Source organism: Quercus robur, chromosome 8 (assembly GCF_932294415.1).
Source record: "Quercus robur chromosome 8, dhQueRobu3.1, whole genome shotgun sequence".
Classification (NCBI taxonomy): domain Eukaryota; kingdom Viridiplantae; phylum Streptophyta; class Magnoliopsida; order Fagales; family Fagaceae; genus Quercus; species Quercus robur.
Window position 1 is genome coordinate 57,364,120 of NC_065541.1, and position 60,948 is coordinate 57,425,067.

The 60,948-nt window shown below is 35.8% G+C and overlaps 5 protein-coding genes, 1 long non-coding RNA gene and 1 pseudogene across 9 annotated transcripts in view; 1 reads left to right on the forward strand and 6 right to left on the reverse strand.

The window, feature by feature from the left end:
• LOC126697221 (OVARIAN TUMOR DOMAIN-containing deubiquitinating enzyme 12) overlaps nt 1-4,799 on the reverse strand; it is an 8,757-nt gene extending 3,958 nt beyond the window's left edge. Inside the window, exons 1-5 of one of the 2 annotated variants that reach the window (XM_050394113.1) lie at nt 4,555-4,799; nt 3,554-3,950; nt 3,195-3,463; nt 2,357-2,430; nt 792-846 (exon numbers count right to left, since the gene is read on the reverse strand). In XM_050394113.1, the coding sequence (XP_050250070.1) occupies nt 792-846; nt 2,357-2,430; nt 3,195-3,463; nt 3,554-3,893 (738 nt within the window). In that variant the 5' untranslated portion in view covers nt 3,894-3,950; nt 4,555-4,799. The remainder of the gene's footprint in view (nt 1-791; nt 847-2,356; nt 2,431-3,194; nt 3,464-3,553; nt 3,951-4,554) is intronic. The other variant, XM_050394114.1, reaches the window with a different exon arrangement.
• A 4,136-nt stretch (nt 4,800-8,935) lies between these two features.
• Nucleotides 8,936-11,116, reverse strand: LOC126697223 (uncharacterized). Of its 2 annotated transcripts, XR_007646167.1 has the most exons (4): nt 10,821-11,116; nt 10,470-10,700; nt 10,295-10,390; nt 8,936-9,617 (listed from the first exon to the last, which is right to left on the reverse strand). It is a non-coding gene; the product is annotated as an uncharacterized LOC126697223 (long non-coding RNA). The 2 variants fall into 2 exon arrangements; XR_007646166.1 differs by having other exon boundaries at nt 8,936-10,700.
• Nucleotides 11,117-13,116: 2,000 nt separating this feature from the next.
• Nucleotides 13,117-15,618, reverse strand: LOC126694063 (serine/threonine-protein kinase PCRK1-like). The gene is made up of 4 exons (XM_050390090.1): nt 15,259-15,618; nt 14,901-15,131; nt 14,472-14,555; nt 13,117-13,859 (listed from the first exon to the last, which is right to left on the reverse strand). Exons 1-4 carry the CDS (start codon nt 15,451-15,453, stop codon nt 13,335-13,337), a joined length of 1,035 nt encoding a protein of 344 aa, XP_050246047.1. The 5' UTR covers nt 15,454-15,618; the 3' UTR covers nt 13,117-13,334.
• Nucleotides 15,619-23,253: 7,635 nt separating this feature from the next.
• Nucleotides 23,254-23,955, reverse strand: LOC126696525 (uncharacterized). The gene has a single exon (XM_050393248.1). It carries the CDS (start codon nt 23,953-23,955, stop codon nt 23,254-23,256), a length of 702 nt encoding a protein of 233 aa, XP_050249205.1.
• Nucleotides 23,956-37,009: 13,054 nt separating this feature from the next.
• LOC126696526 (uncharacterized) lies at nt 37,010-41,423 on the forward strand (annotated as a pseudogene).
• A 3,713-nt stretch (nt 41,424-45,136) lies between these two features.
• On the reverse strand, nt 45,137-47,411 carry LOC126696527 (serine/threonine-protein kinase PCRK1-like). Its single transcript, XM_050393249.1, has 4 exons — nt 47,217-47,411; nt 46,877-47,107; nt 46,275-46,358; nt 45,137-45,661 (listed from the first exon to the last, which is right to left on the reverse strand). The coding sequence occupies exons 1-4, from the start codon at nt 47,409-47,411 to the stop codon at nt 45,137-45,139; spliced, it is 1,035 nt and encodes a 344-aa protein (XP_050249206.1).
• A 5,168-nt stretch (nt 47,412-52,579) lies between these two features.
• Nucleotides 52,580-55,535, reverse strand: LOC126694066 (probable serine/threonine-protein kinase PBL8). 2 transcript variants are annotated; one of them, XM_050390094.1, is made up of 4 exons: nt 55,174-55,535; nt 54,822-55,052; nt 54,640-54,735; nt 52,580-53,259 (listed from the first exon to the last, which is right to left on the reverse strand). In XM_050390094.1, exons 2-4 carry the CDS (start codon nt 55,008-55,010, stop codon nt 52,705-52,707), a joined length of 840 nt encoding a protein of 279 aa, XP_050246051.1. In that variant the 5' UTR covers nt 55,011-55,052; nt 55,174-55,535; the 3' UTR covers nt 52,580-52,704. The 2 variants fall into 2 exon arrangements, with proteins under 2 accessions (XP_050246051.1, XP_050246052.1); XM_050390095.1 differs by lacking the exon at nt 55,174-55,535 and having other exon boundaries at nt 54,822-55,145.
• Nucleotides 55,536-60,948: the final 5,413 nt, after the last annotated feature.

Sequence of the window (60,948 nt, forward strand, 5' to 3'; positions counted from 1 at the left end):
TTAAATTATAAAAACAGAAATCAGCATGGCTGGACAATTTCATTTGCAACTCAAATGAGGCATTTATACAAATTAGAGAAGAAAAAGACCAAATGTCGGTAACTGCAGTTGATGACCATTAAAATTAAACAAGTACATACATCAAGTATATCTGCATGTGACTTGGACACCAGCTGAATCTGGCAAAGGAAACCACCCCAACCTATCATATATTCAAATAAGGCATTTAAAAGGTAGTTATAGCAGAAGATCCAGATAAAGGTTTGTTGCCTTCAATGGATGCCTATTACTTAACATAGCATTATCAGCCGTCCCAGAATATTAGCAAATGACAACTCAAGGAATCTTCTGTACATGATTCATGTGGTCCATTAAGTTCCAACTTATTTTGGATTTCACTTTAAAATTGAATTGAATTCACATAAATCATTTTCATGAAAAATAAGGCTAAATTTTTTCTGGTGCAATGAATTGCTTCTAAGGGCGGACTTAAAAGAGAATAAATATTATGACCAGCAACTAACATCCAAGAATGTACTGCAAGGTGATACTCATAATAAGCCCATAAAAAATGATAACTGAGATATAATGTGCAGGCATAAAATATTATAAATTAATATTCTTTATCTTCACCCCCATCCCACCCAAAATAAATAAATAAGCAATAAACCAAAACTATTTTTTACTACTGAACAATATCATAGAACCTATTGTTCCCATTTCCAAGCATAAGCATTTAGGCAAAAATATTTTTTTGTGCTTGCATGTGTTATGGGGGGGAGGGAGCCAACCTGGCAGTTACCATCTCCTTGAACCTTAAGCTCAACCAGCTCATATAACTCCAGTCTGAAAAGACCAAATATCTTAATATTAGATATGTAGTAATTTGAATGAATTTTCAATTATTATAAATACCCAAAAAGAAAGGTCACACACTAAAGTAATAAGTAATAACTTATAAAAATGTAAGAACTTCACAAGAAAAATGCATTAAAAAAACTATGTCACCAAGGCCATCACAAAAACCTCATTCATAGCCATGTCAATAGAGTTCACATGTGAGAAACACATACAAAATGTAGATCTTGGATTCGTTAAAATAAAGATGACTCTAAGCTTATATTCATTACATTTATGCTATACTCAGAAATACTTTACCCTTCCAAACTCTACTCTTTTTCCCCACCCCTCTTATAAATTCCAAAGCCACCCTAATTTAGGTTTTGGTTTGAGAAATCAAAAATGCCGCTGGCATTTAGATTCTCGAGAATGTGATGTTGGGGAACCTGAATGCCCAAGAAAGTACATTGCCCACGTTTGGTTTGATTAGAAATCTATTAAGATTCTTGAGAATGTGAGGTCACAGATTTGGTTTATTTCCAAAAATTTTATAAGAATGATTTATTCTTCCCAAATTATCCTTAGATTTATAAATACAATGTGTCACATGTGTATTACCCATCACTTTACAAAAATAATAATAATATGAACCATGAATTAACTCAAATCTCCTAAAATAATAATAAGAATTATTTCATTTAAAAAAAAATGGTTTTCAAGGATATCATTCCTTGTCAATCAAAATTATTTATTTTTTTAAAAGACAAAAAATTTCAAATAGGAGATAAAAAATTTTATTAAAAAAAAATTAAAGGTGAATATAACCATAACATCAACCAAAAAAAAAAGTTGAATATGTAGCATTAGCACTTTATTAGATATAGTTAAATTGAGGGTATAATTATATCTCTTTAAAAAATAGAACTTTCCCAAAGCATGGGAATGTGTTACCCACCTTTTTAAAAGGGTATCCACAAACCCCCAAAATGGGAATCCAGATGCTTGTAGGTATCCAGATTACCTAGAACTATTTGTAACCAAACATAACGATGCTTGGAAATCCTAAAAGATTACCCTGGACCAAATGACCAGTACATGTCAAACAATAACTCTTTTTTCTGATATGTAATATGATAATCACTTTCTCCACAAAGTTCTACAACATGAACTTCAAAATCCTGCCCATCTTAAACTTTCAAAATGACCCCTAATCCTGCTCATTACAAATTCAATCCTGATATAATAATTTCAGATTTTAGTGCCCTATTTAGTATTTACGCTCTTTGTTCATAATTCAAGTTCCCCTTCATTCTGTGCAAGTGGAAAATTTCAGTTCTCAGTACATAAATCTAACATGTTAAGACTGGCAGCTCAAGGATCATTCAAGTGTTTTTGATGAATTATGAAGGCTGCTTTAATAGTTGTAATATTTTCAGTAAAAGCATATAACAACCTGGACAGCTCAAAACTCAAAAAAATACTAAGCATAGAAAGACAAGAAAAAATGACACAAGACCTCTCTAGCAGCCTTTGATGATCTGATATTTCTTCATCAACTGTGGGTATTTTCTCAATAGTTTTAGGAACATGCTGCAAAAATTAAATGAGAGAAAGCATCAATTGCAGTACATCAATTGCAGTACAATTTAAATGTCAATAGCCACAGCTTGGACAAGAAAATAAGAAAGTGGATCTATCTGCTCAAAAGTAACCATATTTGATTCAAAGAAATTAAAGTCAAATTGAGGTTGTAATGAAACTAGGCTGTAATTTAAAAGGATTTGACTCACAGGAGATTTAGGACAAGTATATATATCCATTCTATTCCCAACAGCGCCCCTAAAAAAACTAGAGGATGATCTATGTCGCTGATCCACTTTAAGCTGAACTGCTACTCTCTTTGATGTTACTATAATAAAAGTTATTCCTAATTCATTTATGGAATCTGCTTTACAATGGCATCATGTTCAATATGTGTGAATATTGACAGCCAAGAATATCACAGCTTAGGAGAGGTTTGAAAATCAAAAGCAACTAAACACCCACAATAGAATAAATTTACAACCATTCTCACTTTGACTTTAATTAAGCATCCTGGATACAAAACCTTCATTTTCTTGAAAATGCTAATATAGCTCTCTCTCTCTCTCTCTCGCTCTCATACTTTTTAAAAGGACACAACACTACACGTAAGACATTCTAGACAATTCCACTTCTAGCCATTCAATCCTCCTATTGTCATATATTGCAGATTCCACACAAATAATGAAAAGGAGGATGACAATGATAATCTATGACTTGAAAATATATGTTGCCAGACAGATGAACAGAACTACTAAAGATACTATACTTACAGGAACAGGAACCATCTGATTCAATCGTTTGCCTACTTCACCATCAAGACTGGACTCATCAGCTATATCGAATATATGTAACAAATCATCCACATAAGATGGTTCTCCTCCTCCTGGGCTAGAGCATGAAGCGAACACTTTAATTTCAGGATGTACATCATTTTCCACTTTGTTATGATCACTCGCCTCCTCTATTATGATTCCGCAGGGAACTGCATTCTCCATCTGTATGCCAGGTTCATTTGCTGCTTGCTGATCATTGTCATGCCCTAAATATTTGTTGACAATCTATCAAATAAGCAAAACAGAAAATAACACCAAAAATGAACAATAATCACAAAGGCAGCAGCAGCCAGCACCTAAATTTCCATTACCATAACTATAGTGTCTAACCGAAGGACCAAGCCAATTCTGTGCAAGAACAGATTCTTGCAAATGCTCTGGCCCACCATTAGATACTCCAGAAGCTTCTAAACAATCAATCCGCGAAAATTCTTCTTGAAGCGCACGTGCTACAGCCTCATCATTCTCCACATTATCCTTCTCACAATAACCTTCTCTAACAAACTCGACTCGACTCAAATCTTGGTCATATCGAGTCACACCATTACAAGAAGCATTATTCCTAAGAGTGCAAACATCTAGCAGATGATGGAGACCCCACCGAGTAACATCAGGATCATAATTATATGTTGCCATTTGCACGCATAACTATAGGTTGCTTCCTTTATCTCTATGCCCAAAAGATTTTGATATCTGGGTGAGACACATAAATTAGTCACAGTAAAAAAAATGAAACATCCAAACTAAAAATTTTATATAGGCATAACCCAATTAAAAGAATCTCAAATATTAACAAAACAATCCAAACTTCAATGTAACAGTTCCTGATACACCTAATTACATAACATACCTTAAACCCTAAAAAAAAATGCCAGATATGAGAAACGCAGTTAATCCACAATCAAATTATTTCTATCAAATTTTGATGCATAACCCACAAAGATGAAACTATACCCTGAAATATAAACTTTCAAATATGTGCAAAAGCGAAAACTTTCAATCAAACTACTGAATTAAGAACCAAAGAGCAAAACTATTGAATTGATTTATCATCAAACTTTCAAACTCTAAAATCAATAACTTATACTAACAAATAAAACAAAACAAAGACAACAAATTCAACTAAAAAAAAAAAAACCCTAATCCTTATAAATTCCACAGTTTTCAAAAAGTTCCAAACTTTTTTTAAAATTCAAACAAACCCCATTAAAAAAAATGAATAATTTAAAAAAAAAAAATTGAAAATTTTGGTTAGAAGTAATGTAAAAGCAGAGACAAAGTACGAAACTTTACGTACCTGCGTGAGTCTTAAGAATCAGAGGAATAAATTGTGGGAGCGAACGAAGCTAAGAATGTTTCTTTGGGTTTTGATTTGCTTGAGGATAAAATTTTTGAGGAGAAGAGAGTGGGGTACACGCGCCAAAGGTTATAGGGGTTTAAAGGAAGCGTTAAAGGTCGAGCAACTTAGAATGCGGAGTCGTAACGGAAAGAATGTAGGCTAAGGCGGGCTGCGAAGTGGGTGAAAACTGTCGTCACTTTAGGCCTGCTTTTCTTGAATTTCGTTTTTTTTTTTTTTTTTTTTAAAGTGACGCCGTATCAAATCGAAACCGCCATCAGCTGACGTGGCATAGTTGATACTTGATCCCCCATTAGGGCCACCACTGACCACCGTTTACAAAAAAAAAAAAATCTTTTACAAGTTTCAACTTTCCTTATAGGTGTAGCCATGGGTAAGTGCTCTATAATAAAATGTATTAAAAAATTGAGGGTTGATCTAATAATGTTGTTTAAGTGTTGTGAAAATACGTGTGAGTGAAAAAGTATTATAAAAATAGATATTGTGTTGTTTAAATAACGAAAACCGTTATTCAAACAATGTTACCAAATAGCTTATAAATATTTTTTAAGTATTTTGGGTGCAGTTAACTTAATTGATAAAATAGTTAACTTAATTGATAAAATTTTTAATTATCAAAAATTGAATCTTTGTGTTTTATTTATTTATTTATTTATTTTGTGATCGATTGATACAAAAAGTTAAAAAGTTGACTTTTTTTTCAATAGTAGTGTTGAAAAAGAAGAGTGGAAAGTGTCGAGTATGTGTGGACTTCACAAATTTGAACAAGGTCTATCCAAAAGATTCTTTCACCATGCCTCGGATAGAACAACTAGTGGATGCAACTATAGGCCATCATCGGATGAGCTTTTTGGATGCTTTCCAGGGATACCATCAAATACCACTGGCTCTGGGTGATTAGGAGAAGATAGCTTTTACCACTCCTACTGGAAATTACCATTATAAGGTGATGCCCTTTGGATTGAAAAATGCAGGGTCTACCTATCAGAGGATGATGATCAGGATATTCGAGCCACAATTAGGCAAAAGTATTGAGATTTATATAAATGATATGGTAGTAAAGAGTAAGGTGGTGCCTAAGCACGTGGGAGACCTCGGGAATATTTTGAAATATTAAAGAGACACAAATTGCACCTCAATGCTTCCAAATGCTCTTTTGGTGTGTGGTCAGGTAAATTTCTGGGCTATATGGCCACTCATCATGGAATTGAGGTCAACCCCGATCAAATTAAGGAAATTAATAATTTACAACCACCTCAGAATCCCAAAGAAGTCCAGAGATTAACAGGAATGACTGCCGCGTTGAACAGATTTATCTCTCGGTCAACGGACATATGTAAACCTTTATTCCAGTTGTTGAATAAGTAGAAGGGATTTGAGTGGACCGAGGAGTGTGTCTTGGCCTTCCAGAAGCTTAAGGAATACCTTTCTCAACCACCTATTATGTCCAGGCCCGAGGTGGTTGAGGTTTTGTTTGCTTACATTGCTGTGGCTTTCCATGCCGTAAGTTTGGTACTGATACGAGTTGATAGTGGTGTTAGCCATTGAATTTAACTACAATGGTGAGTATTGTAGGTGGATCTTAATCTATTCTAGTGTATTGAATAGGATATTAATTAACATATGTTATTTCTAGACATGTTATGTAGATGTCATGTTCAATACACCCTAGTAATGGACGTGTGTTATATTTCAATATTTATATAATTGTCAAACAAGAGATTTGAGTTTCGACAATAATTCTTCCTTTCTTAATCTTTTTTTTTTTTTTTTTTTATATGATCTATTGATATAAAAAGTTAAAAAGTTGGTTTTTATTTTATTTTATATTAGCCATTTAATTTAACTATACTCAATGAGTATTGTACTGGATCTTTAATCTATTCTAGTGTATTGATAGGATATGAATTAACATAGGTCATTTTCGAACGCATGTTATGTTTATGTCATGTTTAATACACTCTAGTTTTGGATGTGTTATATGTTAATATTTTGTATAATTGTCAAATCCTTTATTACGTGGTTTGTTACTTTGTCGTGATTTTACTTTGTCATGATTGATTTATAATAATAGCGTCAAAAGAGGACTGTATGAAAGTGATGTTAATTGGTTAATAAATTACGTTTATCTCTATGACATATTTAGCCTAGTTTTTTTACAACTTCTTGAAATAACAAATTGTGAATTAGTTGATGAAAATAAATTCATCCAAACGCAATGAAAAATCTATAATTTTCACCTCTATAAAAATTTTGGAAAAAAAAATAAAAATAACTAACAAAATATGTTATATACTTATTATTTTGTTGATAATTTGATAGTTGGGGAATGGGAGATTTCAACTCTAAACATTTCCGTTTGAAAACCAATAGGATTCATTTAGCAAATGTTAAAAAGCATGGTGTGTGGGTTAGCTAGTTATAGTTTTGATTTTATTAAACACGAGGAAATTATTTTCCCCTATAGAAACAAATGGGGCAACTTTTCAAAGTATTCATTTTTATTAACTTTATTTTTGGCCATTCAAAGAGAAAATTAAACACCTACTTACTGATCATTTGTAAAATAAAACACGAGTTAAAGTCACAACTCACAATGTTAGCCTTTCAATTTCCATTCAATGATATATCTAACAATTTTTATTTGCTGTATTGATAGGGTAGAGCAGATAATTTCTTTTTTCTATATAAATATAGTAAAGCAAATCACCTTGCCTTTTGATTTGCAAAGTCAATGTTTGTGATAAGGGTTCTAGGTTGCTGCTAGGGTCTAACAGCACTCATTTTGGCATGATAAGTGGATGAAAGAAAGGGTCTCTCTCCCTCAGAAGTCTTATCCTGGGCCCTCTCAAGGGAAATGAAGATATTCTTAATGTGCATTTGGATGGCACGCTTCTCCTCTAAGTTTGCGTTTGCATTTTCTTAGTGGGTCCCAAGGGTACTGTTCACAGATCACCAAGAATTGAAAAACGTAACCATGGGTTTTGCTACAGTATTTTGCCGTTAAAAAAAAAAATATTTTGCTATAGTATTTTCAATAAAACAAACGGTATTCAAACACATTCTTATTGTGAATAATGTTAGTGAGGAATGGTTATTGGAATCTTAGTAATATTTCCATGGTTTGGCCTCCTTCCATATTGCTTATGATCAAAGCTACCCCCACCAGGAAAGTACCTATTGACAAAGATAAACAAAATTGGATCTCCTCTGACAATGGCAGTTTTGATCCAAAAAATGCCTACAAGTTAGCTAATCTAGATAGTGAAAATTTCCCTGGTTTCAATGGGAATTGGATTTGGAAGAGTCCCATTTTGCCTTAAATAAAAAATTTTCTAAGGAAATGCTATCATAACAGCCTGCCTGTGAAGCAAACCCTGCAGTATAGAGGTATTCTTGAGTCTGCTTCTTGTGATCTATGTTCTAGTGACAATGAAAGTATATCTTATGTCCTCCGAGATTGTTCCGCTGCTAGAAACTTCTGGCTGAAGGCTGGAATTCTTCATTCTAATACCAATTTCTTTTCTTCCAACATTCTAGACTGGATAATACAGAATGCTTGCAACAAGGAGCTTGTTTGTTGGTTCAGGTCAATATACCTGGGGAATCTTTTTTTTGTTTGGAGTGTGGAGAAATTGCCTTCAGAGAAATAGATTCTCCTTTAATCAGATGGGAAAAACCAGGGATTAACTGGGTGAAACTTAACTCTCGAGAAACCAGGGCAATTGGGTGGAGGATTATGCTAGAGCCTAGAGCATCTGGCAGTGCAACTAATATTACAGCAGAGCTATGGGGTTTAAGAGATGGTCTTATCATTTGTTCTCAACTTCATTTACCTGCCATAGATAGTGAAAATCCTCCTCCTGATGTTTTGTTATTAATGTATTTAGATAATTTGGGTATGTATTATGAAAGACTTGGTGTTCTAAACACCCAAGACAGTGTAGCTTCTTCTATGAAGTATCCTTTATTACCCAAAAAAAAAAAAGATTAGTGTCAACCGTGCTACTTTTAAAAATAAAAAATAAAAATAAAAGCTTTGTTTAGTTACATATTAACAATAAATCCTCCTGTCCCTCTTATTAAAACAATTAAGAGGTAGGTAACTTAAATTTCGGCCAAACCACGAGTAAGTAAGTTGTAATTTGCCTTAAATTTTATCTATATATAAGTCTTAAATTTTATATACATCTCTGAGTGCCCATATGCATGATATCCCCATAAAAATTTCTGTTATACAATATGTTGGAGCAAAAAACACATTCCTATTCTCCATTCTATCTCTACAATGCACTGCCAGCATATTTACACATGAAACAAGTATCCACTGTATAAAATTTACTTTAGTGTTTCACATATATAATAATATCCTTTCAGGCATAGAACCACACAAATTAACTCTTAGTATGAGTTACAAGCAATTACGTACAAATAGTTACTTCATACAGCAATTACGCATTTTTGAATAAGTTTGACACTGCGTATCCAATCAATAAAAGAACCCCTTCAATTGCCTTCAATAAAAAAAGTACATTTCACATCATCCATTTGTGCTTGTATCCTTTCTTGTCTCTTTCTTTCAAATAATTCTTTCATACGAGTGGAATGTTAATTCTTCCACAATTGGGGCAAGCTCCTCAAGAACCTTATGCTGGGACGCTGATTTGGGTCTTCCTCAATGCACTTGCTTGACAATGCCAAAACTCCCATGGCAGATTCTTTATACCACAATGTGTTAATGGGATCCATAATCTGTTCCAGCTTGGTTAGGTCCCCAGAGAGAGCAGATTTGACCCACTCCACTAGATTTCTCTCATTCTTGGGTCAGTTGGCATCAAACGCCGGCTTACCAGTGACTATTTCTAGCAAAATAACTTCAAAACTGTATACATTGTCCGTGGATGTGAGGTTATTAGGAGGGTCATATTCTGGAGTTGTATGATAATCCATGAAATTCCAATCAAATGGTCCAGCACTCTGTTGTGCTCCTCTGTCTTTTCAAACTGTTTCACACATATATAAGGTAAAGGTGTATTATTACTAGTTACAGTTACAAAGGTACATCTGTTTAACGGATACAACATTTAGTTTAAGGAAAAAGAGACGCAAATTGAAAGAGAAAGAAATGTAAGATAAAAATGATTAGCTAGGGTGCAACAAATTCAGGATAACATGTGGGAGAGCAAATTCAAAATTAGTTCTCCTTATAGGAAGGATAATGCTTGAAAACCACAATGTTCTTGTCTACAAAAATTTCTTCTTGCCCCCTCCTTAGCATTGCTCTTTTATATCTACATGAGTGCATGTTTTATACTTTTATTTAAGGATGGTAATATTGATAAACATAGTTATTAGATTATTAATAATAATCATAGTTCTATCATTTTTTTTTTAATTCGATAGATATACCTACGGGAGAGAGGAAAATCAAATTTCAAACCCTAGTTCTCCTAAATCTTTATGAAGGAGAGACAAGGTCAACAAGTAAGGCTCTTGACAATTAAATTTATATCACTAAGGTCACGAGATGCAAGCAATAAATTAAGATAAATCCCCCCTCACCCCTCAAAATTAATTTCTTGCTTTGCCACTAATAGTAGGTTTTTAAGATCAATTTCATAAAGAAAAAAAAAGTAACACATCAAACAAAAGTTAGACTTGAGGGTATTTATATACTTACAGGAGAAGTATCCAATCTCAAAAAAGCATGGTAAAAAAGCTTCCCTTTCATGTCGTCATCAATGACAATGGAGGAAGAACTCAAACTTAGTACTATCTGTTCAAGTAGAACAAAACACATATCATACACCACAATCAAATAGGGAAACACACATACTGATAGCAAATTAACATACCTGATGTTCACGCAAGTACGCCAAAGCCAGGGCAGTGTCTTGTACAACAACGAGTGTTTCTCACCAAGACAGGAACCCCTTGAACAAATAGTGACTTAGACTTTTATAGCATGTGCATTCTCCTACCACAAATCTGACACCCTCTGAAAGGCAATATCCTATCAAGTTTACAAGGTTTTGGTGCTTAATTGCTGCAATAGTGTTTAATTCTTTTACCCAAGAGTGATCACCCTGAAAAATAAATTATGGGATTGATTCAGATAGGTGTATACATGAAAGAAAATAGATGAAAAGTTATATATGTTAAAAGAGGAAGGAGAGGATTGTGCAAGAAAATAAAAAGTTACAAACCTTGGCTTTAAGTACATGTCCTTGAATCTGTTGAAAAGGACATATGTCTTTTTCCCACTTTGCTTGAGGGTGCCTTTGTAGAAGGCTCCAAACTCACCCTCTCTAATCTTGTAAGAGGGTTTGAAACCTTTTGTTGCTTTCTCCAAGTCTGAGACATTGAATTGAATTAGATGATCACCAGCAGATTGCTTCATTGCATACAGAGAATACTTTGGTGATCAAAGAAGAAAAAGAATTGGGAGAGAGATACAACTTATACAAGAACCCTCACTTGGTGGATAGTGTTCTTTCACCAATCTGCACTAGAAAATTAAATAACGTTTATTTAGTTATTAAATATAAAACAATGTCTTTTCGTCAAACATTATGTCTATTGGTTAAAAATTAAAACTTATCTGTTCACTTACAGATATGTCTTTTCTCTCTGCCCGTGTTGGTGATTCCCACACTTAACTGGGGAGAGCGGTGTCTTGAGATTTAAAAGCTCAAAATCTGTCCACTGCTTGAAAACAGCGTACACACAAAAACACAGGGACAGAATTTAAAACACCCATAACTTGTGCTTTTCCAATGGCAGTCCTATTTTATTTTATTTTTAAAATAAAATAAATTGGCCTGTTGAACTTGAATCAGTGAACTAAAAGAAAAAAAACGGGTTTAAGAAACCCCTAATATATATATATAAACAAAAAAAAAAGCCATTTTTTTTTCTTTGTGCACAAGAATCATATTTTCACGTTCAACCAAAAAAAAAAAAAAACAGTTAGGCATATCTGGACTCCTTATGAGGGGAGGGAACTGACTGGCATGGAGAGAAAATATTCAAAGTGTATTGATAAACTAAGGTTATTGGATCCACAAACCTTCTCTTTAAACGTTATCTTTTGGATTTTATGGAATCATCTTCTGGAGCCAAACTCTCTCATGGGGAGTGGGGGGCTTCCAATGTCTGTTATCTCCACAATTTGATTCACCATCTCCAAGACTTCACTCATTTTGGGTCATGATTTAGCCTGCCACACCAAGCACCTGTTGGCACACCAAGCCTCGGGTCCAAACTCCAAAATCAGCCAAATATTTTTAGATTACACAGGTGAGGTCTGACCAATTCCAATAGCTTTTGCTCACTCTTGGGGAGGTTCCTATCAAGAGTGTGCCTGCCAGTGATGAGTTCATAAAGGAAAACTCCATAGCCCCAGACATCACTTTTTGATGTAAGATGCCCAGTTTGAATGTATTCCCGAGCGGCATATCCAATTGTTCCTACAACCCATATAAAAGTCGGAAAATTGGTTCTTTATTTCTGTAAACTATCTTAATTTAATTAATAGACACAGATTGCATATGTTAGAAGTATGTGGTTAAAATGATTAAGTTTACTGTATCCCAAATTCTCAATAGTTTAAACTTTTGAGAAAATCGGTAATTTAACATTATAGTCTGTTTCCATAATCTTTCCAGGAACAAGAAGATAAGACATGAAGAAAAAGTTACAGATAGAAAAGACAATTAACATGTTAAACAACAGTCTAGTAAGATGATCAACATAACTGACATTTTCCGATTAATACTAACAGACATTTCCAATGTTCCTGCTTGATATTAATTCGAGAATAATTAGTTAGACATGTGATAGAGAACTTGTGCAGGTTTAGTAAACATACCACAGTTGAGACTTGTGACAGCCAACTTGTGTAGGCTTAGATGAGAATCAATAAAAACTTGTCAATTCAACTTGTGTGAAGAATATTGTCAATTTTTATGTGTGTATGTAGCATTACTCTTACACTTACACATGTACTTCCCAGTTCCCCTATACCTGACACACCTCAATTTGTGAGTTCTTGGTCAAGAGGTTCCTGCAATATTTCTTGCTTTGCATGAATTAATTTGTTATAATTGAGAAGTCCTGCTTGAGGGACCTAACACCTGTGCAAGGCTCATTTTCTTAGCAAACATAGGTACATGTTTAGGTTTTCCATAAGAAATTCTGCTCTTCTAAACCCAACAGAAAACCCAAGCTTGATACACTCACCAATCTCAAACACCACAAAAAATTAATCCACCTAAAAGGCCCAACATTCAAACCTTTCTTACTTAAACCCATCAAACTCTAATTTGCAGTACCAAAAACAGAATGTACAAATACTTTAAAATATCACATATTTCTAAATTACAACTTTACTTTTACACAATAAACATTATAAACATATTAAACTGATCAAATAAGTTCATCCAAACGCACAGTTTGTTTTCCATTGCAAATGAAACAAGTGTTTTCTGCGTATCATTTATTTTTAAGTTTATAGTGTTTCATATATGTATTAGTATGTCCCTTTTTGGCTTTAAACTGCTCAAATTAACAATAGCAGAAACAATTACAACCAATTACATATATTTGCTTCACACAACAATAAGTTATAGCAGCATAGTTACAAGCAATAACATATATTTGCTTCATACAACGAGTTTGAAATTCTCTTGCACATCTCATGAGTCATGAGTCTATGATGACTATCCGCTAAGTAAGGCCACAATCAGGCGTACTATTGCATCTGCAACTCCAGTACACAATATAGCATCACGTTCTGCTTGTCTCTCCATTAAAACAAATTCATTATGAATTTTTTTATATTCTTCCACAATTGGGGCAAGCTCCTTAAGAACTTGACTCATGCTGGGACGCTTTTTTGGGTCTTCCTCTGTGCACTTGCTAGACAATGTCAAAACTCTCATAGCAGATTTTATACACCCAGATGTGCCTATAAGGTTGGGGTCCATAATCTGAGCCAGCTTGGTTTCGTCTCCAGACACAGAAGATTTTATCCACTCCACTAGATTCCTCTCATTCTTAGGCCTGTTAACGTCGAAAGCAGGCTTGCCGGTGATTATTTCCAGCAGAATAACACCAAAACTGTATACATTGTCCGTGGATTTGATCTTATTATGAGGATCAACTTCTGGAGTCGTAAAGCCCATGAAACTCCAATCAAGTTGTCCAGAACTTGGAGTACTGTTTTGCATCTCTGTCTGTGCAAACTGTTTCACAAATAGAAGATGTATTAGTTTCAGTTACAAATTTGCACAAGCTTAATGAGTACAATATTTAGTTTAAGAATAATGAGTGTACAATATTTGTTATGTGGATCTTGGTTGAAGTTTCTCGATATAAAATACATATAAAGTAAAAATTATAGGGTGCATTCATTTAAGCTATACCAATAGACAATAAAAAAGAGAGGTTGAATTTTATCATACTAAAAATTAAAAAATATTTGTAGTCATTCTAAATTAAGAAGTTGGTTGGGGTGGGCACTTGCAAATGGAAGGAGTAAGAGGGGATTGTCGTTGACCTATTCTCTCTATTGGAAATAGATCCATAATTTTAAATGACGTGACACATTGTTAGACATAAAAAATAAAATTTTAACTTTGATATTCCTCAAATTCTGAAAATTAATAGGATTTTTATTTTATTTTTATATATTGTTTTACAATCACTGAGGTGACATGTCATGATAGATGTATAATAAAAGTGTTATTAATTTCTATCTCCAACATTAATCATATGTTTTTATAATCAATCTCACAAAGAAGAAAAAAAGTATCATATAAATTAAAAAATAAACTTGCGGGTATTTATATACTTACTGTAGCAACTGCCTGGTCGAAAAGTTTGCCTTTCAGATTTTCATCAATGACAATGGAGGAAGATTTGAAACTCCTTAATACTATCTGTTTCAAAAAAGAAAAAATGTATATCATAACTGTTAATAGGTTAGTGTTGAGAAATCTGAGTCAAAACACATTTTAATGTAATTGTGTTATAAAGTTTCTTAATGTCCAAGATGAAATGAAGATCTATTTTGAAGACACAAACAGCTCATGAATCTGCTGAGAAAAGAGGAAAGTCTGCCCTTCACATGTTAAATGGACCTTTGCATAGTTAACGTAATTAATCTACTTGGGTGATCTTTTAGTTTAATTGGGGGTCAAAATTTTCCAAACAAGAACTACTTAATACCACAGTCCAGCAAGGAAAACACACGCACATGCTACTAATAATAACAATCAATATACCTGATGATCATGAAAATACACCAAAGCCCGGGCAGCAGCTTGTACGATAATGAGTCTTTTTACCCAAGACAGTAACAACTTGGACAGAAAGTAACTAAGGCTTCCAATGCATGTACATTCTCCTACTACAAATCTGACACCCCCTGAAAGGCAATATCCTACCAAGTTTAGAAGGTTTTGGTGCTTCATTGCTGCAATTGTGTTTAATTCTTTCACCCAAGAATGATCACTCTGAAAAATAAAATTATGGGATCGATTCAGATAGATATATGGAAGAAAATAGATGAAAAGTTATACATTTTAAAGAGGAAGAAGAAGATGGTGCAAGAAAATAAATTTAAAAAAAAAAGTTACAAACCTTGGCTTGAAGTACATGTCCTTGAATCTGTTGGATAAGGACGGGTGTACTTTTCCCACTTAGTTTGATGGTGCCTCTGTAGTAGGCACCAAAGTCACCCTCTCCAATCTTGTAAGAGGATTTGAAACCTTTTGTTGCTTTCTCCAAGTCTGAGAGATTGAATTGAATCAGATTATGGCCAGGTGATCGCTCCATTGCACACAATACTTTGGTGATCAAAGAATTGGGAGAGAGACACAGCACAGGCAAGAGAGCAATGTGAAAGAGCGAGTGTTGTCTTGAGAGTTCAAGTACTAAGCTAAAGCCCCCCAACAACAAATTCTGTTCTAACTAAGACTTGCTCCCACAAAATCTGTCCACTGCTTGAAAACAGCGTACAAACAAATACACGGGACAGAAGCAAAAGCCCCCATAAATTGAGCTTGTCCAATGGCATTCCAATTTTTTATTTTTTATTTATTTAAAAGATTGGCTTAAGTAATACCCTCAAACAAAAACAACGGGCTTAAGTAACCTAAAAGAAAAATAAAAACTTTTACAAAAACAAGCCTTTTTTTTTTTCTTATTTATGTGCACAAGTATCATATATGTTTGGATTTTTTTTTACATGAATATAGAGCTAAAACTAAACAACTTTTTCTTCTCAAAAAAAACTAAACAACTTTTGAATACTCGCTAACTAGAGTTTCAAAAGATGACAAGTTCTCTCTCTCTCTCTCTCTATATATATATATATGTATGTAGGGGTGGTGGGCCCAGTAATACATATCTATGTATATATTGGGCCGAGGGCCCAATCCGATGACATTAAGTAGTCCAAGGACGGGGAAACACTGTCAGAGGAGTCCGTGTTAATGAATGAAGAGGTGAGGTATGGTCATGAGAGTCCAAGAAAGGGGTCTGAGGAGGAATGCTTCCTCAACTGAGCAAGGTTGAGGTTAGAAGATGCGGTCTGCCATCAAGAGCAACGTTCCGGACAATTCCACTAATAAGGATAAGTATCAGGAAGGAACAGAACAGAGGGAGGCAATGAAATATTTAAGGGAAAGCAGCTACCACCGCATTGAATGCTCTACAACTAACTCTCTGGCCGCATTAATGAGGAAGTGATATCTGAACAGTAGTTTTCAGCCTTATAGTTACTCCCCAAACACTTCAAGAAGGTACTGATATGACAAGGATCAACACTGACAATATAATCTACACGTGGAGGGCAAAGATGAAAGGAGGAAGATAGTATAAAATAGAAGGGAGGCCCTAAGAGAAGTAAATCGGAGAATTGAGAAATAAATATTGTAGTAATAAGAACTATACTTGTAATCAAATTTAAGGATTATATACAATGATTGATCTCCTCGGATTGTGCCGAGGATGATTTGCTTTAGATAAAACCAGTCTATCTTTACTTTATTGTCATTTGGATTCACTATAATTGCTACCCAACTCATTAGAGCCTAATTTTTCAACACACTCTCTATAAATTCATTGTATTGGGCTCTTTGAGCCTTGATCATTTTACCTTTTGGGCCAAAGTCTCAAATTGTGTCCTTACAATATATATAGCATATTTTAATAAAAAGATTTAAATTACATATCCAATATATTTTTTTAAATGTACGCTCCCTTTTCATGGAACACATGTAACATGTTACATTAAGTTTAAATTATTATATAAGTTTTGAACTGTAATTTTTTTCTTTCCTTTCCAAATATAAGTATAATGCCTATATTATTGACACTTGAATTTTAAGGTAATCTTTTGAATATTTATCATTTTTATCATTTTTTAGGGGCACATATCTCTAATTTATAATGTCTATTTTGTTTGTATTATTTAGCCTAAAACTAAAGAGCTTGGCCCAAATAGAATAAAATTTCACACTTTCCAACCCAAAAATTAAGAAAAAAAAAAAGCAATAATTTTTTTTGCTAAACACTAAAAGGCAACCTACCAAAAGAATTAATTTAAGACCCAATTAGTCCAAAATGGACTGAAGTGGACTAAATTGACCGAAGTGGATTGAATGTACCAAATTGGACCGAAATAGATCAAATGGACCGAATGAGACCAATGTGGACTAAATGGATAGAACGGAACCAAATGGACTAAATTGGACCGAACTAGATCAAATTTGACTGAAGTGGACCAAATGCTACTTTGATGTGGCTCAAAAAATAGTGTAGTAACAATAAATGCTACATTTCAGTTTTAAATATTATATAGAAGTTGTAAGTTGTAACCATTTTTCCCTTGCATTGAAGTGATGGCTTACTCCTGTGAGCATTTCAAAAGTAGTTGAAAAGGACAAGCCTTAGCTAGGATGTTTTGCAAGTTAATGGTAGCAGCATCACTTATTGAATGAAATTACCCGTGTTACATTTTAATTGAGAAAAAATTATGTAATTTTCAATGGGATGCATACTAAAATTTTAGAGTGATTTCCATGTAAAATTAGTAATAAATATACTGTTTGGTCTCTTTTATTGAGCATACCACTAAAGATCACACGTGGGTCCATTTATTTTGTCATATTTTCAGTCCCTTTATTTATTTAATTTTTTTTTAATGAGATCATAGATGTGATTTATTTGAAGATCAAGTCAATTACTTTTAATTAATGATCATGTCAAATTTTATTGTGAATTATTAACTCTTAATTGCAGTCCAAGTTTATTCCATTGCACAAGTGAATTAAGGTCTGTCCCAATTTGTAGAACATGCTATTGACATCAATCATTCTTATCCAATCCTAAACCTTAAAGTACCCTATATAAATACCTTTTTTTTCTACTATCATATTCTCCCATTCTCCCATTTCCATTCCCATCGCTGGTAAGCCCTTGTCTTTTTGGTTTTCAACCTCCAGCATCCCTAATATCTACCCAAAAATCCTAATAGTCAACATCCCAAAAGTAACCATTAGCTACCTTCCTCAAAATCAACAGCCACTCCACCTTCGAAAACAGAACCAAAGCTCCCTCCTTTTTTCCATTCTCACCAACACAAAACAACAACCATTCAAAATAGAACCAAAACCTAGAAAAGTCCATTCTTTTTACCCCAAAGCCTAAGAGAGAGAAGAATAATCAGCCCTCTTGGGAGACACAAATCCTAAAAAAAATTCCCTCTATCCCATGGCTGGTGTTGATACCGTATTTTGTCTGGTTCTAAATTTCGATAGAAGTTTTAGCCTTGAATTAAATGATTCATGATTTTAATGGTTAAATCTCTTTTTTTTTTTTTTTTGTTGATTTTTATCAATTTTTATGCAATTGACTAAATTTTATTTAGCTTAAATTGAAATCTAACCATGCAATTAGATTAATTTTGATGCTATATTTAAAACCATGAAGTTCTTTGTAATTTGATTGATTAAGGACAAAAATCAAATTTGATTTGATATCACTTATTAAATGAAATTACTAATGTTGAATTTAATTGTGGAAAAAGTACATAATTTTCTATGGAACACGTAATAAAATTTTAGTGCGATTTCCATAAAAAATAGTACTAAATATACCATTAGTACTAAGAATGCAGATGATGTTACCCGAGTTCTCCAAAGTGAACCGTGGTGCTTTGATAAGCACTTGGTGATCATGAGGAGGTATGATAGTGATATTGCTGTTCGTGATATTCCTTTTAATCGGGCTACCTTCTGGGTTCAGGTTCATGATATGCTGGTTAGATTCATGAACAAAACAGTAGCTGAATCATTTTGTGATACTGTGGGGATAATGTGTTGTTCTACAGGAGGGACTGATGAGGAGGGTGGCAGTTTCATGCGTGTTAAGGTTACTCTGGATGTCTCTCTACCTTTGTGCAAAGGACGACTAATATCTCTGGAGAATTGTGAGAAATGTTGGGTGAGTTTTAAGTACAAAAGATTACCTAACATTTGTTATTGGTGTGGTTGTTTAGATCATGATGATAAAGATTGTTCTCTCTGGATTCGAAGTAAGGGCACACTTTCTCCAAATCAAAAACAATATAGTTAGAATTTACAAGCAGCTCCATATCGATCTTCTAACAAGCCAGTGATTTATGTCCCTGGAAACTCCAATTTTGAGAAAGATGGCTGAGAAGGGAGCTTGCGCGGTCCCCACGAAGGAGCCACTAGTTGAAACTGCTCCGATAGCAGATAACCTCGACATGGCAAGCGATATTCATGATTGTGTCATTACTAAAGACGAGACACTTGCCAAAAATGTTGCACAGGCTTGTAGCAAGCCTACAGCTGGCTATGAGTGTTCAGCCAAGTCCACGCCCCATGTAGATCCTTTCCTTCAAGAAAGCGGTGTCCCAGGGATTACTCCTAAAAATCATGGAGATTTTTTAATTGATACGTCTAGTTCATACACCAAGTTAGGGAGCGAAGAATACATGTCAGTTGGAAGATGGTGATCCTTTCCTAATTAGACTTAAGGAAATTGATCGTGATCTTCGGAAATTTGATGATCTATTGAGCAGGTCTGATGAGGCAGAGAGACAGTGGGCCAACTTGCCATTACCTAAATCCCGCTCTGATTTCCCTGATGTGGCAACTGAGATAGTAGGGCCCTTTAAGGTAGGCACAACCCATTCTACGGGCCTATTAACTGAGCCCACGGTTAAGTTTTGCAAGTTTGACTAGCCAAACTTCTCCATTCCTTCAGTCCATCTATGTCCTAGGCCCAAGCCCCCACTGCAGGATATTTCTAATAATCATGGGCTTTCAAGTGCGAGTAAGTCAAAGAAACATACTAAGGGGATTAAAGTAAGTACAAAGCCCATTTCAAAGAATAAGAAGGCCACAAATTCGGAGTTCACAAGAAATTTTCCCCAAATTGAAAACTCAATATACCTAGATACGAAGAGAAGAATTATTGAAACTGAGGGCGCTCATGGAGATTCATCCCGTTTCATTGTGTCGGCAATGGCTGCATCCTAGCCACGCCGGTCACCATGAATTGTCTGAGCTAGAACTGTCACGGGCTTGGGAACCCCGATGAGTTCATGAGCTTTCTGATTTGGTGAAAGCAAAAGGTCCCAGTTTGGTTTTTCTGATGGAAACAAAGAAAAAAGTCTTACCTAGAAAGATTGAGATGCTATTTGGTATTCGACAACATGTTTATTATTCCTCGAAAAAAATTGAGTGGTGGGCTCGCTTTGTTTTGGATGAATGAGCTTGATTTACACATTTGTACATTCTTGCCTCAACACATTGATGCAATGGTGAACCCAAGAATCTGTGATGCCTGGCGCTTCACCAGCTTTTATGGAGCCCCTGAAGTTGCTAACTGAGAAGATTCTTGGTCTTTGCTTCGCCACCTTGGTTCACAGTTTGAAATGACGTGGGTTTGTATTGGTGACTTTAAAGAAATTATGAGACTAGAGGAAAAATTAGGAGGTCCTATCCACCCAAAGAAACAAATGCAAAGCTTCAGGGATTGTTTGGATTTCTGCGGTCTAAAAGACCTAGGCTTCTCAAGTCTTCCCTTCACCTAGAGCAGCAAATGATTCTCTAGGCCCATAACTTGGGTGAGACTGGATCGCGCCACCACTTAGCAGATTGGATGATAAAATTTCCGTCAGCCAGTCTTCACCATTTACTAGGTTTTTCCTCTTATCACAAGCCAATTTGGTTATGTTCTGATGACATTCATAAGCATTTTTTCAGATCTCAAAAGCCATTTAGGTTTAAGGCCATGTGGTTGAAAGATGATTGATATGAAGGGGTAGTTCATTTTGCTTGGGATATGGGCTCTGTGGGGAATCTAATGGAGAGTGTGCTACTGAAGGTTGGGAATTGTCAAGAAAAATTGAGTACATGGAATAGAAGGGTATTCAATAATATAAGGATTTTGTTAGCTTAAAAAAGAAAACAATTAGAGAAAGCCAAGGCGTTGTCAATGGTAGGAAGAGGGCTTTGAATGAGGAGATTGATAAACTGATGGACATGGAGGAATGCATGTGGAATTAGAGGGCAAAGACAAATGGCTAAAGTATGGGGACCAAAACACAAAGTATTTCTGTTGTTGAAATTTTAAAATACTCGCAAGTGAACGAACCATACCGAATTATAGTTTGACAAGAACGAGGTCAAACCCACAGGGACTTGAATGAATGCAGGAATATTATAAAACCTTAACCAAATTAATCCTAATCTATTTTAATAAAAATTGGTTGTTTTGAAATTAAATATACTAAGCAAATAATTGAACTAAGCAAAGATATAATATAAAGCAATAAAGAGATGTAAATAATCTGGAGAAAGGAATTAAAGTTTTGGAATCCGCCTTGTAAATCATATCAACATATATTTATGATTATTAATTTTTCCAAACTATTGCATGATAATCTAGAAATCAATCTTGCTATCATGGAAAATATTATCATTAAAAATTCTATTTAAATATCTAAAGCATGCTTTTCTTCCCATCCAATGTATAAAATCAAATCATCAATTGTATCTGTAGCCAAACAAATCACAAGAGATATCCAATTTTAAAATCAAGAAATAATAAACCAAGCATTCAATTAATTAAGACAAATCCTAAATCATGAGAAAAACATGATTGAACTCATATCTAGAATCCCATCTTATTCAATTGATATGAAACAAGAACAATTTAAATCATTAAAGAACTATTATTGTGGGAAAAATCAAATCACATAAATATTACTGATAATCCTTAACAAAGTTTTATCCTCAACTCTAATTATAAATTTAGCTACTCATGGTAACTGAAATAAAACACAAGAATAAAATACTAAACATTAAACTAGACAAATAAAATAGAAAAAGAAATAGTCACAATGCTATCATGGAGAAAAGCTACAGAGAAGCCATATGCGGCACTGCCTCTTGCTCCAATTTTCTGTTTTGCATCCTAGCCCTAGTACTAGCCTTAGGCTCCTCTGAATTTTGCCCTAAAGAGCCTTTAAATAGGTCAAGGAATCCTATTACAAGTTGAATTCCCGTTTGGAGAAAATCTCAGATTTTTAGGCTTCACTTAACCGACGATTTTGGCCCATTTAACGTCAAAATTCAGACTTTTGGACATCTGATCCGAAAGTTATGCCAAAAATACTAACTAATGCGCAAGCTGGAATCCTAATTCGAATTGGACTTGGATTTGGTTCAAATTTCCTTTGATTCCTTGCTCCAATTAGACTTAAATTTAATTGGGTTGGCTTTCTTTAACTTCATCATGGTCCTTGTAAAAGTAAAGTCCATTAGCTTTCTTCTTTGCACAAATTCACTTATTTAATTCTATTCTCCTACAAAAGTTAAATTCACACAATAATATTCAATTAAGCACAAAATTGATTATTCAACATTATTCAAAACCAAATATAAAATGCATGAATTAACTCAAAATAAGTATGATAATACTTTCTAATAATGATATAAATATGTAAAATTAAGCTATTATCAATGCACATCAATTTCTATTGTCGGTCCTTTGGACAAAATAAGAGGAACTTTATTGCAAGTCTAGAGAATGAAACTGGGGAATGGATTGAGGAAGAAAATCAAGTTGGTGATATGCTCATCAGCTATTATTCAGGGTCTTTTCATCTTCAAATCCTGTATTTCTTGATCCTATGATAGATGGGGTTGAACTAAGGTGCACTTTCAATACTCCATTAAAGCACTCCAATAGGTTGGTTGTTATTGCTCCGTATCGACGCCCTCCGTTGTGTGCAAGTGTCCACTTTTCTTTGTTTTCAACTTAGAGGTACTTGTGTGCAGCCGATTTGACATTGCGAATTAATTCCAGTGTGGCTTCAAACTTTTTGACTTGATTCGCACTTGCTACCCTCCATACCAAGTTCTTCAACTCCAGAATTTTCCATTTTGTGTTAACATTGCTGGCTACATGGCGGAGGCAGTACCGGTGAAGGGCCTGGGTAGGCTGCAACCAAGTCATACTTGTGTCATCAAAGCAGGCTTTTATCCCCGAATGTAGGTCAGAGATGATGCAAAGATTGGTCCGGTCCGTAACAAATCATTTCAGGCATGCTAAGAACCATCCCCATGTCTCCTTGCTCTCACTCTCAACAACGGCAAATGTGAGCGGATAAACCTTGTTGTTAGCATATGTTGCCATTGCTATCAACAACTTCCCCTTGTACTTGCCATAGAGGTGTGTTGCATCGACGCTTATCACCGGCCTGCAATGCTTGAACCCTTCAATACACGGACCAAAAGCCCAAAAGGCACAGTTAAATGTGCAAGTTCCTGACACACCACGATGGTCGCACTTCAATTGTGTCACTGTGGTTGGATCTGCATCTTTTAACACCGCTAGAAACCGAGGCAATTCTCCGTATGACTCATCGAAATCCCCGTAGATGGCTGCAACCGCCTTCTGTTTTGCATCCAAAACCTTATAGTGAGACACCCAATGGTCGTGCTTCGCATGCAGAAGACTACACAGGGTTGCTATTGTTCTCGAAGTGTCTTCCCGTTCGTATGACTCAAGTGTGATGGCAATGAACTTCGAATCCATCATCCTTCCATCATGATCCACCTGGAGTGACGAGTAAGTGTGGGGACCCTTACATGTTGTGATCATCCACTGCTTGTGCCTTTTGCTGCAGATAACTCGAATTGACCATAGACATGCATCGTGTACACACGTTACAACCAGTCTCTCTGGGTCTAACTTCATGTACTTAAATTTCTTATTGAGCCCCACAAAGAACATGGTTAACGCGTGCTGAACTGCAGCTTTATTCTTGAATAGCATCCCCTTGCTCGGTTCGCCCCCCGGTCACCAACTCATCAGACTTGTTTCCAGGGAAGGTGATGGGTCATGAATGTCATCCCATGTGTTTGACGTGAACCATTCGGGGTTAGGGTTCGAATTAGGGCAAGCATCCACATTGTTTTCAATTTGTACTTCATCTAAAAATTTCGGATTGTCTACCGATCCATCATTATCAATGAACTCCTCGTACACATCTCGAGTGTCATCCATTTCGATTGCCTTGTCCAAGTAGGTTTGGATATCTTCATTTCCGTGACTATACCCTCGACCCTCATGGGTATGGATAGACCCTAACACTTCGGCGTCTTCAATATTGTCCATAGTAACCGCATTGTAGGGCAAAGATGTCTCAGCTGTAACTGAAGGGTACACAACAGTTATATGAACTGATTCTTGTTCTCCATCTCTATTGGCATACTGCGAACACCCGTCGACATTAAACCCAACGGTGTCAACAGTTACATACAAGTTAGAACCTATGAATTGTAATGCCCGCTTTATCACTCCCGACATTATGTCCACATCATCGTTGCATTGTAACAGAATTGAATTGTAGAAAACTTGGGTACTCATCAGTTGCTGCGAAGCTCGAAATACAATGGAGATGTCATGGGAATCCTTGTCTAACCCAAGAGTTGACATTATCTTCCGTTTTAGTTTTCTCATGTGTATCCCATGTTACACTGCAACAAGCATCTGCTTTTGGTTCGAACCTCGGTATGATAGCCCGTGCAAATCATTAATATATGCCTCCCCATCGTAGTAAACGTAGAAGTAATGTGGACTCATAACAGACCTGAACCACAAATAGTAATAATTGTATCATGCTGTGTAATATTGTGAAATCATAGGCTAACTATACATGCCCTATGTTTGGGTGTTCACGCAGCTAAACAAACCTAAGCAAATTGTGCTAAAGATGATAAAAAATACTATTGAATAATTGTATCATCTAGTCCATCAAACTTCATTTCGAAAACAAAAATGTTCACACAATGTGTTTGGGTTTCATGTAGGATATTGTTAAACAAATGAGAATTTAGCAGCATTGTAAATAAGGTCGATAATTCCTAGCATGCAACATGTACCACATTATTATGTTCAGATACCCCCCATTGAAGACCCACAACGTTCAAAGAATTTGTGTTATCATAAATTGTACCACATTATTATGTTCAGATACCCCTATTGAAGACTCATTATAGAATTCTTGGGTATGAGGACATAGCTGTTGGCCAATCATGGTATTTTATTAATAAGTTTTCTTTAGTTTATGGGTGTTTATCCGTGTAGGTTTTGGTTCAATTCATTGAGGGTTTAGTGTTCAGGCAGATTGTGGGCAAATTTATGTTTATTCTTACTCGTACGCAATCCTACATCAAGTCTTTTTCTCTTCCCTATTAAAACCTTGGTTTTTCTTTCATCTGCCTAAAGCAAGGAAGTTATTTATGCTCTGACTCAAGAACAAGATCTGTACACAAAATGGTTCACCTGCATGCATCTCATCCTCACTCAACATGCTCTTGTCCCCTAAAATCATTCAAATGACGTTCCCCTCATGAATCTAAAACCACAGACAAGACCATTTCGAATTGACCCAGCAATGCCTTTTTCTTTGTACCAAGACTGGAAGAGTTTCTTAGCTAATGTCAAAGAAATGCCTTTTCTATTTTTCACTTACCAATCAACAAAAAGAAATGCCTTCTCTTTGTACCAAGTATGCTGGTCCAGCGACATATGCATGGTCTGAAATTTAACAAGTTGCTGTCTCTAACATGCTATGTCCAAGCTGAAACATAACACTTGTGTTGTGTTTGTGTCCAAATTTCATAGATCTAATTTGATGCGCAGGGAATATTTTAATAACAATAATTTCATGTGCAAGGCACCTTTTTTCCATCACTTTCTTGCAAATCAAACAAAGCTTAAAGCAAGGAAGGAAATTTATAAACAAAACTAAGCAAATTCAATTTCCAAGCCATGTTGGACTTATGTATATCTAGAGAGAGGAGATTCATATGTTGGACTTATGTTGGACTTTTAGTTGCTTAAAAGTAACAACTTCCTTTTATAGCCAAGAAAAATCCTAATTGTCTAATAATGAGGACATTGATTTTCTCTTTTTTTTGGTTTTGAATTGAAATTATCGAAAAATGAACCTCAAAAACTAAAATAAATTAAAAAGTCTAGATATTGAGCAAGGTTTTACCCCCATATACTCCACATCATCAACAGCTCAATGATCTTTTCGTTTCCTCACAGCTGCCTTCGCCGGTCTTGTCTTACTTGAAATTCAAAGGGATCACACATTACTTGAATGTACACATTCCCTAACAGCCAAAGTAGAGTTTAAAGAGAGGGATCGCACATTCCCTAAGGCCACAATGATGTGGAAAGGAGCTATATAGCTTCTCTTTTACCCCTCCACTAAATAGGGGTCAACACTTAATAGGCTACGTCATTGTGCAAATTCTGTGAGGATTTTGTGGAATGAAAAAAGAAAAACTAATGAGAAAATTCTATCGCAATGATCGATCACCCTTGACACCACTAATAAGTTGGGTGATGAATTGGGTTGCCATCCAATGTCACATGACTACTACAAATTCTACAACCACAAATAATGACGGTGAATACATGATTAACTGCATTGCAACAATGGTAACAGTTATTCAATACTATAGAGGATATACTTAAAACTTTTGGATTATGCGTTTGATGATGAAGCCTTTGAAATATCTACCAAGTGAAGTGAGCAATAGTTGACGAACCCTCTGCTTGATTTAATTATGAGAAAATGTTTGATCTGAGTATGATCATCACTTAAAGCACACAACATCATATGCAAGTCCTGTGACATTCTATTAAGGTAAATGATAAACGATTTACATTGCATGGAGGTGTACTGGCCAAATAAGAAAATCTAATGCAAATTGAGCACGTGATTGTTAATTTGAACATTCTAATTAACAGATAGCAATTAAGAAAGATGCTTTCCTAGCTGTGCAAATAATTACTTTATCATTTTGAAGATAGAAGACTAGGACATATAATAGTGGAGGTAGACATAGGAATAATTCCTTTTCAAGTTTTATATATCTTTTATAATTATGCGCAGTCTGTGGATTTCATAAATGTTTCCATAAATCATGGTATTTACCATCACCAGTCCCACAACCAGGGGGATGTATGTCAGTGCGGAGTGATCTTCGCAACCCATGTATCGGCACAATATTCTCACTCTGTATCTGTTCGATCTATGCAATCGGTTCGTCGGGGTTAGGAAGTGAAGGGTCTTGGGTGGGCTCAGCCTGAACTACAGGTGGGGTTGGTCGGCCAGGTGTGGGTACAAATACACAACCACCATCGTGGGTAGAGTCGTGAACAATGGGGGAGATAGCCGAGTGGGTGGTGGGGATCGAGGGCCGGCTTGAGCACAGGATGTGTGTTCTGCACTATCATCATGGCCAGCGAGGTGGGATGGCTGGGCAGTAGCGTCAGATGTGCATTGCAATGACTCGGTGCCATCCATGTACATGCCCCAGTCGCCCTCCAATGCCTCATCATCTGTACAAAAACACTTGTATTTATTAAGATGACAACAAGGGATTGAGTCAGAAAATGTCTTACTATTTGCAGCCTAGATATGATTCAATGGCATTTGACCCTTTACAAGGGATTTAATTTGGGGAATGAAACCTCTCATTTACACACTCACACACACAAAATGTCGTCCCAGTTGCAGCCTCATGGTTGCTTTCTTTTCCGATGTTCTTACTTTTTATTTTGATTGAATATTTTTCCATTTGCAATGGAAGTGTCATATTTTGCCCCAAGAAAAAAATGTCTACTATTTGCTGTCTTTTTTTTTATTATTCAATAATTATTTCAACTTTAACAATAAAATTTAAGAAAATTCTTGAAGGTGAGTGATAAAATTTGATGTTTTAGGATGGAGAAAATTTTCTAACCGAGAGTGGAGAAAGATTACTTGCACTATTAGTTAATGCATTACTCATAAAAATCTCTCTCTCACTTTTTTTGTTTTTTGATTGGAACAGTCTGCATTCATTCTACTAAAAATGGAAGACAACAAAGTCCAAAAACAAAGCTAGAATAGAATTGAAAACACAGAGCAACTACAAAGCTGATACAATAACAATAAAACATTGTTTTTAACACAAGATTCAAAATGTATAATTACCCTAGAAACTAGAAAGTATAAAGGAGAGGTTCATTCGTAAGTAAGTTCGCAGAAACTCAGTTTGAGTGGGATCATAGAATCCAATAACTCTATTGTAAAGTGTAAACCCTACATGACAAGGGCCAAATGCGTAAGCAATCCAAATAGACCCGCACCTAGTGCATGTTGTTTATAGAATCCAATAACTATTGTAAAGTGTAAACCTTCCCAATAAAACTAATGCTTAGGACACCTAGACTACCCTATATAAACCTTGTTTTGTTCATAATATCTAATAAAACTTTGTCTTTAATTCATTATTGGTATATTTAATTAACTATAATAAAAAAAATTATAAAAAAAACCTTTGAATTACAAAGTCCAGATTTGTTTACTTGTTTATACTCTATCATTGTTATTATTAGTATTTTTTTAAACTCTAATTTTATGAACTTCATAATGTGATCACAACTTTGAATTTCCTCATATAATGCTAATTTTATTTTCATGGTCACGTAGAAATATTTTTAAAAGGAATTACATTGGCAAACATATTATTGTGCTTTATACTCGATGAAAAAATGAATAGAATTACTGTTTTTTCATACATAAGCAAAATATATTAGCATTGATGTGTATATGTTAAAAGTGGATAATAGTATTGTGATTGTAGTTTATAAGGAATGAATGAAACAGTTTTGCATGTCTTACATTTCAATACATATATATTTTGCTTGGAAGAAAAAGTGATTATTCCCACTGGTTAATATTTAAAGTGCTTAGTTTTAATATTTAAAGTTTGGGAGAACACTGTAACTAATTATACCATAATTAAGATAAGGAAGTGCAAATTAACCCTAAAAACAACTTACCAAACAATACATACTTCGCTATTATAATATGTCCTCTAAATAAATTACAACTGAAAGTAGTAGAAGTGAAAGTTAGTAAGAATTGGAGGTATTAGAGTTGGAAGTTACCCAAGTCATTGTCATCCTCATGACCACCTCCACGACCTCCACTGTGTCCATGACCTCCACTACGTACACGCCCTCCTCCACCATGGCCTGTGGCCTGTGTGCTCGCCTCAGTCGCCGTGGCACGCGCGTTCTCTAATGCCACTCAGCTCAACTCTCCGACAACATCTAGCGTCCTCTTCAGGTGGTTGTACACTTGGGAGTCTGGTTTGCATTGCAATAGTAATTCCACATTGGACTAAACCTGCGAAATAAAGGAGTCCCGTTAAAACTTTTCTGGTTACTTTTGTGTTGTGCAACACTATGCCTTTAATGGCAAATCGTATGATTTTTGACTATATCTCTTGGCAGGTAATTCATGACCGATTTGGAAACAAATTATGCATGTTGAGCTTAGTCATATATATATGAACATTGAAATGGCACACCAGTACATATTGCTTGTGACAAATGCATATCTAGTGGCAAGAAATGACTCTAAAATGAATGTCAAAATATTGATTCAATGGCTCCATAAAACTTAAATTTTCAGAACGCATGCAGCAACACACATATATTGTCAATCCATAAAAGAAGCATCGAATTGTTGCCTTACAGGATTTCCCAATAAGCCGACTCGTGCGTAATGTACTGTCTAGTCGTCCTTCGGTACTACTCCATGTAAGCAGCAAGGTACATCGTGTCCCCATCCAATGCTGGTGCGTTGGCAATACGTTCCTCTCTATGGGCCCATCGGTCAATGTAGACAGCATGCTTTCGCACCCAATCCCTATCTAGTTTACCTTGGAGGGAGATTCTGTGGAGATCAACCGACGTATCCACAATATTCGGTGGCGCTTGCTTCATCCTGAACTGACGAAAGACACGTTCGGGATGATGATCCTCTACCATCTAGAAATAGATCAACGGCACAGTGGCCCTCCATATATGTCAGCCGACAGTGCAATATGGGGGCAACAAGTCTAGGACATCCCTGTACGGCTCCCAGACAACCTGCATAAATGGTCAACAAAAAAACAAGTCAAATACGTACTTATTTGTGTCAATCCTCAATGTGAGCACACATGTATAAAACCATTGAAGAATCATTTCACTAAAAATCCTAAGACATTCTTGACCTATTTCCCCCTCTTATTGGATTTGACATGGTAAGATGCACCCAGATACTACTAGTTGCACTAGCTAAAATCGAGGGAGAAAATTTAAGGGCACACAGCTAAATATGTGTGGAATCAAAACGACAAACATCAGTGTAAAATTACTATTGAAGGTACTTTATATTGACTGCCCACCTTTTTTCGGAATTCGTAACTAATTCCTTGTATATCTATGGTCTAATCGACCAAAGTTACATTATTAACTATACACATGCAGTAGTTAACAACCCTAAAAAGTGAAAAACAAAAATATGGAGAATTATATCCTTGTGACATGAAGCGGTAGAATACCTGGTATGCCCGTATACTCGACAGTGACGCATGATATGCAACTAGCACATGTGTGGCATGCTCTGTCGTGCTCTTCGGCCCCTTCCATCTAGTAAACATAAAATTTTAGATAATGCTCATTAGTTAATATCAAACAACAATGCTACCACGAAAATAAATGCGTAGCAAAAATGAAGCCATTAATTAGCTTTCGTATTTTCAGTGATATGAAAATACTTATTAGAAATAAGAAATGAAATACCTAAAACCTTTGCAAGGCTTAAAATTTAAATGGATCTGTAGTTGTAATTGATGAAGTGTTGCAAACAAATAATTTCTAGTTGGCAGGTTCAATTCTCTCCTAATTTTATGCCTTCAGAACTGAAAAGAGATTAATTTCCATATGATAGGGGGAAAAAAGTGAATTAGGATGTTGTCATAAACATGAAACTAATATTGGAGCTATCTGGCCTGATGTACCATGGTTTACTGCACTACATGTGAGTCAAACGCACACAAAGGGCATTAAGAGCATTGTAGTTTAGACGTTTTCTCCGAAGGTGATTTCATTGGTTTCATCCCCACTTGTTACTATTAAAAAAAGAATTAAAAACGAAGTCTAGACTGTGAATTTTTGAGCATACGAATATGCCTTTAGAAAATATAATAAACACAAACAAATTCATTGTTTCATAATAATATGAATCTAGATATAAATTCAGAACAAAGTATATAAATTGGTTAACAAACAACCCGTTTTTTCCTTGTTGAAAAAAAATGACCAGTTTACATACACTACCAAATGAAATTATTACAAAGACTTTTTCATGAGTTAGCCAAAATTCAAAAACAAACATCTTCAATATTAAACTTAAATATGATCAGATTATATACTATTTACAAATATTTTGTACAACCTATTTTTATAAATTGTGGCCGAGTACATATTAAGTACTGAATGACATGTGTGACTGTGATTCCCATTGCACTAATAGATGCAACTAAGTGTTTTGTATTAGCATTATCTATTAATGCTAATACAAAACACTTAGTTGCATCTATTAAAAAAAAGTATATTGTATTTGTAATTTTCTTCTACACTCATAACAGTGTATATTGGCATGCTATATCTTGTTAAGTAATCCATTAAATTAATTTCAATTGGACTTTTGGTTTGAAACAGGGTTTACTTCTCGACAACAGTGTCCTTAGTGAATGTATTACAAGTGGCATACATGCAAGGATTTTGACCAACTATAGACACATGCACGGTGAATGACAAATGGCATGACAATTGTATCAAACTAATCAAATAACATACCGACTGGCAAGGAGACCTACCTCCACTGGCGGTTGTGGCGGCCTCATAATAGGGCATACCAGTGGGAACCTCGAATATGCCCATAGCTGCACCAACATCACTGCTCCTCTAATCTGCATCGCCTTCATCTTCAATGCCTTGCATAAGTGCCTGTATAGCCAGGCTAATGCTCCACTACCCTACAAGCATGAATGATGATTTGGATAAGCCTTTCGAAGCTTCTGAAGTATAGTTTGCTCTTAGTTAGATGGAGTCTTCTACAGCACCTAGCCCTGATGGCTTACAACCTTTATTCTATAAGCAGTTCAGGACCAAAGTGGGTGTAGAGGTCACTGATGCAGTGCTTTCTATGTTAAATTTAGGTACTATTCCAAACAACTTAAATCATACTCACTTAACCCTTATCCCAAATGTGTAGAGTCCTAAGCAAGTTATGGATTTCAAGCCTATTAGCTTGTGTAACGTCTTGGATAAGCTTATTGCTAAAGTTTTTGCAAATCGTTTGAAATCCCTTCTCCCCCAGATAATCTCTGAAACTCAGAGTGCCTTTGTGTTAGAAAGACTTATAACTGATAATATCCTAATTGCACGTGAGACGCTTCACTACCTGAAAGCTAAAAGAACGGGTGAGTTGGGGTATATGGCCTTAAAGCTTGACATGAGCAAGGCATATGACCGAGTTGAATGAGTTTTTCTTGAGAAAATTATGTTAAAGATGGGATTTAGTCAAAGTTTCATTCACCTCATTTCCATGTGCATTCGATCAATAACCTACTCCATTATGCTAAATGGATAGCCCCATGGTTTCACATGCCATCCTAGGACAGATGCATGTCATTTTTCACATACCATCATAGGATAGATCCATGTTATTTCTCACATGTCATCTTAGGATAGATACATGTCATATATTCACATGTCACTACGTGATAGATTATACATGCCATGCATCCACATATTACATAATTTATTATTATTTCATTTCACATTACATGCATGTCACTCTTTTAAAATCGAATGCCAAATATTTTAGCAGTTGTTGGTGAGATTTTAAGATTAAATTCAAAATGAGGAACTATCCTATCCATATAGGCATGGAGACTTTTCCCACACGTAACAAAAAATACACAGGGCACATATAACACACTCAAATTCATGCTCACACAACCATAAACCTGAAACCCAAAAACCCACAGATGAATACATTTTAAAACAATCTCCAAACCCTAAATCAGAAAATACCATGACAAACCATACCCAAAAATACTATCTTTCAAAACCCCAATCCCAATCACAAAAGCAATCAATATACAACATAAATTTAAGAACTTTTGGCCATGGGTCACAGGAAAAAGCAAATAGAAAATAAAGAGAAGTGAGAGAGAGAGAGAGAGAGAGGAGAGGGTGGCAGCCACCATGGTGGTGGCTCTTAGTGGCAGTGGCTATGGCCTCGGCCTTGGCTGGGTCTAAAAGAGAGAAATGTGGGGCCCGTTTGGTACGTGTGTTTAAATAACAGTTTTCAGTTTTTTTAGAAATATGTGTGAGTGAAAAAGTGTGTGGAAATGAGTGTAATGTTGTTTGAAAACTGAAAATATGTGTTTGAAATTATGTACCAAACAGCCCCTTGGTGGTTAGTGGTTAGAGGTTGAGAACCACCGTTGTTAGTGGTGGTGGAGCAGAGGGAGAGAGCTATGACTGGAACGAGGGATAAAAAGAGGTTTAGGTTTAACCTGATAGTAATTTAGGTTGGGTCTAGCTTGACCCATTTGATTAGGGCCCTACTCAGTTCTAAGAGTGTGGTCCAGAAGACCAACCCGAAATTCTACTCAATCTAAAACCCAAACCCCATCATTGGCCCAATTCGAAAACTACACCAACCCACTCTCTTAAATCAACCAAGCACCTTGCAACCATCAGCTACTTAGGTCTCCATTTTAGCTAGCCCATCAACAAAGCTCAGCCCAACCCAAAAATTAAGAGCTCTTACTCCCAACCGGTCCACAAGCAAAGCTTTTCCAAAATTACAAACCAATCCCAAATCTTTTCAAAATTACCATTTTGATTAATAACTTTTGCAAAATTATCCTTTAACCCAGATTTTCCAAAATTACAATTTACCCAAGATTTCACAAAATTACTTTTTGACCCTTAAAATTCCAAAAATTGCACAAAGGCCCTTGAGGTCTCAAAAATGCATTTTCAATCTCATTTTGTGCCAATATGTGTGTGTATATATATTTTTTTTAAATAATAAATTTGTCAAATGACTTTGTTTTCACACTTTATAGGAATTCAACATTTTCTTGTTATTTCTTGTGTCGTTTAGTTGCTAGTTGGAGGATACAAACTCCAAAGCTGGAAATGTTAGTTGTTATTATTCTTTCAAAACCTATCAAAATAAAGTTAATAATTGTCAATTGTGTTATGTTAATTTAACACTAATCTATATTTAGTATATTTTGGATAAGTTATATACCTATTTTTAGGTCAGGTTGTGTGTATTCTTTTGTTCCAACCAACGTGCGTTTTAAATGGTAGTCTCACCAAAATCAATGAGTTTAGCATTTTGATCCTAAATATTAAGGGAAATTCAGTTATAATTTTTGGTGGATAAATTAGATAGAAAAGCAAACATTTATTTATATAGGTTTTCTAGTATATAGGTGTTTTTAGAATATACATTATCTATGCAAATGTTTTCTGGCATTATGTTGCCATGAACATACGGGGGCTTAGCTGTATTCAGTGCCAGTAGACTCTCGAATATGCCTTGTAATATATGCAAAGTCTGTCTCCAGTCTAAGTCTGCCAATAACTTTATTAGTATTAGAACTACAAAGGAAGTTGAAAGAAAGAACAGAACAAAGGCAATTAATAATCTGTTAGTTTAAGAACTTGGAATATTTAAATTGTTATGTTTTATGCTGGAAAATAGAAACCTTGGAGTGCACTAGAGAGTATAGACATCTCCTTGTAGCCTTTCATAAACCAAAGAAAGTAGTCATTTCTTTCCCTTGTAAGTTGTATCCCGTACTATACTCGTAGAGTTGAACAATATTTGAGTGGTGATTGAATTTTGGAAGGTAGTTTTCTCATTCTGAGAATTGATTGAATTGAAAATGAATTAGTTTTTAGGATTAAAAATACAAAGACATGCAAAATAAAATTAAAATTACTTACTTCACCCTCGCTTTTATTGAAGCTATTTTTGGGCATGACATTCACAGCAGCATCTTTACCAATGTCCTTAAATTGACTACCATAAATAGTTTCCAACCTACCACTCTTAATTACGTTTGAGAAATTGTTTGAAACCTTTTTAATATCTAGTCCCTTGGTATACAAACATTGGGCCAAATTAAAAAAGGCTTTAAACAACTTCTTGAATGTAACTAATGACATTGGTAAAGATTGGGCCATTTATGATGGAGATCAAGGCACCGCGTCGAAGGATCTCGTTCAAGTACCAATTGGGTCGGTTACAAGAGCACAAGCAAAGAAGTTCAGGGATGTACTTAACGGACTCATCCAAGAGTTATGGGCTCAAGCAAATTCGTGGAGGCCCATTGAGCATGATCCACATGGGCAACAAAAAATCGTCACCTTGATTCAAGTTCAAGAAGGATCCGGTCAAGGCTAAGAATTGGCATGAAATATTTTGGGTCTATGTAAAAAACGTTATTCTAGGTTTAGGTGATTTATTTCCTTATTTTTAGGTGCATTTAATGCTTTTTAGGTCAAACTTTATTCCTAATATGGTTAGGTATCAATTAGGAGTTATTCTAGAATATATTTTCTTGTCTATCAAGTTTTAAGGAGCCCTTAAATAGTCATCTAAGTCTGTAAACGTTTTTCAGACATTATTGATAAAACTTGTGAGGTTTATTCTCTTTGGTTCTTTGAAGAACTACTCAAACTTATCGGGAATTCCCGTGGCGTTCATCTCGACTTATCAAACGGAGTTTCCACCACCGTTTGTGGCATCTTCCTTATACCGAGGTTCTTGTTTGTCATAAACAACGGGTCGAGGTCTCCCATTTGAATCTGTCCATAGAACGATCTTGGGTTCCCTTTCGTTGTTGGGTCTCGTTATTCTTGATGGGGTTCACATCATTTGGTATCAGAGCCAGGTTTCTAGTTCAAGTTTGCCTATCCTTTAACATATTTATCTCTTCTTAGCCGAATTTCCTTTACCCTATCTGTTCAAATCTTTGTTTGTCTTGTTGATGTCTAAACTATTAGTCTGGTCTCACATCTCTTAGTTATTTCGAAATCTTATTTCATTATTCTCAAAAGCTAGTTGCTGATCATAAAAAAAAAAAAAAAAAAAAAAAAAAAAAGAGACTCGAAGAAGAAGACAGAAAGGAGTTCGAAAAAAAAAAAAATTCACTATTCTGTGCTTCCAAAATTCCAAAACTGTCATATTCCTTCTAATTCTAATCTGAAAATTTCCATATTCCTTATGTTCAAATCTGAGATTCCTTGATTAGTTCTTGGTGAATTGTTGTTGGAAATTTTGAGTTGTTTGTTTAGTTTCAAAAGAACTGAAAGAGAATTATCGAGTGGAAAAAGGCAAGAGTGGTGAGAACATCAGAGGATAAAAGCCATATTATTTTAAGTGAAACACGAGTGGAGAGTGATCCACATTCTTGAGTGTAACACGTAAGGGAGTGATTCGTGAGGTTCCTTTTTTTTTTTTTTTTTTTTTCTCTTCTAACCTTTGTTTTGCAGCAATCATGTCTCACGATAGTGGTAAGAGCATTGCCAAAGATAATACAAAATTGGCTGATCCGAAAATGTTTTTGGAGGCCATGATGAGTGAGATGAGGCGTGTGATGAAGATGGAGATGGCGCAGGTTCACGAATGGATAGATCAGATGGAGAATAGACGTGAGGAGCAACCACAAAACGGTCATAATTTGCGTAGAAGGGAAAGAGTTCCACCGAGGGAGGAGGATGAAGAGCGTTATGGGTCTGGTTTTGATGAAGAAAAGATCGGGATTCCATTGTTAGCAACAGGAGACCTGGAGGAAGATTTAGAGAAGCTAGGAATCGCGAAGATAACAACTTGGGTGGTATTAAGATGAAGATTCCGTCCTTTCAAGGTAGGTCTGATCCTAAGGCATATCTTGAGTGGGAGAAGAAAATGGAGTTCGTGTTTGATTGCCACAATTACTCCGAGACAAAGAAGGTAAAATTAGCCGTGATTGAATTTTCTGAATATGCTATTACTTGGTAGGATCAGCTTGTGATAAACAAGAGGCGGAATAGAGAACACCCCCAATAGACACATGGGAGGAGATGAAAGTAGTAATGAGAAAGTGATTCGTTCCAAGTTGCTACTACCGAGAGTTGTACAAAAAGCTACAAGGTCTTAGACAAGGGAGTCGAAGCGTAGAGGACTACTACAAGGAGATGGAGATTGCTATGATCTGCGCTAATGTAAAGGAGGATCGAGAGGCTACAATGGCTAGATTTTTGCTTGGCTTAAACCAGGAGATCCATGATAAGGTAGAGATGCAGCATTATGTGGAATTGGAAGATATGGTGCATATGGCTATCAAAGTGGAACAACAACTCAAAAGAGGGAATGGGACACGTGCAAGCCATAACTCTAGTTCTACCTCTTGGAAATCGAGTCATGCTAAGCCGCTGGATAAGTCTCAAATGCCCAAACTCGAGCCCAAGTCCTTGACCACCAGCCACGTTCCTCAAGGTAAAACCGAAGCTTCTACCTCTAGGAATCGTGATATTAAATGTTTTAGATGTCAAGGCAGGGGCCATATAGCAAGTCAATGTCCAAACAAGCAAGTCATGGTGTTGCAAGCCAATGGTGAAATTGTGACCGATGATGAAGATTCCGACACCGACGACATGCCGCCATTAGAGGATATTTCTGAGGAGGAGTATTTAGCCCCTGGCGCATTGACATTGGTAGCGAGGAGAGCATTGAGCTTGCAAGCAAAAGGAGTTGATGAAATACAACGGGAGAACATCTTTCACACTAGGTGCTACTTTAAAGACAAGGTGTGTAGTGTGATTATTGATGGTGGTAGTTGTACTAATGTTGCAGGCACAATTATGGTGGAGAAATTGGGATTGCCCATGGTAAAGCACCCTAGACCGTACAAGTTGCAATGGCTAAATGATAGTGGTGAGATCAGGGTGAACAAGCAAGTATTAGTTGCATTTCGAATCGGTAAACACGAAGATGAAGTGTTGTGCGATGTAGTACCGATGCAAGCGGGACACTTATTGCTATGGCGTCCATGGTAGTTCGATAAGCAAGTGAAGCATGATGGCTTTACGAACAAGTACTCTTTTGTACTTAATCAATGATCAATCACTCTTGTACCATTGACACCGCAACAAGTATACGAGGATCAAGTAAGATTACAAAAGGAGAGTGATCAAAAGAAAGAGAGTGAGCAAAAGAAAAAGAGTGAAAATCAGAGAGAGGCCGAGAAAAATGAGGAAGAAAAAGAAAATCAAAGTTCGGCCCTTGAGAGAAAATCAGAGAGAAAACAAAAGAATTTCTATGCAAAAGTGAGTGAGATCAAGCGAGCAATGTTTTCAAATAAGCCGATGATTGTACTTTTGTACAAAGAGGCACTTTTAAACACTAACGAACTTGACCTTGCTTTGCCTAGTTCTATTGTTTCTCTTTTGCAGGAGTACGAGGATGTCTTCCCCGAGGAAACACCATATGGGTTACCTCCAATCCGAGGGATTGGACATCAAATTGATTTTGTTCCCGATGCAACCATTCCAAACCGACCAACTTATAGGAGCAATCCCGAGGAGACAAAGGAGCTTCAACGGCAAGTAAGTGAATTGTTAGAGAAAGGGCATGTGAGGGAGAGCATGAGCCAATGTGCAGTTCCGGTCTTACTTGTACCTAAGAAGGATGGGACGTGGAGAATGTGCGTTGATTGCCGAGCCATCAACAACATAACGTAAAGTATCGTCATCCTATCCCACACTTAGATGATATGTTAGATGAGCTGCATGGTTCTTGCATATTTTCTAAGATTGATTTAAAAAGTGGTTATCATCAAATTAGGGTAAAAGAAGGAGATGAATGGAAAACCGTCTTTAAAACAAAATATGGTTTGTATAAATGGTTAGTTATGCCTTTTGGTTTAACTAATGCTCCGAGCACCTTTATGAGACTTATGAACCATGTTTTGCGTGCATTTATAGGCAGATTTGTTGTTGTCTATTTTGATGATATACTCATTTATAGCAAAAACATAGACGATCATGTAGTACATTTGAAATCTGTTTTAGATGTGCTAAGGAAAGAAAGGTTGTTTGCTAATTTAAAGAAGTGCACTTTTTTCACCGATAAGCTTGTATTTTTGGGATTTGTTGTTAGTGCACAAGGTATACAGGTTGATGAAGAGAAGGTACGTGCAATCCAAGATTGGCCGAGTCCCACAAGTGTAGGTAATGTTCGTAGTTTTCATGGACTTGCTAGTTTCTACTAGCGGTTCATGAAGGACTTCAGTAGCTTAGCCGCACCGCTTACCGAAGTGATCAAGAAGAACGTTGGATTTCGGTGGGGAGAAGAACAAGAGAAGACATTTCAATTAATCAAAGAGAAGCTGACTAACACACCTTTGTTGTCTTTGCCCAACTTTTCTAAAACGTTTGAAATTGAATGTGATGCTTCAGGTATTGGTATAGGAGTCGTTCTTATGCAAAAAGGACGACCAATTGCTTACTTTAGTGAGAAACTCAGCGGGGCAGTCTTAAACTACCCAACTTATGACAAGGAGTTGTATGCATTGGTTCAGGCTTTAGAGACGTGGCAGCACTACCTATGGCCTAAGGAGTTCATGATTCACACCGATCATGAGTCCTTGAAACACTTGAAGGGCCAACACAAGCTAAACAAAAGGCATGCGCGATGGGTGGAGTTCATAGAGACGTTTCCATACGCCATTCAGTACAAGCAAGGTAAGGAGAATGTAATCGCCGATGCACTTTCTCGCAGGTATGCCTTACTCTCCACACTTGATGCAAAATTGCTTGGTTTTGAACACATTAAAGAATTATATGCTGAAGACCACGAATTTTGTGAGGAATATCGAGCTTGTGAGAAAATCGCCTCTGGTAAGTTCTTTAAGCTTGATGGATTCCTATTTCGAGAAAATAAGCTATGCATGCCTAACTGTTCTATAAGGGAGTTATTAGTGCAGGAATCACATGGTGGGGGATTAATGAGACATTTTGGAGTTGCAAAGACTTTAGCTATTTTGCAAGAAAACTTCTATTGGCCTTACATGAAACGAGATGTCGAACGGATTTGTGGTAGATGTGTCACATGTAGGCAAGCTAAATCCAAAGTGCAGCCCAACGGTTTGTATACTCCTTTACCAATTCCTAGTGAGCCTTGGATTGATATTTCAATGGATTTTGTATTAGGATTGCCTAGGACTAAACGTGGAAGAGATTCAATTTTTGTGGTCGTGGATAGATTTTCTAAAATGGCACATTTTATTCCATGTCACAAAACAGATGTCGCTTCACATGTTGCTAATTTGTTCTTTAGAGAGATTGTGAGATTACATGGCATGCCTAGGACAATTGTTTCGGATAGAAATGCTAAGTTCTTGACCTATTTTTGGAAGACTTTGTGGTGTAAGTTAGGTACTAAGCTATTGTTTTCTACTACTTGCCATCCACAAACTGATGGTCAAACTGAAGTAGTAAATAGGACTTTGTCTACTCTATTGAGGGCAATCATTAAAAAGAACATCAAAACATGGGAAGAATGTTTACCACATGTTGAGTTTGCATATAATAGAGCTGTTCATTCTGCTACCAAATTTTCTCCATTTGAAATTGTGTATGGGTTTAATCTTTTAACTCCATTAGATTTATCTCCTTTACCTTTGACGGAGCACGTTAATTTAGATGGCAAAAAGAAAGCTGACTTTGTGAAGCAGATTCATGAGAAAGCAAGACTCAACATTGAGCGAAGAACGAAGCAATATGCCACACAAGCCAACAAGGGACGTCGCAAACTGGTTTTTGAACCCGGAGATTGGGTTTGGCTGCATATGAGAAAAAAAAGATTCCCGGCGAAAAGATGTTCCAAATTGCTCCCAAGAGGAGATGGTCCCTTCCAAGTCCTCGAGCGTATCAATGACAATGCTTACAAGCTAGATTTACCTGGTAAGTACGATGTAAGTGCCACTTTTAATGTTACTGATTTGAGTCCTTTTGATGTAGGTAATGATTTGAGGGAAAATCCTTTTCAAGAGGAGGGGAATGATGGAGATCAAGGCACCGCATCGAAGGATCTTGTTCAAGTACCAATTGGGCCGGTTACGAGAGTAGAAGCAAAGAAGTTTAGGGATGTACTTAACGGACTCATCCAAGAGTTATGGGCTCAAACAAATTCGTGGAGGCCCATTGAGCATGATCCACGTGGGCAACAAAAAATCGTCACCTTGATTCAAGTTCTAGAAGAATCCGGTCAAGGCTAAGAATTGGCATGAATATATTTTGGGTCTATGTAAAAAACGTTATTCTAGGTTTAGGTGATTTATTTCCTTGTTTTTAGGTGCATTTAATGCTTTTTAGGTCAAACTTTATTCCTAATATGGTTAGGTATCAATTAGGAGTTATTCTAGAATATATTTTCTTGTCTGTCAAGTTTTAAGGAGCCCTTAAATAGTCATCTAAGTCTGTAAACGTTTTTCAGACATTATTGATAAAACTTGTGAGGTTTATTCTCTTTGGTTCTTTGAAGAACTACTCGAACTTATCGGGAATTCCCGTGGCGTTCATCTCGACTTATCAAACGGAGTTTCCACCACCGTTTGTGGCATCTTCCTTATACCGAGGTTCTTGTTTGTCATAAACAACAGGTCGAGGTCTCCCATTTGAATCTGTCCATAAAACAATCTTGGGTTCCCTTTCGTTGTTGGGTCTCGTTATTCTTGATGGGATTCACATCAATTTATATCGGTCAATTTAATGATATTGGTAAAGATGCAGGTATGAAAGTCATTCTGACAATAGATTCAATGCAAGCAAGTGGGAAGTAAGTAATTTTATTTCTATTTTGCATGTTTTGTATCTTTAACCTTAAAAACTAAGGGTGTGGCTTTTGTCTAGTGTCCTATAACATTGGACCTACTGCAATCATGACACGTGTCTAAAAAATGGACACGGGTCATGATTGTAGCAGGTCCAGTGTACTGGAGGTACTGAACAGAAGTTGCGCCCAAAAACTAATTCATTTTCAATCAATTCTCAGAATTAGAAACCCGTCCTTCCAAAATTCAACCACCATTCAAATATTGTCCTACTCCATGGGTATGATACTGGATAAAAGTGAAAGAAATTGCTACTCTCTTTTTTTCTTGTTTATAAAAGATTACAAGGAAATGTATATTGTAATTCAAGGTATTTTATTTTTCACCATAAAACAAAATAATTTCAATACTCTAGGTTTTAAAGTTGTCACATTATAAATTGCCTTTGTTTTGTTCTTTTTTTCAGGTTGCTTTGTAGTTCTTATGCTAATAAAGTTATTAGCAGACATAGATAATAGATTAGAGGTAGACTTTGCATATATTACGGGTCATAGTCGAAGGTCCACTGCATATAGCTAAGCTGCCCTATGTTCGTGGCAACATAATGCCAGAAAATATTTGCCTGGATAAGATATATACTAAAAAACCTATATAAATAAATGCTTGTTTTTCGATTTGATTTATCCAAAAAAATGCTAAACTCATTGATTTTAGTAGGGCTGCCATTGAAACGCATGTCAATAGAACTAAAGAATACGCACCACTTTGACTTATCCAAAACAGAGATTAGTGTCAATTTAACATTACAACAAGATTGGCAAATATTATTGTCTTTGTTTTGACATGTTTTGGAAGAACAACTAATATTTACAGCTTGGGGTTTGTATCTTTCAACTGGCAACTAAATAACAGAGTCCTGAAAACATCATTTACAAGATGAAGGCTAAAAATGAAATATGCAATCAACAACTATTTTCAAGAAATACAAAAATCGAAAAGGGTACATGATCTAATCAATTTAGCTATGGACTGCGTGAAATCAAGCAAATAAAGAACTTCAATCCAAGCGGTCATCCATCTGATTGATGAGATTATTTCCCTTTTTAGTTAGATTCTAATTGGATTTATGGTGTGGGATGTTATTCTTACACAATGGGATTCTGTTTCTGGTTGGATTTATGGTGTGGGATGTTATTCTTAATTTCTAGATTTATGTACATTTTGTTAGCATAACAGATTTTTGGGTTCATAATGGATTCTGTTTCTGGTTGGATTTATGGTGTGAGAATGTCATTCTTAATTTCTAAATTCACGTACTTTTTGATAGCATTACAGATTTTTTCTTATGCTACGAATTCTATTTTTTCTCTTTTGATGCAATCAAACTTCTTATTTTTACCAATAAAAAAAAATTGAGAAACCTACCTTGTGCATTGAGGAGACTTTAATGTTGTTAGATAGATTTCCAAGTGAGAGATTGTTGGCTGACGGCTCTTCCCCTCAGTTATGTGGAAATTTTTGATAGCACTAATCATGTTAAAGAGAAAAGCTCTTAATCATGAAAGATCTAATCCCAAATGGCCCTTTGAGAATAGAAATAAGTTCACACCAACTCAGCCCTAGAAGATGATAAATTTCATTTGAATTTGAATTAAACCATCACACATTTCAATATCCAACAGAAAACTTTCTGAATTTGTATTAAAATATTTAACCCATATAAGCAGCACATTAAAAACAATTGTGCCATTAGTTGGGAGGCGACATTCCAGTTGACGATTGTCTTGTCTAGTATGGAGATAGAGTATATGACAGGTACAAAAGCAGTGAAAGTAGCTATTTGGTTTAAGGGTTTGGACGATGATCTCGGTTGACAATAGGATGATACTGTTGTATTTTGTGATAGCCCGAGCATCATACATTTGACTAAAAATCGAATGTATCATGGAAGAACCAAACACATTGATGCCAAATATCACTTCATTAGTGAGATTGTATCTCAGGGCACCATTATTGCTACATCGGATGATCCAACAGAAATGATGAAGCTAGTTCCTTTGCAAAAGTTCAAGCATTGTTTGGACTTGGTGTTTCCAGTTTGTGATAGCCCTTAGGAGCTTTGGTTTGGTGGTGGAGAAGTTTCATTTGTAGGGCTTGTCCAATTTAAGCCAAGGTGGAGATTTGTTATGATTGGTGGCTTGAATAAGTATTACACGTGAGTGCGTAGCATGAGATTATAACCCATGTTGTCTTGGTTGTCTAAGACTTCGAGTTTTAAATGTACCCCGTGTAGGACATGTAAAGCAACCCTAGCTGACTTATATTTATGCTAATATATATACACACTACTATGCAGCTTTGTCAATGTGTATTGGAGAGAGCTGCATTTTGTTTAGGGTTTTCAAGTAGTGACTATGTTCAAGAGATTTTCAAGTTTCTCTAATCACGTGCTTTTGGTGAGAGAGCTATTTTGGGTTTATTTGGAGTTTGCGCTTTGTGAGAGTATTTTTGGTACTACCACTGTAATCTTTCCCTTTTGTTAGTGAAGCTTTTTTCTTGATGCTACTTATGGACGTAGGTTAAAAGCTGAACTATGTAAATCTTTGTGTTTCCTGTGTGATCACTGTTATTTGGATCAACTGAATGAGTTATATGGAAAAATTGATGTCAAAGTTATATGGAAAAATTAAAATCATAGGAAATGTTTTTGCAACTGATCTAAATCCCAATGGTTTTTTTTTTTTAATTTAAATTTTTGTCATACCTTGAACCCATCAAAACTTGATTTGCAGTTCCAAAAATCGAGCTCATTTGGATGAGGTGAGTTTATTTTCACCCAAAAACAGAATGTACATATATTTTAAAATATCACATATTTCTAAATTACAACTTTACTTTTGCACAATAAACATGATAAACAAATTAAACCGATCAAATAAGTTCATCCAAACGCACAGTTTGTTTTTCCATTGCAAATGAAACTAGTGTTTCATATATTTATATATACATATATATATATATATATATATATAACCTTTTTTGGCTTCAAACCACTCAAATTAACAATAGCAGTAACAGTTACAACCAATTACATATATTCGCTTCACACAACAATGAGTTATAGCAGTATTAGTTACAAGCAATAACATATATTTGCTTCATAGTGCGTGAACTAAGGCTGAAAGCAGGTGTCCTATTGCTTCTGCAACTCCAGTACACAAGATAAGATCATCTGCTTGTCTCTCCATTGCAACAGATTCATTATGAATTTTTTTAGATTCTTCCACAATTGGGGCAAGCTCCTTAAGAACTTGACTCATGCTGGGACGCTTTTTTGGGTCTTCCTCCGTGCACTTGCCAGACAATGTCAAAACTCTCATAGCAGAGTTTTCACACCCAGGTGTGCCTTTAAGGTTGGGGTCCATAATCTGTGCCAGCTTGGTTTCGTCTCCAGACACAGAAGATTTGACCCACTCCACTAGATTCCTCTCATTCTTAGGCCTGTTAACGTCGAAAGCAGGCTTGCCAGTGATTATTTCCAGCAGAATAACACCAAAACTGTATACATTGTCCGTGGATTTGATCTTATTAAGAGGATCAACTTCTGGAGTCGTATAGCCCATGAAACTCCAATCAAGTTGTCCAGCACTTTGAGTACAGTTTTGCATCTCTGTCTCTGTAAACTGTTTCACACATATAGAAGATATATTAGTTTCAGTTACAAATTTGCACAAGCTTAATGAGTACAATATTTAGTTTAAGAATAATGAGTGTACGATATTTGTTATCTGGATCTTGGTTGAAGTTTCCTAACATAAAATACATACAAAGTAAAAATTATAGGGTGCATTCATTTAAGCTATACCAATAGACAATAAAAAAGAGAGGTTGAATTTTATCATGCTAAAAATTAAAAAAACATTTGCAGTCATTCTAAATTAAGAAGTTAGTTGGGGTGGGCACTTGCAAATGGAAGGGATATGAGGGGATTGTTCTTGACCGATTCTCTCTATTGGAAATGGATCCATAATTTTAAACGACATGATACATTGTTAGACATAAAAAATAGAATTTTAACCTTAATATTCCTCAAGTTTTGTAAATTAATAGGATTTTTACTTATTTTTATATAGTGTTTTACAACCACTGAGATCACATGTTATGATTGATGTATAATAAATGTGTTATCAATTTCTAGCTCCACCACTAATCATATGTTTTTATAATCAATTTCACAAAGAAGAAAAAAAATATCATATCAATAAAAATTAAACTTGCGGGTATTTATATACTTACTGTAGCAACTGCTTGGTCAAAAAGTTTGCCTTTCAGATTTTCATCAATGACAATGGAGGAAGATTTGAAACTCCTCAATACTATCTGTTTCAAAAGAGGAAAAATGCATATCATAACTTTTAGGGTCATAATAGGTTAGTGTTTTGAGAAATCCGAGTCAAAATGCATTTTAATGTAATTGTGTTGTAAAGTTTCTTAATATCCAAGATGAAGTGAAGATCTATTTTGAAGACTCATGAATCTGCTGAGAAAAGAGGAAAGTTTTCCCTTCACATGTTAAATAGACCTTTGCATAATTAATGTTGTGGGCTTTGCCTCGTAACCATTTTGGCTTGACACCTTTGTCCCACATCGGTTGGAGATGTGCCCGGCGCATCTCCAACCGATGTGGGACAAAGGTATCAAGCAAAAATGGGCGGGTTTGGCTCCCCAAAGAGGACAATAAGCTTGCGGGGTAAAAATACCCCACAAATGTGATTCATCTACTAGGGTGATCATTTAATTTAATTGGGGTCAAAATTTTCCAAACAATAGCTACTTTAATACCACGGTCCAACAAGGAAAACACACACATATAATACTAATAATAACAATTAATAAACCTGATGTTCATGAAAATACTCCAAAGCCCGGGCAGCACTTTGTAAGATGGTAAGTCTTTTTACCCATGACAGTGACAACTCGGACAGAAAGTGACTAAGGCTTCCAATGCATATACATTCTCCTACTACAAATCTGACACCCTCTGAAAGGCAATATCCAACCAAGTTTAGAAGGTTTTGGTGCTTCATTGCTGCAATAGTGTTTAATTCTTTCACCCAAGAATGATCACTCTGAAAAATAAAATTATGGGATCGATTTAGATAGATGTATATATGAAAGAAATAGATGTAAAGTTAAGCAAGAAGAAGATGGTGCAAGAAAATAAAGTAAGTTATAAACCTTGGCTTTTAGTACATGTCCTTGAATCTGTTGGATAAGGACTGGTGTTCTTTTCCCACTAAGTTTGATGGTGCCTCTGTAAAAGGCACCAAAGTCACCCTCTCCAATCTTGTAAGAGGATTTGAAACCTTTTGTTGCTTTCTCCAAGTCTGAGAGAGTGAATTGAATTAGATTATGACCAGGTGATTGCTCCATTGCACAAAGAGAACACTTTGGTGATCAAAGAAGACAAAGAATTGGGAGAGAGACACAGCACAGGCAAGAGAGCAATGTGAAAGAGCGAGTGGTGTCTTGAGAGTTAAAGTACTAAGCTAAAGCCCCACATCAACAAATTCTGTTCTAACTCTTAACTTGCTCCCACAAAATCTGTCCACTGCTTGAAAACAGCGTACAAACAAAAACACGGGGGACAGAAGAAAAAGGCCCCATAAATTTAGCTTGTCCAATGGAACTCCAATTTTATTTTTTATTTAAAAAAAAAAAACATTGGCCAGTTGAATCAGTGGAAAAAAACAAAAACAATGGGGTTAAGTAATCCCCTAAAAGGAAAATAAAACCTTTTAACAAAAACAAGCCATTTTAAAAAATTTTGTTTTCTTTATGTGCACAAGAATCATATATTATTGTTGCACTTTTTTTTTTTTTTTTTAATCATGAATCTAGAGATAAAATGAAACAATTTTTGAAAAGCGTAATTTAATAAAGTATTTAAATTATATAATTATAATATTATTTTATATAAATAAAAAAATTAATGATTTTTTAAAAAATACCATAATATTTTTTTTGAGAATGTAAATATACCATAATTGGTTTACTAATTTGAACATATCCAAGAATATTAAAATACAAATGTACACCCACATTCCATAGAATACATGTAACATGTTACATTAAGTTTAACTTATTATATAAGTTTAGAATTGTAGCCTTTTTTTTTTTTTTGGCAAAAATGTACTTTTGGTTCCTACATTTTGGTCATATTTACAATTTGGTCCCTAAATTGATTTAGGTCCTAGGTCAGTCCCCGATTTTCAAAAATCGTTTTTAAAATAGTCTCTACCGTTAACCCAGTGACAGAAAATGCTGAGGTGGCAAACGGAATACACTGTTTGCTGACGTGGCTAATAAAATAATAATAAAAAAATATATTTAACATTTTTTTAATGCCATGTCAGCATTTAAATTAATAAAAAAAAAGCCAGCCCTAAGAAAATTAAAAAAAAAAATGTAAATTAAAATTTTTAAGAAAACCTTAAATCTAATTTAAACTAAAATCATTTCTTAAAAAATAAAAATTCATAATTGTTTTAATTCTTTTTGTTTTTGTTTTTGGTTAACCTCATCAGCTTAAAAAAATCTTCACACTCTCTACCACTAATCTCAAACTCCCTCTCTCTCTCTCTTCACCCTACACTTGGTCTCCCTAAATCAGAAATCACCGATTCAGCCTTCTTCTCCCTCTCTATTTCTCTATTCTTTTTTCCTCATCTCGGTCTCCCTCTCTCCGAATCGGTGATCTAGTTAAGTAGTGGCGTTTCGGTGGTCGTGGCTCGCGGTGGGTGGGTTCAGATCGGCACAAGTGGGATTCAGATCGCCGTGGGCTGGCGTGGGGTCGTTGGTGCTCGTGGGTGGCCGTGGTTTTGCTCGCTATCATCTCGGTCTCCCTCTCTCCTAATCGGTGATTTCTGTTTGAGTGGTGGCGTTTCGGTGGTCGTGGCTCGCGGTAGGTGGGTTCAGATCGGCACAAGTGGGATTCAGATCGCCGTGGGCTGGCGTGGGGCCGTTGGTGCTTGTGGGTGGCCATGGTTTTGCTCGCCATAGGTCGCCATGAGTGTTGGGTTTGGTGGTTGTGGCAGAAAATGGATATGTTTTGCTTTCATTATTTGGTTTTTTTTTTTTTTTTTTTTTTGGTGGTGATTTGTGGTTGTTGCAGTTGGTGGTGTGGGTGATTATGGTGGTTGTTTTAGTTGTTGGTGGTGGTTTCAATTTGTGGGTATGGATTTTTTTGTGCTGAGATTGATTTTGAGTGGGTTAGTTAATTGGGTTTGTCTTGATTTGGAGAAAAACATGAAGAATGAAGTTCATGTTCTGGGTTGGAGGTTTCTGGGTTTGATGATTTTTCTGGGTTGGAGGTTTGATGATTTTTCTCATGTGAGTTTGGGTTTGATGATTTTTTCATGTTCTGGAGGTTTCGATGGAGGATAGGGATTTCGTATGAAATTTTGCATTGTTCTGGGTTTGATTGTTCTTGAGTTTGGGAAGAACACGAAGAACAAGTTCTTGTGATCTTACCTCCTAACCTAAAAAATAATGAAAGCAATAATAATAATAATAATAAAATTGATTTAAAAGTTTTTTTTTTTAATTTAGTTTGAATTAAATTGAAATTGAAAAATATAAATTATTTTTATTTTTTTAATTAAACTAACATGGCTTTTTTAATTCAGAAAATGCTAACATGGCATTTAAATATATATTTTTATTATTATTTTATTAGCCACATCAGCAAACAGTGTATTCTGTTTGCCACCTCAGCATTTTCTGTCACTGGGTTGATGGTAGGGACTATTTTAAAAACAATTTTTAAAAATCAGGAACTAACCTAGAACCTAAATCAATTTAGGGACCAAATTGTAAATAGGCCCAAAATGTAGGGACCAAAAGTGCATTTTCGCCTTTTTTTTTCTCCTTTCCAAATATAAGCATAATGCCTACATTATTGAAACTTGAATTTTAAGGTAATCTTTTGAATATTTATCATTTTTATTGCTTTTTTAGGGCACATATTTCTAATTTCTATTGCCTATTTTGTTTGTATTATTTAACTTGGAATTAAAGAATTTGGCCCAAATAAAATAAAATTTCATACTTTCCAACCCAAAAATTAAGAAAATAATAATAATTTTTGAGCCAAAAACTTAAAGGCAATCTATAAAAAGAATTAATTTAAGACTCAATTAGTCTAAAATGAACCGAATTGACTGAATGGATGGAAGTATATTGAAATGGATCAAATTGGACCGTATTAGACCAAATAGGACCAAAGTGGATGGAATGAACCAAATATACTGAAGTGGACCAAAATGGATCAAAATGGACCTTTTCTTGTTTTTTTTTTTTTTTTTGAGAAGAGGATCAAATGGGACCGAAATGGGGCCAAAATGGACTGAATTAGACTAAATGGATCGAAGTGGATCAAATTGGACCGAATTTGACCATCCATTCAAGTGCAAGTTTATAAACATACTGCAGTTAAGAGTTGAGACATGAGTTAATCCATATGAAGTCCCCAGCCTGGCCAATCCAAAGTCCGACAACTTTGCAATCCATTGATCATCCAACAGTATGTAGTTCAACAACCCCTAAAACATTTACTTTTGTCAGCCATTCTTTATGGCCCTGTCAGAAAGAGATGGCAACAACAAAAATCATATATGTATTTTGAAGCGCTATGAAGACAGACATATAAGAAGAAGAAAGTAATTGAGAATTTCATTTTGTCCTTTCTTTCTAAACTTCACCAGTAAGAAAGCAGATATGTAGTGTTTCTGGCACTCCATAAACAATGCTAATATGCTCACACTAAAGGTTTTATTCCATTACTCTGTGACAAACTTACAGATCATATGTAAAAGAATTCTCTAGCTTTTCTGAAGCACATAATACTACTTAATATTGTTGCATAATGTAATATGTAAGTATATTTCCACTCAAGTTCAGGAGGAGAAGAAAACATGCCTGCAATCCTCTTCTACTTGGTTGTTTGATGGCAACATCTTTTTTTTATTTTTTTATTTTTTTATGTGGATCATCTGTGCTCCGGATCACAGCCCTTTATACACCACCAAACCCACCCTCTCCAATCTGAAATTCTTGGTGGCTGCCTTCAACTCTGAGAATGTGAATTCTCTGAGATTACTTTGTCTTTGAGACAATATTGCAAATGACTTAATAGCAGAGGATGCAGTGCTAAATTCTGAGCCATTCTGAGAATTAAATTCAGAACTTAACGGCTTCTAATCCTGGTAGGTTGACATGGAAGTGGAAGTGGACCGAACAGAATTGGACTATATAGCCCTTTGCTCATCATTTTTTCTTTGTTGGAGAAATTAAAAAACACTTCATAGCCCCTCTAAAACTGATTGCCTCACTGCAAATGCAACAAGTGTATAATGGTGAGAAAGCAAGGCCAATACAAGGAAGGAGAGAAACTACTTTTATATCTATTGCCACCCCTAAATCACAAATCCTATGGACTTCAAGAAATTCAAACAGTTCCCAAAATTCCCCTTTCACATATTCATTTAGTTTGCATTTTTTATTTGAGGATTTGAAATCAAGGGATTTGAAGAACAATTGTTAGTATAAATTGCTTGATATTAATTTATCAACATATGATGATGTGAGCTTCGGAGATTTTGCTCAAAGATAAACACTAGTGATATTATGGATTTGAAATGGAATCTACACCGAGTAATTTCTAATCCACATATCAATATAGTTCAAAACCCCTAGTCATTGAGGAAATTCTTTTCACCTGTAGAAACAAATGGAGCAACTTTTCAAAGTATTCATTTTTATTAAATTTATTTTGGACAATTAAAGGGAAAATTAAACACCTACTAAGTGATCATTTGTAAAATATAATATGAGTTGTAGCCACAACTCACTATCTTAGCCTTTCAATTTCCATTCAATGATATATCTAACAATGTTTATTTTCTCTGTTAATAGGGTAAAGCAAATAATTTCTTTTTCCCATATGAATATAGTATAACAAAGCACCTTGCTTTAGTCTTGCGTAAAATTTTGATTTGCATGTGTATGGTTAGCGTAAACCGTGCTACTTTTAAAAAAATAAAAGGTTTGTTAGTTACATATTAACCTTAAATCCTCCTTCCCCTCTTTTTATAAAAAGTAAATCATATTATAGCAAAAAAACCGATTCCTATTCCTCACTCTATCTCTACTTTGCACTATCCGCATATTTACACATGTATTTGCTTCCCAGTATACCTAACACACCTCAGTCTGCCAGTCCTCGGTCAAGACTCAACAGGTTGCTGCAATATCACCTGTGCAAGGCTTATCATCTTAGCAAACATTGGTACATAATTCTGCTATTCTAAACCCAACAAAAATTCTAATTAAGCTGGAAACACCCACCAATCTCAAATAACCCAACGTCAACAGCCTAAAAGATACAGCATCCAAAAACAAATTGTACAAACCTTTTAAAGTATCACAACTTTCAAGATACAACTATACTTTTACAACAACAACAACAACAAAAAAAACTGATGGAATAATCTAATCTAAACACATAAAAATTGTTTTGCTATTACAAGTATCATCGTCATAACATTTACTTAATTTTATAGTGTTTCACATATATAATTACGTCCTTTCAGGCATAGATTCACACAAATTAACTCTTAGTAAGAGTTACAACTAATTACATACATATAGTTACTTCATATAGCAGTTACACCTTGTTGAATAACTTTGCAACTAAGTGTACAATCAATAAAAAAACCACTCCAATTACCCTCAATAAAATTTCACATATCGCAGCATCCCTTTGTACTTGAATCTCTTCTTGTCTCTCTTTTTCAAGAAATTCTTTAACACGAATGGAATGTTCTTCCACAATTGGGGCAAGCTCCTTAAGAATCTTGCTCATGCTGGGACGGTGATTTGGGTCTTCCTCAATGCACTTGCTTGACAATGCCAAAACTCCCATAGCAGATTCTTTAACCCACAATGTGGACATGGGGTCTATAATCTGTTCCAGCTTGGATTGGTCTCCAGAGATAGCAGTTTTGACCCACTCCACTAGATTTCTCTCATTCTTGGGTCGGTTGGCATCAAACACTGGCTTGTTAGTGACTATTTCTAGCAAAATAACTCCAAAACTGTATACGTTGTCCACAGATGTGAGGTTATTAAGAGGGTCAAATTCTGGAGTTGTATGATAATCCATAAAATTCCAATCAAATTTTCCAGCACCTAGACTGTTTTGCTTCTCTGTCTTCACAAACTGTTTCACATATATACAAGGTAAAGGTGTATTATTACTATTTTGAGCTACAAAGTTACATCAGTTTAACAGGTACAGCATTTAGTTTAAGGAAAGTGATACTCAAATTGAAAGAGCAAAAGAAGTGTAAGGTAATAATTATAGCTAGGCCGCTAGGGTGCAACAAATTCAGGATATCAATAGAAAAGAGATGTTGATTGTATGGATTTTTATTTGGCAGAGAACGCAAAAGGGAGCATTGTCGGTCCTCAACATCCGAAAATTAACGGAAAAAATTTTTATATCCAATTTATGTAGGGAATTTAACTAAAATTCCCAACCTGTGAGAAACAAAATAAATAGAAAAAACACACGCCAAAGAAAAATAATCACACGCAAAGACAATATTTACGTGGTTCGGCAATTTGCCTACGTCCACGGAGTTGCAAGGATTTCACTATTATTAGGGAAAAATACAATAGTGCACAAGAACACTCTCAAGAAACCCAAATCCCAATTATACTCTTTTCTCTATTTTCTCTCATGCGGCTTGCTCACTAGGTTAATTGGAATTTTTCTTGAATCTCTCACGGCTCTCTACAAATATAATATATATATATATATATATATATATATGTCAAAGTCGGCTGCTTTTGGAATTGCTATTCCTTGTGAAATTCGGTCAAAATGGACCGACTTAAAGTGGACGTGGGCTTGTGGCAATTCAAGCCACACATGGCCCACTTCAACAATTTAGTGATACAAAACGTTTTGTCAATTTTTTTTTTCTTTTTCTTTCACAACTATGGGAGTGATTTGTTGTGATTGATGCATAATAAAACTGTTTTCAATTGTGATTAATGAATCAATGTTAAAAATGATGTTAGACTAATTATAACTTTTTTTTTAAAGTTTTATCTTACAAGCGGGAGAGCAGATTCAAATTTAGTTCCCCTTGTAGGAAGTATAATGCTAGTGAACCACAGAATGTTCTTCTTGCCACCTCCTTAGCATTTCTCTTTTATATCTACATGAGTACATGTCTTAGATGGTAATGTTGATAATCATAGTTATTAGTATTATTAATAATAATCATAGTTCTATCATTTTTTTTTTTTTTTAATTTCGATAGATATACCAGTGTGAGAGAGGAAATTCAAACCATGGTTCTCCTAAATCCTAATAAAGAAGATCAGACTATGTCACTGAGTAAGGCTCTTGACAATTATATTTATATCACTAAGGTCACTAGATGCAAACAATAAATTAAGCTAAATCCCCCTCTCACCCTCAAATTAATTTCTATCTCCACCACTTATAGTAGGTTTTTAAGATCAATTTCACAAAGAAAAAAAAAGTACCATGTCAAACAAAATTACACGAGGGTATTTATATACTTACTGGAGAAGAATCCAATCTCGAAGAAGGAAGGTCAAAAAGCTTCCCTTTCAAATCATTATCAACAACAATGGAGGAAGAACTCAAACTCAGTACTATCTGTTCAAATAGAAAGAAAAAAACACTTATCATATACCACAATCAAATAGGGAAAACACACGCATACTGTTAGTAAATTAACATACCTGATGTTCATGCAAGTACGCCAAAGCCCGGGCAGCATCTTGTACAACAAAGAGTCTTTTTCCCCATGACAGTGACCCCTTTAACAAACAGTGACTTAGACTTTTATAGCATTTGCATTCTCCTACCGCAAATCTGACACCCTCTGAAAGGCAATATCCTATCAAGTTTACAAGGTTTTGGTGCTTCATTGCTGCAATAGTGTTTAATTCTTTCACCCAAGAGTGATCACTCTGAAAAATAAAATATGGGATTGATTCAGATAGGTGTATACATGAAAGAGAATAGATGAAAAGTTATATATGTTAAAAGAGGAAGAAGAAGATGGTGCAAGAAAATAAAATAGTTACAAACCTTGGCTTTAAGAACATGTCCTTGAATCTGTTGGATAAGGACGTGTGTTCTTTTCCCACTTAGTTTGAGGGTGCCTTTGTAGAAGGCACCAAAATCTTGTAAGAGGGTTTGAAACCTTTTGTTGCTTTCTCCAGGTCTGAGACATTGAATTGAATTAGAAGATGACCAGGTGATTTCTCCATTACATACAGAGAATACTTTGGTGATCAAAGAAGATAAAGAATTGAGAAAGAGACACAGGCGAAGAGCTATGTGAAAAGAGCGAGTGGTGTCTTGAGAGTTAAAAGTACTAAGCTAAAGCCGCACAACAACAAATTCTGTTCAAACTAAAACTTGCTCCCACAAAATCTGTCCACTGCTTGAAAACAGCTAGCGTACAAACAAAAACACGGGAACAGAAGCAAAAGCCCCCATAAATTGAGCTTGTCCAATGGCACTCCAATTTTATTTTTATTTAAGGAAAAAAAAAAAAAAAAAACATTGGCCTGTTGAATCAGTGGACAGACTAAAAGAAAAATAAAACTTTTTAACAAAAACAAGCCATTAAAAAAAAAAAATATTTGTTTTCTTTATGTGCACAAGAATCATATATTATTGTTTGGATTTTTTTTACATGAATCTATACCTAAATCTAAACAACTTTTGAATACTCACTAGAGTTTCAAAAGATGACAAATTCTCTCTGTCTCTCTCTCTCTCTCTCTCTCTCTCTCTCTCTCTATATATATATATATATATATACACACACACACTAGCCTCATCACATGCGCTTCATGCGTACAATGAGACTTTTTATTTTTATTTTTTTTGGTTTACACGCTTTACTCATAGCAGTTTCATTTTATTTTTTATTTCAAGAAAAATTTGTATTATTACTTAACTAATGTAAGAGAGAAATGTGGAGGTGGGAAAAAAAACAGTTTAGTGATAATAAAAAATGGTACGTTTGTGAGGAAAAAAAAAAGCAGTTTTATTTTTTTTCAAAAAGAAAAAGTTGTATTAGTACTTAACAACTATCGTGCCCCTTTGGTGCGGTGGTCAATTCACAAGTATATGTACTTGTGGAGTGTGGGAGGCAAGAGCTAGATTTTAAGTCTCTAGGAGGAAGTTTTACACACATATACAATTATGTAGCGTTTGGTACGAGGTAGTGATAATGCTTTAAAATATATACTTGTTATATATTTATGCGAGCATTATCTCCTTATTACTATACTTAATTTGTATAATTAAGCCATGATTTGCATTAGTCCCTATTATTTATCTTTACATAATTTTTTGAATAAGATATCATTCATTATGTGTAATTTTCTACTTTTAGGAAATCATGTGAAAAAAACGAGTTTATAGGAGTTTGTGAGAGAATGGAGGCCAAACTAGAATTAAAGAGGAGCTAAATGACCATGCTTAAGGCTTCGTTTGGGAGTTCATAAGGGAATTGAATGGAATGGAATGATCATAAGGGAATGAAAATGAATGGAATGGAATGTATTTAAGTAGGGGAAAGGAATGGAATAAAATAGAATTAAGTAACCTTGATTGGCACTTAATTGGATGTTTTAAAATAAAGAAATGAAAATTGTTCGGAAATTTAGACCCCGGTTGATAGAATTAACAAGTTTTAAACCCAAGTTACTAATTAGATTTATTATGAATAAAACTTGTTAAAACAAACAAACAAACATCAATATCATGTCAAAATCTTGCAGCAGAAAACTAAATAAACAAGATATGATGACCTAGGAAAACCAATGAAACAAACTAGTTTCACAGTAAAAAACCTGGGGGGAAACCTTCCCGAAAAGCAATTCACTATAGTAAAAGTTTCAAATCTAGTACAAAACTTTTATCCCTAAACTCTACAATCCCCGTAGATGAACTTATAGCAGAAACCTTCTACCCCTTTAAAACCTTTGAACTCTTCAATATATGAACGCCACCTTTTTTGTTGCATGGATCCCAGTACGTGACTAACCAAAAATGCACGACTCTCAGTACGTGACTAACACACCAACTAGAAGAAGATTGTTGGCTGCAAAGTTCTTCACTTCATCAACAATGAAGATCAAGAAGCACTTGGTTACAAAATCCTAAGGCTCAAAGACGTAGTAGCTTCTTTTAGAGAGAATAAGACATCAGTCACATTTTGCATATGTTCTCCTTGTATTCTCTTATGTGACGGCCTCTAAAACAAGCCTTATATATGTCTAGGGTTGTGAGAAAAGAAACCCTACACAAATACAAAAGCTTGGGCCGAAAATCAGATCTGGAAATCAGAATTCTTGTAACCTCGATAGATACCTCAATCGATCAAGAATCTGTCGAGCTTCATTCATTAAATCTCGATAGATAGCTATCTGTCGAGCAGGTGTCAAGCTATCTGTCCGCAAGTATCAAGCTATTTGTCTAGCTTTAATGAATAGCCCTTCTTCACTTGTTTCTTGGTTCAATCTTCATGGCTTTAATACTAGACTTGAACAAAATGTTTCTTGAAGTATTAAACACATCCTAGATCTACCCAATTACAAGTAAAGTGCATTTTATCAAAGGATTAGCCAATTACACAAAATATATCCTTAACAAAAATGAATGGAATGTAAGTAATCTTGTTTGGGAGTAATATGGAGGGAATAAAATAGAATCATTTTATGACAATATTATTATTAAACCCCTATTTCAAAATAAAATGTTGAATATATAGGGGTATTTTGGGAGTTTTAGTAAATTAAATCTAATTCTATTCCCTCTTATTCCTCCTAATTTCGGTGGGAATGAAAATTTGAAATTTTAAGGAAATAGAGAGGAATGAGTGTTCTCTCCTACCTATTCCATTCCCTCCCACTTAAACTCCCAAACAAGGGAATGAATTTTCTATTCCCTCCATTAAAACTCCTAAATAAAGGAAGTGAAGAATATTCTAAAATTATTCTTTTCATTCTTTTCTATTTCATTCCATTCCCTCCTCCCAAACGAGGCCTAAGGCTCTGTTTGAGAGTTTATAAGGGAATGGAATGAAATGATCATAAGGGAATGGAAAGGAATTGAATGGAATGAAATGTATTTAAGTAAGGGAAAGGAATGGAAAAGAATAGAATGGAATTAAGTAACCTTGATTGGATGTTTTGAAATAAAAGAATGGAAATAAATGGAATTGAAGTAATCTTGTTTGGGAGTAACATAGAGGGAATAGAATGGAATCATTTTATGACAATATTACTGTATGGCGGATGCCCCGGGGGCATTAGGCCTCAAACTCTAGCCCCGTAACACTGTACGGGACAGGGACCCAGGCCCTTTGGGCCTTGGGCCCTGTCCTTGGGATGTAACACCTGGCCCTCTCCCCATCAGGCTCGTGACCTTGACCCAGGCACCGCTTAAGACCTGATATGAGCCCAATAAACATAACGGGACCATGTCACTTAGAGCGTCGAAAGCGGATCACACTTAATCAATCTTAACTTGGTTGGGTGTGTGACTACTCGACAAAACAATGCCTCGGCTTCCCAGTGTTGCCTTAAGTGATATCACTGCCGAGCAAGCTCTTGAAGGTGGGAATCAGTTCCAATGCCACTACCACCTTGCCCACCTAAACAGCCACTCAAACATGATGGAATTGCTCCATCATTTCCACTTATAATCAGAGATAATCATGGCATTCCCACTAACCTTACACTATAAATAAGAAACAAGGATAAGAAGAGGGGGGTTGGAAATTTTAGGAAGAACACTGAGGAAAAAGAGAAACACTCAAAAAGAGCAAAGGAGTGATTCCGTGAGGAAGAGAGAAAAGCTTGAGGAGATAGGAGTGTACTTAGGCCGGCCAAGCATAGAACCACCCACAGTAGAAAACCCAAGACCCCACAAAACAAATAGATTGTGAGCCTAAGTAGAAGTTAGGCCCAATAGCCGCATATTTTGGGTACGCACAATTGGTGCCGTCTATGAGAATCTCCTACGTAGCTGTGGTTTCATCAAAATGTGCACAGGAAAATGTCTGAGGGTCAACCAGGAAGTTATGCTGAAAGTGGCTCTGGGAGGTCTTCACAGGGATCCACGTGGTGGGAAAGAAGGTAGAAAAGGTGTGAAGATAGGGGGCATGGGGAGGAAAGGCAGTTTGGCCTTGAAGAAGGGTCATTTCAATCGTATCGAACAATGTCCAGCACTATGGGGCATAACCGTTTTGACAAAAGGGATGAAAGGCTTGAGTGGAGGGATGAGGAACTAGAGCGCTTACAAAGGTTGGTCAGGGATTTAGAGTTGCAAGCGAGAGGTAGGCGTCAGAGAAGGGACCACGGGGAGTGAAGGGAAAGGTCGGTTAGTGTCGGGGATCACAATGGAGCAGGGTCTCATCAATCCGGGTCTCATTAGCACCGGGATCGCTCACGGGAATATGTAGACTGGGACTCAATTTTCCTGGAGGAGAGGCGACCTCGGAATGCGGCCATGGATGCTATGAGCCACGCATTACGCCGAGCTGCCCAATCACCATTCTCGAGGGACATTGAAAGGGTACCCATGCCGAGCAGATTTACATGGTCGCCATTCAATTCTTACGATGGAACATGTGAGCCATTATATTCAAATGATGTCTTTGCACATTCATAATGATGCCCTGATGTGTAAAGTGTTTCCCTCGAGTCTTGGCTTCACTGCTTTGAGATCGTTTAATAGGTTAAGGAAAGGCTCGATTCACGGTTTTTCCGAATTGATTCAAGAGTTTGGTGTATGGTTCATGACTTGCAGCCAAGTTCCAAAGCTCGTGGACGCGTTGCTTTCAATGAAAATAGGGGTTGGGGAAACCCTCCACAGCTACGCTAATCGATACTAGGAACTGTACAACGAGATTGGCGGAGATAATGAAAAGATCGTGGCGAGTACTTTTCGAATGGGATTACCTGAGGATTCCGGACTACGGGAATCATTGACGAGGAGGCCTCCCGAGGATATGAAGCAGCTGATGAGGCGTATCGAGGAATATAAATGGTTGGAAGACGATCAGTTACAGAATAAGGGCAAAGCCTCGGTCATAAATCATCCTCGGCACATCAGCTTCCAATCTAGGCCCTGGAAAGATTTGAGGATTCAAGAGTTGGGGCCACAGATGGGAAAGGTAAATGTGGCCTTTAAAGAGCCGATACACAGGATTATGGATCGAATCAAGAATGAACCATATTTTCGGTGGTCGAACAAAATGCGAGGAGACCCATCAGGAGAAACCAAAACTTATATTGTACTTACCATAGAGGTAGGGGGCATACCACTGAAAAGTGTAGGGTGTTAAAGGATCATCTAGAGCAGTTGGTGAAGATGGGGTACTTGAAGGAATTTGTGACGGACCCTAGGAATCAAGAAGCCGGGTAGGGCACACGGTCATAGGGGAATCCATTGGGAGTGATAGAAGTCATCCATATAGCTCCAAGAGGTGCCCAGGAGTCTAAAAGAAGGGCGTACTGGCTGTAGCACCGGGGGGAAGTTGCACGAGCGAGCAACCCTTCGAGAAGAAGTTGAAGTATACTCGGGAGCCCATTACTTTTAACAACGATGATCTAGAAGGCACAATTCAACCACACGATGATGCTTTGGTAGTTACAACCCAGATAAATGGCTTTATAGTAAAGAGGGTATTGATAGATCAAGGGAGTGGTGCTGAGGTGATGCATCCTGACCTATACAGGGGGCTTAGTTTGAAGAAGGAGGACTTATCCAAGTATGATACGCCCTTAATGGGGTTTGATGGCCGAATGGCGATCCCAGAAAGGCAGATTACGCTTCCTG

Excerpts from the sequence above, each read along its gene's own strand:
- LOC126696525 (XM_050393248.1), bottom strand. The coding sequence starts at position 23,955 with ATGTTCTTTGTGGGGCTCAATAAGAAATTTAAGTACATGAAGTTAGAC.
- LOC126694063 (XM_050390090.1), bottom strand. The coding sequence starts at position 15,453 with ATGGAGCGATCACCTGGCCATAATCTGATTCAATTCAATCTCTCAGAC. Across the intron at positions 14,556-14,900 it reads TGTATTTTCATGATCATCAG|ATAGTATTAAGGAGTTTCAA; the intron begins GTATATTGATTG and ends TTTTTGAAACAG. Across the intron at positions 13,860-14,471 it reads TCGACCAGGCAGTTGCTACA|TTTGCACAGACAGAGATGCA; the intron begins GTAAGTATATAA and ends TTTGTGAAACAG.
- LOC126694066 (XM_050390094.1), bottom strand. The coding sequence starts at position 55,010 with ATGAAGCACCAAAACCTTGTAAACTTGATAGGATATTGCCTTTCAGAG. Across the intron at positions 54,736-54,821 it reads CGTACTTGCATGAACATCAG|ATAGTACTGAGTTTGAGTTC; the intron begins GTATGTTAATTT and ends CTATTTGAACAG. Across the intron at positions 53,260-54,639 it reads CGAGATTGGATTCTTCTCCA|TTTGTGAAGACAGAGAAGCA; the intron begins GTAAGTATATAA and ends TATGTGAAACAG.
- LOC126696527 (XM_050393249.1), bottom strand. The coding sequence starts at position 47,411 with ATGGAGCAATCACCTGGTCATAATCTAATTCAATTCACTCTCTCAGAC. Across the intron at positions 46,359-46,876 it reads AGTATTTTCATGAACATCAG|ATAGTATTGAGGAGTTTCAA; the intron begins GTTTATTAATTG and ends CTTTTGAAACAG. Across the intron at positions 45,662-46,274 it reads TTGACCAAGCAGTTGCTACA|TTTACAGAGACAGAGATGCA; the intron begins GTAAGTATATAA and ends TGTGTGAAACAG.